General features: G+C 44.4%; 1 protein-coding gene and 1 pseudogene across 8 annotated transcripts in view; one reads left to right on the top strand and one right to left on the bottom strand.

Moving 5' to 3' along the window:
• Positions 1-16,288: 16,288 nt before the first annotated feature.
• On the bottom strand, positions 16,289-34,223 carry LOC110507934 (phenylalanine--tRNA ligase beta subunit-like; annotated as a pseudogene). Its single transcript, XR_016492500.1, has 13 exons — positions 34,098-34,223; positions 29,846-29,907; positions 29,586-29,740; positions 29,374-29,446; positions 27,224-27,339; positions 26,626-26,776; positions 26,394-26,494; positions 25,343-25,550; positions 25,154-25,234; positions 24,933-25,025; positions 24,570-24,687; positions 24,204-24,355; positions 16,289-16,565 (listed from the first exon to the last, which is right to left on the bottom strand). The product of XR_016492500.1 is annotated as a phenylalanine--tRNA ligase beta subunit-like (transcript).
• A 6,565-nt stretch (positions 34,224-40,788) lies between these two features.
• LOC110507931 (2-acylglycerol O-acyltransferase 1) overlaps positions 40,789-60,948 on the top strand; it is a 34,317-nt gene continuing 14,157 nt past the window's right edge. The window contains exons 1-6 of one of the 7 annotated variants that reach the window (XM_021588352.3): positions 40,789-41,149; positions 41,288-41,466; positions 42,148-42,314; positions 42,594-42,762; positions 43,370-43,569; positions 44,249-44,762. In XM_021588352.3, coding sequence (XP_021444027.3) covers positions 42,296-42,314; positions 42,594-42,762; positions 43,370-43,569; positions 44,249-44,403 — 543 coding nt within the window. In that variant the 5' untranslated portion in view covers positions 40,789-41,149; positions 41,288-41,466; positions 42,148-42,295 and the 3' untranslated portion in view covers positions 44,404-44,762. Of the gene's footprint in view, positions 41,150-41,287; positions 41,467-42,147; positions 42,455-42,593; positions 42,769-43,369; positions 43,570-44,248; positions 44,763-60,948 lie in introns of those variants that run through there. The other 6 variants (XM_021588351.3, XM_090223866.1, XM_090223864.1 and 3 more) reach the window with 6 other exon arrangements.

Raw genomic sequence — 60,948 nt, 5'->3', positions numbered from 1 at the left:
AGTCTCTTCTGAACAGTTGATGTTGAGATGTGTATGTTACTTGAAATCTGTGAAGCATTTATTTGGGCTGCAATCTGAGGTGCAGTTAATTGCCGATTTCTGAGGCTGGTAACTCTAATGAACTTATCCTCTGCAGCAGAGGTAACTCTGTGTCTTTCTTTCCTGTGGCGGTCCTCATGAGAGACAGTTTCATCATAGCGCTTGAATAAACTTTCAAAGTTCCTGAAATTTGGATGGATTGACTGACCATGTCTTAAAGTAATGATATACTGTAATTTATCTTTGTTTATTTAAGCTGTTCTTGGCATAATATGTATTTTACAAAATCGGGCTATCTTCTGTATTTCACCCCTACCTTGTCACAACACAACTGATTGGCTCACACGCATTAAGAAGGAAAGAAATTCCAAAAATGTACTTTTAACAAGGCACACCTGTTAATTGAGATGCATTCCAGTTGACAACCTCATGAAGCTGGTTGAGAGAATGACAAGAGTATGTAAAGCTGTCATCAAGGCAAAGGGTGGCTACTTTGAAGAATTTTTATTTATTTTATTTCACGTTTATTTAACCAGGTAGGCAAGTTGAGAACAGGTTCTCATTTACATTTGCGACCTGGCCAAGATAAAGTAAAGCAATTAGACACATACAACAACACAGAGTTACACATGGAGTAAAAACAAACATACAGTCAATAATACAGTAAAAAAATAAGTCTATGTACAATGTGAGCAAGTGAGGTGAGATAAGGGAGGTAAAGGCAAAAGAAGGCCATGTTGGCGAAGTAAATACAATATAGCAAGTAAAACACTGGAATGGTTGATTTGCAGTGGAAGAATGTGCAAAGTAGAGATAGAAATAATGGGGTGCAAAGGAGCAAAATAAATAAGGTAGGGAAAGAGGTAGTTGTTTGGGCTAAATTATAGATGGGCTATGTACAGGTGCAGTAATCTGTGAGCTGCTCTAACATCTGGTGCTTAAAGCTAGTGAGTGAGAAGTGTTTCCAGTTTCAGAGATTTTTGTAGTTCGTTCCAGTCATTGGCAGCAGAGAACTGGAAGGAGAGGCGGCCAAAGGAAGAATTGGTTTTGGGGGTGACCAGAGAGATATACCTGCTGGGGCGTGTGCTACAGGTGGGTGCTGCTATGGTGACCAGCGAGCTGAGATAAGGGTGGACTTTACCTAGCAGGGTCTTGTAGATGACCTGGAGCCAGTGGGTTTGGTGACGAGTATGAAGCGAGGGCCAGCTAACGAGAGCGTACAGGTCGCAGTGGTGGGTAGTATATGGGGCTTTGGTGACAAAACGGATGGCACTGTGATAGACTGCATCCAATTTATTGAGTAGGGTATTGGAGGCTATTTTGTAAATTACATCGCCAAAGTCGAGGATTGGTAGGATGGTCAGTTTTACAAGGGTATGTTTGGCAGCAAGAGTGAAGGATGCTTTGTTGCGAAACAGGAAGCCAATTTAATTTTGGATTGGAGATGCTTAATGTGAGTCTGGAAGGAGAGTTTACAGTCTAATCAGACACCTAGGTATTTGTAGTTGTCCACATATTCTAAGTCAGAGCCGTCCAGAGTAGTGATGTTGGACAGGCGGGCAGGTGCAGGCAGCAATCGGTTGAAGAGCGTGTATTTAGTTTTACTTGTATTTAAGAGTAGTTGGAGGCCACGGAAGGAGAGTTGTATGGCATTGAAGCTCGCCTGGAGGGTTGTTAACACAGTGTCCAAAGAAGGGCCAGAAGTATACAGAATGGTGTCGTCTGCGTAGAGGTGGATCAGAGACTCCCCAGCAGCAAGAGAGACATCATTGATGTATACAAAGAAGAGTTGGTCCAAGAATTGAACCCTGTGGCACCCCCATAGAGACTGCAAGAGGCCCGGACAACAGACCCTCCGATTTGACACACTGAACTCTATCAGAGAAGTAGTTGGTGAACCAGGCCAGGCAATCATTTGAGAAACCAAGGCTGTCGATTCTGCCGATGAGGATGTGGTGATTGACAAGAGTCGCAAGCCTTGGCCAGGTCAATGAATACGGCTGCACAGTATTGTTTCTTATCAATGGCGGTTAAGATATCGTTTAGGACCTTGAGCGTGGCTGAGGTGCACCCATGACCAGCTCTGAAACCAAATTGCATATCGGAGAAGGTATGATGGGATTGGAAATGGTCGGAAATCTGTTTGTTGACTTGGCTTTCGAATACCTTAGAAAGGCAGGGTAGGATAGATATAGGTCTGTAGCAGTTTGGGTCAAGATTGTCCCCCCCTTTGAAGAGGGGGATGACCGCAGCTGCTTTCCAATCTTTGGGAATCTCAGACGACACGAAAGAGGTTGAACAGGCTAGTAATAGCGGTGGCAACAATTTCGGCAGATAATTTTAGAAAGAAAGGGTCCAGATTGTCTAGCCTGGCTGATTGGCAGGGGTCCAGATTTTGTAGCTCTTTCATAACATCAGCTGACTGGATTTGTGAGAAGGAGAAATGGGGAAGGCTTGGGCGAGTTGCTGTGGGGGGTGCAGGGGGCAGCTGGGAGGAGGTGTTTTTATTCTCCATGGACTTTACAGTGTCCCAGAACTTTTTTGAGTTTGTGTTGCAGGAAGCAAATTTCTGCTTGAAAAAGCTAGCCTTGGCTTTTCTAACTGCCTGTGTATATTGGTTTCTAACTTCCCTGAAAAGTTGCATATCACGGGGGCTGTTCGATGCTAATGCAGAATGCCATAGAATCTCCAATATATAAAATCAATTTTGATTTGTTTAACACTGGTTACAACATGATTCCATATGTGTTATTTTATAGTTTTGATGTCTTCATTTTTATTCTACAATGTAGAAAATAGTACTAATAAAGAAAAACCCTTGAATGAGTAGGTGTGTCCAAACCTTTGACTGGTACTCTTTGTCACCAGTAGTAAATGTACCATTAATCCCCATAATTTGGTTACATTAATTTCTTTCAATGCATGTATTAATTACAGTCATTTACCATTCTCAGAGTGGAAACTGTTTTTACAGATTTCAAAACCTGCTACACTTGTGAGAAACACATTTTTGGTTTATTTCATAACCATAATGTATGAGTTTTGACAATTATTTAATTGTCTTCTGTTTGGAGTGCTCCATGTGAGCAATGAGCATGTCTGGTTTCTCTGTCCTGTTAATGTTGAGGGAGCGTGCGGGCCTAATCACGCATAGAAGAAGACCTACACTCTTAAAAAAAAGGGTTATTTGGGTGTCCCCATAGGAGAACCCTTTTTGGGTCCAAGTAGAATCATTTTTGGGTCCAGGTAGAATCCTTTTTGGTTGCAGGGAGATCTATTTTGGGTACCATGTAGAACCCTCTGTGAAAATGGTTCCCAATAGGGTTCTACATGGAACAAAAAAGGGTTCTCCTATGGGGACAGCCAAATAACCCTTTTAGGTTCCAGATAGTACCATTTTTTTTTTCTAAGAGTATCCCTTGCCTGCTGTGAGCAAAATTGGAAAGTGCCCATTTTGGGATGTCTGATTTCTGATTGTCTTAACTCAACAGGTCCACCACTAATAAGCTGACCTTCCCAGAAATGTTTTCTTCACCTCACAAGTCAACAAAGTCTGTTTATTTAACAGTATTTGAAAAACCTTTCCAACACATGGATGGATACTCATCAAGCCTCAGTGTGAAATAGCAAATATCATGATCTGATATATCCAGTGGAAACATCATGAAATACCTGAACACTTTTCCCCAAAACAGCTGTCTGTCCTGAGCTCACTTGGATGGGGCAACTCCAGGGCCCGGAATAGGCAATTTGATACAATGTTGCAAGTATGCTAGAGTGACAGCTTCAGGCTGGACCCAATCATTGATTGATTTGATACAATGTTGCACTTCACTAGCAATAGTTAATGTCAAGACAGAAAGAAAGGGAGGCTGATGGGTGGAGTCGAGAGATGAATGTGATTGAAAGAACCGTCATTTTCATCAGGATATTTTCTACACTTATGTATTTTTACTTAGTGGACAATGGAAATGATAGGCCTACTGCTGCATTGGCCTATAGGCAGGCCATCGCTGAGTTTCATGCATGCACTCATTTCTTTAGCTGCCAATGAATCACAGTGTGCTTTCGCATTTGTTGAATTGTAACTTTTTGATTCATTCAGATTTGTATGATTAACAAGTCACAATGATTTTGAGAAAATAAAATGTTATTATTTAAATGAAACTGTTCCATGAAAATGTGCACATGAAAATCCTAACTGGTATGCAGATTTGTAGAAATGGAAGGATAAATTGTAAGCTTCCCCAAACTTGAAACTCATGCACTAGCCTAAATAAACAACCCAACATCCGTGTTTGTTAGGGTATTCAAATGGAACATTACATAGCCTATAACCTGACTTGAGCAGTTAGCCTATTGTTTAGTTTAGGCTACTTTAAACTTAGATACAACAGACATTCAGTATCAACAGCCGTTCCAGCCTGATGAGGACTGTTGATGGTTTTTTGGCTGGCGCAGACGAGGATCATGTCACAACCAGTGGTGGAAAAGTACCCAATTTTCATACTTGAGTATAAGTAAAGATACGTTAATAAAAAATGACTCAAGTGAAAGTCACCCAGTAAAGTCCTACTTGAGTAAAAGTATTTGGTTTTAAATATACTTAAGTATGAAAAGTAAAGCTAAAAGTATGAATCATTTCAAATTCCTTATATTAAGCAAACCAGACCGCACAAAGTTCTTTCTTTAAAAACATTTTTTTTTTTTACAGATAGCCAGGGGCACACTCCAACACTCAGACATAATTTACAAACAAAGCATTTGTGTTTAGTGAGTCCGCCAGATCAGAGGCAGTAGGGATGACCAGGGATCTCTCTTTTAAGTGTGTGAATTACACCATTTTCCTGTCCTGCTAAGCATTCAAAATGTAATGAGTACTTTTGGGTGTCAGGGAAACTGTATGGGAAACTTTCTTTAGGAATGTAGTGGAGTAAAAGTTGTCCAAAATATAAATAGTAAAGTACAGATACCGCCCAAAAATACTGAAGTTGTACTTTAAAGTGTTTTTACTTAAGTACTTTACAACACTTGTCACAACTGGATCTGCTGCACATGGTTCTGTTTCTCTTTTCCTACCATCACACATTGGATGTTCTGATGGGGACTACCAGAAATGGCAGTGCTTAAAACATGTTTGGTCAAATTATTTTCCAAAAGACAAAATATTTTTTCTAAATTAAAATCAGAAGTAATTGCGTTTCATATCCATGTGACTCATGAGATAAAAGACTTTGCAACTGACAACGCTGTTGAAAGGCTGGAACTGAGAACAATACTCTCTGGTCTATTATTTTCTACACGAGTAGAAAATACCATATACAAATACTGTAGTTGATCTCACTAAATGTTCATTTGAGGCTACAAGTAGTTCTCTTGGTCAGGATATGGTTACAGAAGAGTGAAAACTATAGGAATGACAATGACCTGCAATGAGCCTCCTTTCTGTTATTATGCTGTAGGCTACTGTGCTTTTACACTGTGAATGAGTGGCAAAAAGTTTACTGTAATCAGTAACGTTTCCCTCATCTTCTAGTATCAGATATCGCAGATCTTATATTGTGGGAGGCAACCTGTCTGTGTAGAGCAGGGTTTTCCAACTAGCAGTCAGCAGTTTGGTCCTCGGGGGGGTTTCTGAGCAACAAAAAAAATCAACAATTCTAATATTTAATTCTTGGACATAAAATAGTGTAAAAACACCAGGAAATCAGCTCCAAGTGATTTGAATGTGTTCCCAAGTATCCCCACACATAATATAGAGATACGTGATCGTATAGAAATAATAATAATAATAATTGATTGGATTTATACAGCGTTTTTCTACCAACTGAGGTACTCAAGCGCTTTACATAGTAAGGGGGAAACTCAACTCATCCACCATTAATGTGTAGCACCCACCTGGGTAATGCACGGCGACCATTTTTGTGCCAGAACGCTCACCACACATCAGCTATCAGGTGGAGAGGTGAGGAGTGATATATGGCAATTAGGAAGGAAGGGGATGATTAGGTGGCAGGGATGGAATGTGGCCAGGTTGGGAATTTAGCCATGACACCGGGGTGAACACCCCTACTCTTACAATAAGTGGGATTTTGAATGACCACGAAGAGTCAAGACACTGTCCCCACATGTAATCAAGGTTTGAAATGATTGTTTTAGTCAAATATTATATCTGTTTAGGCTTCTTGCGGTCAATTTGCAGTCTTATTATGTTCCAGACCTCTGACCATCCGCTCAAGAAAAAATTGGCTTGCGGCTCAATCTAGTTGATGATCCCTGGTCTAGAGACTACTCCTCTTAGAATATGCAAGGTCCTAACTCTGTACCCCCCACAGCTGTCTGCTAGGCCGCCGTATGAGAGGAGGAATCGGCTGCTATACTTCCTGTTCCTGGTGTCAGCTGGGCTGGGTCACGAGGTCTTCACCTTCCCGCCTTGCTTACACTGGAACCTGGACCCCTTCCACTGCAGACGTCTCGTCAACATCTGGACCGTAACTCACCTGTGGTTGCAAAAAGAGATTCTTCTCTGCTCTTCAACCCATCCATCTTTTCTCTCTCTTCCCCTGCTACCTATTCAATTCATACCTGTGGTTTCATTACAGGAAAGACATGTTAAACTGTTGGAAATACCCACACCATAAGAAATACCCACACCATAAGAAATATCCACACCATAAGAAATATCCACACCATAAGAAATACCCACACCATAAGAAATATCCACACCATAAGAAATACCCACACCATAAGAAATATCCACACCATAAGAAATACCCACACCATAAGAAATATCCACACCATAAGAAATATCCACACCATAAGAAATACCCACACCATAAGAAATATCCACACCATAAGAAATATCCACACCATAAGAAATATCCACACCATAAGAAATATCCACACCATAAGAAATACCCACACCATAAGAAATATCCACACCATAAGAAATATCCACACCATAAGAAATACCCACACCATAAGAAATACCCACACCATAAGAAATACCCACACCATAAGAAATACCCACACCATAAGAAATATCCACACCATAAGAAATATCCACACCAAAAGAAATACCCACACCATAAGAAATACCCACACCATAAGAAATACCCACACCATAAGAAATACCCACACCATAAGTCAGATATGGTATGCCAGATCAGCGTGTGCCTTGGTGGTCACAGACTGATGCTTTGCTGGAATTGTTATTTAACCCATATTTTACCAGGTAAGTTGACTGAGAACACATTCTCATTTACAGCAACGACCTGGGGAATAGTTAAGGGGAGTGGAGGAGGGATGAATGAGCCAATTGTAAGCTGGGGATGATTGGCTGGCCATGATGGTATGAAGACCAGATTGAACATCCCATACAATAGTATGTTTTATCGTATGTGAGAGAGAGAGAGAGAGAGCGTGCAACAATAATGCTCTTCTTCTCCTTCACCACCTCTGACCCCTTACCCCTCTCTGACCCCCCCTTACCCCTTTCTGACCTGGTCCTGACATCACAATGTCCCCAGGCCACAAGGACCACATGGGGCCAGGTTGACTGGTGCTACAGGGTAAAAGGACAGAACAAGAGGGTCTCTAAATTACTCACTATTTGGCAAGCACCTATTAACAATCACACAATTTCAACCATTGTATCAACTATTTATTACTGAGTTATAAACAATCTAATAATTAATAGTTTATACTCATAGATCATACACGTTCCTGCATCTAGTTCTGCTTTGTCCATGAAGCTCAAACACACACACACTCTCTGACAGTGAGTGACAGTAAGTTTGTTTCCTCTCCTCCAGCACAAGGTGTGTGCTCTTTGAATAACCTGCCCATGTTCTGCCCCAGGGAAGGAACGGTTTGGGCAGTGAACTCTGAACACCTAGACACCTCGCACGCGCACACACAGTCACACACAGAGTTACTCTCTAGAGTGTAGTTAGACATTGCAACCTAAGTTGATCTCTAGTCTGGTCAGCCTGTTTTATTGACCTGGTCATTGCTTTGAGGTTCTCTCTCTATGGGAACCATTTGGTCTGACTGCCCTTAGGGCAAACAGCTCTGTGGTTGTAAAGCCCTCTCTTATTGTGAAGCTGGTGTTTTCTAGGGTTCACGCTGTCCCCTCACACATGCACACACACTCCTCTCATTTAGCACAACACGCACCTTAATTACAGGGTAACATCGGTTGCCATGGTAACACATGGCTTTTCTTAATGATCATAACAAATGTCACGGAATTAGAGACTGAGCCTCTCCACTCTGGTCCTCTTCCTAAAGCATGCTGTATTGACAGGACTTAAACCAGCATTTATTACTTAATCAGAAAACAAACCAACAATGTTGTTTATTATTTTGTTTTAAGCCTTCACCAAACCGTAGCCCTAACCTTAACCACTCTTAATGAATGCCTAAAGTCTTAACCTTTGAGTTGTTTCTGTTTTAACCCTGTAACCACACGGAATTGCTACTGTAACCATGCAGAATGAATGCGTCCATAATATATCACATTTCGATGGGAAAATATGAGATCTTGTTGCAGGAACAGTCCATTCCTCCCCAACCCAGCACACTCCCATGTTGACAGATCAAAGTCCAGAGCGACACTCGGCCTGATCAATACTCTCATTCATTCAGCTAACTCTGTGCTGCTACTATCTGTTTATGACCCGCACCATCTTTAACTCATGTCTTCATGTGATGGAGCCTGGTCAGTCCTTTGATGTGGCCCACACAAAGAGCCTAATGTGACGGCCCACTGTATAGGTTGATCTGAGGACAGTACCAGTGGGATTGATATGATTGGTTGGCTGGTAACGAGCAGGGTACGCTATGTCAGATTCAAAGTGTTTAATAGTCACATGTACAGGGTTGCAGTTGTGATTGCAGGGTACAGTGAAAATCTTAGGCTCTGAGCTCCAACATGCAGGACTAAGTGAAATAAAAATACAAATGGTCATAAAAAACAACAATATAAATAGCACTATATACACCATAACTATAGCAGTGATGAATAAATACATGTTCATTGGGGTGGAGGCAGAGTAAATGGTGCCCGTGTCTTGGAGGCAGTAGCCTCCAGGGAACAAGTGGCTGATTGCTAGAGATAGTGACTGTCTTTCCTACCTCTCTCCTCTTTTCACTTTCAGTCTATAAACTCTGGTTGCTATGCTAACCATGAGGATAAGAAGCCTATAGGCAGTTCTCTCTCTCATGGACCATGGTTACTCAAACACTCAATGACTATAGTCTCCCCATCTTGTCAGTAGGAAGAATCATGGTTACCACCTCTATCTTTCTTTCTGTAGCTTGCACACTCTTTCCTCCCCCATCTCTCTCTCTAAATATAACAGGCAGAGCTAAATACAACTCTAGCCTGGGTGGAGGGTCAGCCCCCGTGTCGCACTAGCGCCGTCTCCTAAGGATGTGTAGTAGACAGTCAGCGTGTACTGATTGGCGCACATCCCTGGCCTGGCATTGCCTGCACACTGCACACTCTCTCTGGCCACATACACACTAAGGTTTTGCTACTGATGTACAATGCATTTGTGATACATTGTTTTTCTGCACAAACTCTCTGCTGTATCACTAAAATATCAGTTGTTTCACAACCATTGTGTCAGAACCTGAGTTCTGTGGAGCGTGTCTGTGTTACTGTAGGGGTACACAGTCAGCATCAACTGAAGACACTGTGTCAGCAGCTCATGGATGTATTTGATTCTTACAGTAGATTGCGTTACTGAGCAACTGCAGACTGTGCTCCTTTTATAGAAGTGTGCCTTGCATCTTCTTGCAAACTGGTTACTACAGACTGAATGATTACTTATTTATAGCATACTGTGTGGCCATTCTTAATGGAGCATGGAACAATCCGGTTAGCTTCATACATTAGAATGTTTTTCATTGATTCTTTGCACAGTAAAAGTGTACCGAGTTCCAACCAATCAAATGTATTAGTAAAGCCCTTTATGAAAGACTTACTCTTCTCTCCTCTTTTCCTTATCTTCTCCAGATGGTTATGTACATCAGCCAGGCGCAGAAGGCCGCCCCCGGTGGTTTAGCTGGAGAAGCGTGTGGACATTGTGTATGGCCTTCCCACCACCCACGCCATGGCCGCCACCACCATCTTCACCCTCCTCCTCAGTGTGGCTTACAGGGTTCAGGTGAGGCCCATGCTGCGTCTTGAGCCCCTTGGGTCCCCTGCCAAGCTTCTGCTACTCAGTCTTGGGGGAGACTCATCGCTTGCACCCTTCCCTGGGACAAGGCCTGTACAGAACCATAGAAGTAAACATGGAGTTTCGTGCCACATGGTTATATATACTGAACAAAAATCTAAATGCAACATGCAACAATTTCAAAGATAGTTACAGTTAGTTACAGTTCATGTAAGGAAATCAGTTTATTAGGCCCTAATCTATGGATTTCACATGACTGGGCAGGGGTGCTGGGGACCCAGCAGGGAGGTCAGTAAAAATATGACTTTAAGACAGTCCATATGTCAAAGTGGCCAATCAGAAGGAGTTTTTCCCCACAAAAGGGCTTTATTACAGACAGAAATAGCCCTCAGTACCCCCACACCCCTCCTCAGATGATCCTGCAGGTGAAGAAGCTGGATGTGGCGGTCCTGAGCTGGCGTGGTTACATGTGGTCTGCGGTTGTGAGGCCGGTTGGACGTAATGCCAAATTCTGTAAAAGGACTTTGGAGGTGGCTTATGTTAGAGAAATGTACATTCAATTCTCTGGTAACAGCTCTGATTGACATTCTTGCAGTCAGCATGCCAATTGCACTCACCCTCAAAACTTGAGACATCTTTAGCATTGTGTTGTGTGACAGAACTGCACATTTTAAAAGTGACCTTTTTATTGTCCCGTCTTCAAGGTGCACCTGTGTAAGGATCATGCTGTATAATCAGCTTCTTGATATGCCGCACCTGACAGGTGGATGGATTATCTTGGCAAAGGAGACATGCTCACTAAAAGGGAGGTAAACACATTTGTGGACAAAATTTGAGAGAAATAAGCTTTTTGTGCATATGGAACATTTCTGTGATGGCCAGTCACCATCAGTCACCTTCAGACACACCCACACAGCTGCTGTTTGTTCCTCTGATTGACTATAGAGTAAATGACTGTCAATCTCTCTCCCTCTCACACACACAATCAATCAGCTACTCAAACACCAGCCTCAGATAGTGGTTGTGTGCACCAGCCTCAGATACAGTGGTAGTGTGCTTCAGTGGTGACATTGTTTCTGAGAGAGCATGCATATCTATGCATGTGGTGACATTGTTTCTGAGAATCAAAGAAAGCACGTAGCTATAGTGGTCTGGTGCAGCGGCGACTTAGTTAATGTCTCTGAGAGGGCACATAGCTATAGATGTGCAGTGGTCTGAATGGCCTGAGGCAATCTCTTAGGTCGAGGGGTGAAAGGTCAGGACAGTCAATCACAGTGGCCCCTCCATCCCAGCATCCTTTGTGTCCATTCAGAGTCCTCTCTTCATTAACTTCTTTTGAAAGGCCCCCCTAGCTACAAGGGGAAGGAACAGACACAGGAAAGAGAGGAGGAGGAGGGAGGGAGGGAAAAGGAGGTCAATGAATTTACATGACATGGGCTTGCTTCACTGTCATTGAAATGGAGCGAAACAAAAAGACATAGGTCAATTATAAAGGAGGGAGATGGACAGACATGAGTAAAAAGATGACTTTAAGACAGTCCATATGTCAAAGTGGCAGAATAGATGGATGACAGATTGTCTTAGGGGGACTGACTAATGGAGGACTGACTAATGGGGGACTGACTAATGGAGGACTGACTAATGGAGGACTGACTAATGGAGGACTGACTAATGGGGGACTGACTAATGGAGGAGTGACTAATGGAGGACTGACTAATGGGGGACTGACTAATGGGGGACTGACTAATGGGGGACTGACTAATGGGGGACTGACTAATGGGGGACTGACTAATGGGGGACTGACTAATGGGGGACTGACTAATGGGGGACTGATTAATGGGGGACTGACTAATGGGGGACTGACTAATGGGGGACTGACTAATGGAGGACAAATATCAACAAGAGGAAAAGGATAGACAGAGAGGAAAAGAGAAAAGGTGAGCACAAAGTGGAAGATAAGAGCATGGCCCTGCCCAGAAACAACCCCCACCCCTAGAGCCGTGTAGATCTGGAGGAATTGAATAGGTGTATAAACAATATTTTCATTTCCCTCCTATTGGCTAGCTGGATTAAGCACGTTCCGACTCTGTACGGAAGAATGTTGAGAATTTCTTGGTTACGCTGTCAGTCTGACAGTCCCAAACGCAGGTTTTCAGATTGTTTCCCTTATTTATCAAAGTATCAGAGAACGTCTCATCAGATAGTTGTGTATTTTGTAGTAGTGTGTGTAGCCACGTCTGAGTGTGATTTGTGTGTGTACCTATATATTCTGTCCACAGTTCCAGTTTGAAGTGGGTCTGCTTGTGGCGGTGGTGTCGTCTGTGTAGGTGTGTCTGAGGCATCTGTACACAGGCATGTATTCTGATCTGGTGAGTCTCTTCCTCTGCTCTGCCCCGACAGTACTATATAAAGTACTGTATAAAACATTCAGACCCAATGCAGTATTTATTATTCATACTGTATGTCTGGCTGGCACTGTTAGCTAGGGGGACCTGCCTTTCACTTTGACATTCATCATGCCATTACATAAGAATAAGTAGTTCATTATGACTTGTAAAATTGAGATAGAGGTTCCAGATCAACACTCAGACCAGAGGAGGCTGGTGTGAGGAGCTATAGGAGGACGGGCTCATTGTAATGGCTGGAATGAAATAAATGGAACGGTATCAAACATTTGGAAACCAAATGTATGACTCTGTTCCATTAATTCCATTCCAGCCATTACAATGAACCTGTCTCCTATAGCTCCTCACACCAGCCTCCTCTGACTCAGACTAGCACTTCATCACCATAAAGACCACATCACCCTTCAAACTACTATGAATGTCTGTCTAAGCAGTTACAAAAATGTATCAAATACATGTACAAAATATACACTTCCCCTCCCTGCTGGTTTCAGGATGTGATCTGTGGTGCTTTAATCTCAGCCACATTGATAGTGGTCACCTATCCATACTGGGAAACATTTGACCGGCTCCAGCTCACCTCCCCACTCAGGGCATTGGTACTGGCCTTCTTCCTGAGCTACACCTAACCCGAGCTGGACCATTACACCACCATCCTGGGGGTGAGTGCAGGCTGTTCTGTGAGCTACTGGGTGAATGAGAGGCTGGGGGTGACGTTTGAGCCCCAGGGGGTGCTACCCGTACCCCTGCCAGCACTGACACTGGGTGGCTTAGCCCTGGGCAGCGCCGCTTTGTGGTGGGTGTTGTGGCGTTGGTGGCGACTCGACAGATGGTGAAGACAGCCAGTCTGTGGGTGCTGTGCTCCTGCTATGGACTGTCAAAGACAGACGCCAGGAGAAGGAAGGAGATTGAGGTGCCGTATAAATTCACCACCTATACAGTGGGGCAAAAAAGTATTTAGTCAGCCACCAATTGTGCAACTTCTCCCACTTAAAAAGATGAGGCCTGTCATTTTCATCATAGGTACACTTCAACTATGACAGACAATTAGGGAAAAAAATCCAGAAAATCACATTGTAGGATTTTTTATGAATTTATTTGGAAATTATGGTGGAAAATAAGTATTTGGTCACCTACAAACAAGCAATATTTCTGGCTCTCACAAACTTCTTCTTTAAGAGGCTCCTCTGTCCTCCACTCGTTACCTGTATTAATGGCACCTGTTTGAACTTGTTATCAGTATAAAAGACACCTGTCCACAACCTCAAATAGTCACACTCCAAACTCCACTATGGAGATTTTTTTCCCTAATTGTCTGTCATAGTTGAAGTGTACCTATGATGAAAATGACAGGCCTCATCTTTTTAAGTGGGAGAACTTGCACAATTGGTGGCTGACTAAATACTTTTTTGCACCACTGTACATTCATAGGCCTGGTCCACTCTATTCTGGTCAATAGACTGTTCATAGTACTGGGACCGCTATGACCCAATGCTGTTACTATAGAACATGAATGATGACAGGATCCTAACAAGTAAATGTGCCTTGTATATTTGTGACATTTGTACATTTTATACATCGATTCTGTATTTCACACATTGTGTAACTTTGAAAGGCAAGACCAATTTTAAAATTCTGAATTACACCAATTTTATTTGCAACATGTTATTTGCCCGTTTTATCCTTTCACTTTTGTAAGTTCTTGATACCTCCTTCCTCTCACTACCACAACCATACCTAAGCAACACCTGCATAATTACAGTACTGCATGTCAGAGTTTGTCCTGTTGTATCTTTCATTAAGTAGATGAACCTCCGCCCAAGAGCATTCGCCCACCTAACAAGACCATGTAAGTCAAAAATAAACAATGAAACCTGTTGAACCACATCTGTGGCTTCCTGTTATTTACACTCACAGTGCAATATGCTTATATGCTGTATAAGACAAACCTTTAATGTAAATGACAGGAATTGAAATGATTGCTCAGAGCAATGTCTTAATGGTACAGTAGTATATGGGTTAAAAGCTCATGTGAAACAGGACTGCAGTGAATTCAGAAATACAGCACTGCAGTGAATTCACAGGCTGATGTCTCATGTACATTTTAATTACCATGGAGATAAAAATACAGCCACACTATGTACAGTGCCTTCTGAAAATATTCAGACCTCTTTCCTTTTCCCACATTGTTACATTACAGCCTTATTCTAAAATGTTTTTTTTTTGTTTATCCCCTCAATCTTTTTTAGAAAATGTATACTAAAAAAAACTGAAATAACTTCAGACCTTTTGCTACGAGACTCGAAATTGAGCTCAGGTGCATCCTGTTTCGATTGATAATTCTTGAGATGTTTCTACAACTTGATTGGTGTCCACCTGTGGTAAATCCAATTGATTGGACATGATTTGGAAAGGCACAAACCTGTCTATATAAAATCCCACATTTGACTGTGCATGTCAGAGCAAAAACCAAGCCATGAGGTCGAAGGAATTGTCCGTAGAGCTCCGAGTCAGGATTGTGTCGAGGCACAGATCTGGGGAAAAAAATTCTGCAGCATTGAAGGTCCAAGAACACAGTGGCCTACATCATTCTAAAATAGAAGACGTTTGGAACCACCAAGACTCTTCCTAGAGCTGGCCACCTTGCTAAATTGAGCAATCGGGAATGAAGGGCCTTGGTCAAAGTTGTAACCAAGAACCCAATGGTCAATCTGACAAAGCTCCTCTGGGGAGATGGGAGAACCTTCCAGAAGGACAACCATCTCTGCAGCACTCCACCAATCAGGCCTTTATGGTAGAGTGGCCAGACGGAAGCCACTCCTCAGATTCTCTGGGCTGATTGAACTCTTTGGCCTGCATGCCAAGCATCACATCTGAAGGAAACCTGGCACTATCCCTACGGTGAAGCATGGTGGTGGCAACATCATGCTGTGGGGATGTATTTCAGCAGCAGGGACTGGAAGACTAGTCTTTCGAGGGAAAGATGAACAGAGCAAAGTTATAAGAGATCCTTGATGGTAACCTGCTCCAGAGCGCTCAGGACCTCAGACAGGGGCGAACATTCCTAAGCACACAGCCAAGACAACGCAGGAGTGGCTTCAGGACAAGTCTTTGAATGTCCTTGAGTGTCCCAGCCAGAGCCCGGACTGAAACCCAATCGAACATCTCTGGAGAGACCTGAAAATAGCTGTGCAGCGACGCTCCCCAGCCAACCTGACAGAGCTTGAGAGGATCTGCAGAGAATAATTAGAAAAACTCCCCAAATACAGGTGTGCCAAGCTTGTAGCATGGCACAAGAAGACTTGAGGCTGTAATCGCTGACAAACGTGCTTCAACAAAGTACTGAGTAAAGGGTCTGAATACTTATCACATTTACATATTTCCTTTAAAAAAAAACAATGGAATCCATTTTAAAAAACGGCTGTAACGTAACAAAATGTGGACAAGGTCAAGGGGTCAATACTTTCCGAATGCACTGTACCAGCCAAAAGTTTCTATGGTTACTTCATACACTGATGTACATCTGTCCAACAGAAATACCATGCGTGATATCAACTGAACAATTCATTTGGGTCCGAATCCTATCTTTTGCACTCATATCTCAAGCTTTCAGTGTGATGTCAATGGGAGATTTGCGTGAAAACCTGAGTTCCGCTGGAGAGGGTTGGGCCGTACTCTGCTGGAGCTGGGAACACCTGTGTTGGGATGGACTGAGCATGAGTAAATTAACCTGTGTTGGTTGATGAGTTTGGTGGTCTTACAAGTTCGGTGTGTGTCTGGGTGTGACATTACAGGAAGGGCTCGATGTCCAGGGCGGAGCATGGCATGGTGAGCTCGAAGTGGTTGATGACACTAGGGTGAAGGACCCCGAGGCGTCCTATGCTCTTCCCGCATGCAAAGATCTCAGCACAGTGACCAGGGAAGAATGTGGAATCTGAAAGTGGGGAAACCGAAGAGGGGGGTGGGAAGGAAGGACAGGTGATGAGGCTTCTCAGTGGTCCAGTGAAAATAAACGTCAAAAGTGTAGTCTCTGAATAAATGTTTCCACACAGACGAGAGACTCGAGATAAGACATAACTATTCTCAGATATGTGGAATAGTTAGTCACTTTAATAACTCTACCTACTTGTACATATTACCTCGACACCGGTGCCCCCCGTACATTGACTCTGTACTGGTACCCCCTGTATATAGCCTCCACATTGACACTGTACCAGTACCTCCTGTATATAGCCTCCACATTGACACTGTACTGGTACCCCCTGTATATAGCCTCCACATTGACTCTGTACCAGTACACCCTGTATATAGCCTCCACATTGACTCTGTACCAGTACCTCCTGTATATAGCCTCCACATTGACTCTGTACCAGTACCTCCTGTATATAGCCTCCACATTGACACTGTACTGGTACCTCCTGTATATAGCCTCCACATTGACTCTGTACTGGTACCCCCTGTATATAGCCTCCACATTGACTCTGTACCGGTACCCCCTGTATATAGCCTCCACATTGACTCTGTACCGGTACCCCCTGTATATAGCCTCCACATTGACACTGTACCAGTACACCCTGTATATAGCCTCCACATTGACTCTGTACCGGTACCCCTGTATATAGCCTCCACATTGACTCTGTACTGGTACCCCCTGTATATAGCCTCCACATTGACTCTGTACCAGTACACCCTGTATATAGCCTCCACATTGACTCTGTACTGGTACCCCCTGTATATAGTCTCCACATTGACTCTGTACCGGTACCACCTGTATATAGCCTCCACATTGACTCTGTACTGATACCACCTGTATATAGCCTCCACATTGACTCTGTACCAGTACACCCTGTATATAGCCTCCACATTGACTCTGTACCGGTACCCCCTGTATATAGCCTCCACATTGACTCTGTACCAGTACACCCTGTATATAGCCTCCACATTGACTCTGTACCAGTACCCCCTATATATAGCCTCCACATTGACTCTGTACCAGTACCCCCTGTATATAGCCTCCACATTGACACTGTACCGGTACCCCCTGTATATAGCCTCCACATTGACTCTGTACCAGTACACCCTGTATATAGCCTCCACATTGACTCTGTACCAGTACACCCTGTATATAGCCTCCACATTGACTCTGTACCAGTACACCCTGTATATAGCCTCCACATTGACTCTGTACCAGTACACCCTGTATATAGCCTCCACATTGACTCTGTACCAGTACACCCTGTATATAGCCTCCACATTGACACTGTACTGGTACCCCCTGTATATAGCCTCCACATTGACACTGTACCAGTACACCCTGTATATAGCCTCCACATTGACTCTGTACCAGTACACCCTGTATATAGCCTCCACATTGACTCTGTACCAGTACACCCTGTATATAGCCTCCACATTGACACTGTACTGGTACCTCCTGTATATAGCCTCCACATTGACTCTGTACTGGTACCCTCTGTATATAGCCTCCACATTCACTCTGTACCAGTACACCCTGTATATAGCCTCCACATTGACTCTGTACCAGTACACCCTGTATATAGCCTCCACATTGACTCTGTACCAGTACACCCTGTATATAGCCTCCACATTGACTCTGTACCAGTACACCCTGTATATAGCCTCCACATTGACTCTGTACCAGTACACCCTGTATATAGCCTCCACATTGACACTGTACTGGTACCCCCTGTATATAGCCTCCACATTGACACTGTACCAGTACACCCTGTATATAGCCTCCACATTGACTCTGTACCGGTACCCCCTGTATATAGCCTCCACATTGACACTGTACTGGTACCCCCTGTATATAGCCTCCACATTGACACTGTACCAGTACACCCTGTATATAGCCTCCACATTGACACTGTACCGGTACCCCTGTATATAGCCTCCACATTGACACTGTACTGGTACCCCCTGTATATAGCCTCCACATTGACACTGTACCGGTACCCCCTGTATATAGCCTCCACATTGACACTGTACCGGTACCCCCTGTATATAGCCTCCACATTGACACTGTACCGGTACCCCCTGTATATAGCCTCCACATTGACTCTGTACCGGTACCCCCTGTATATAGCCTCCACATTGACACTGTACTGGTACCCCCTGTATATAGCCTCCACATTGACACTGTACCAGTACACCCTGTATATAGCCTCCACATTGACTCTGTACCAGTACACCCTGTATATAGCCTCCACATTGACACTGTACTGGTACCCCCTGTATATAGCCTCCACATTGACACTGTACCAGTACACCCTGTATATAGCCTCCACATTGACTCTGTACCGGTACCCCCTGTATATAGCCTCCACATTGACACTGTACTGGTACCCCCTGTATATAGCCTCCACATTGACACTGTACCAGTACACCCTGTATATAGCCTCCACATTGACACTGTACCGGTACCCCTGTATATAGCCTCCACATTGACACTGTACTGGTACCCCCTGTATATAGCCTCCACATTGACACTGTACCGGTACCCCCTGTATATAGCCTCCACATTGACACTGTACCGGTACCCCCTGTATATAGCCTCCACATTGACACTGTACCGGTACCCCCTGTATATAGCCTCCACATTGACACTGTACCGGTACCCCTGTATATAGCCTCCACATTGACACTGTACCAGTACCTCCTGTATATAGCCTCCACATTGACACTGTACTGGTACCTCCTGTATATAGCCTCCACATTGACACTGTACCAGTACCTCCTGTATATAGCCTCCACATTGACACTGTACTGGTACCCCCTGTATATAGCCTCCACATTCACTCTGTACCAGTACACCCTGTATATAGCCTCCACATTGACACTGTACCAGTACCTCCTGTATATAGCCTCCACATTGACACTGTACTGGTACCCCCTGTATATAGCCTCCACATTCACTCTGTACCAGTACACCCTGTATATAGCCTCCACATTGACACTGTACCAGTACCTCCTGTATATAGCCTCCACATTGACACTGTACTGGTACCCCCTGTATATAGCCTCCACATTGACTCTGTACCAGTACACCCTGTATATAGCCTCCACATTCACTCTGTACCAGTACACCCTGCATATAGCCTCCACATTCACTCTGTACCAGTACACCCTGCATATAGCCTCCACATTGACACTGTACTGGTACCCCCTGTATATAGCCTCCACATTGACACTGTACCAGTACACCCTGTATATAGCCTCCACATTGACACTGTACCAGTACACCCTGTATATAGCCTCCACATTGACACTGTACTGGTACCCCCTGTATATAGCCTCCACATTGACACTGTACCAGTACACCCTGTATATAGCCTCCACATTGACTCTGTACCAGTACACCCTGTATATAGCCTCCACATTGACTCTGTACCAGTACCTCCTGTATATAGCCTCCACATTGACTCTGTACCAGTACCTCCTGTATATAGCCTCCACATTGACACTGTACTGGTACCTCCTGTATATAGCCTCCACATTGACTCTGTACTGGTACCCCCTGTATATAGCCTCCACATTGACTCTGTACCGGTACCCCCTGTATATAGCCTCCACATTGACTCTGTACCGGTACCCCCTGTATATAGCCTCCACATTGACACTGTACCAGTACACCCTGTATATAGCCTCCACATTGACTCTGTACCGGTACCCCTGTATATAGCCTCCACATTGACTCTGTACCGGTACCCCTGTATATAGCCTCCACATTGACTCTGTACTGGTACCCCCTGTATATAGCCTCCACATTGACTCTGTACCAGTACACCCTGTATATAGCCTCCACATTGACTCTGTACTGGTACCCCCTGTATATAGTCTCCACATTGACTCTGTACCGGTACCACCTGTATATAGCCTCCACATTGACTCTGTACTGATACCACCTGTATATAGCCTCCACATTGACTCTGTACCAGTACACCCTGTATATAGCCTCCACATTGACTCTGTACCGGTACACCCTGTATATAGCCTCCACATTGACTCTGTACCAGTACCCCCTATATATAGCCTCCACATTGACTCTGTACCAGTACCCCCTGTATATAGCCTCCACATTGACTCTGTACCAGTACACCCTGTATATAGCCTCCACATTCACTCTGTACCAGTACACCCTGCATATAGCCTCCACATTCACTCTGTACCAGTACACCCTGCATATAGCCTCCACATTGACACTGTACTGGTACCCCCTGTATATAGCCTCCACATTGACACTGTACCAGTACACCCTGTATATAGCCTCCACATTGACACTGTACCAGTACACCCTGTATATAGCCTCCACATTGACACTGTACTGGTACCCCCTGTATATAGCCTCCACATTGACACTGTACCAGTACACCCTGTATATAGCCTCCACATTGACTCTGTACCAGTACACCCTGTATATAGCCTCCACATTGACTCTGTACCAGTACCTCCTGTATATAGCCTCCACATTGACTCTGTACCAGTACCTCCTGTATATAGCCTCCACATTGACACTGTACCAGTACCCCCTGTATATAGCCTCCACATTGACTCTGTACCAGTACCCCCTGTATATAGCCTCCACATTGACACTGTACTGGTACCCCCTGTATATAGCCTCCACATTGACTCTGTACTGGTACCCCCTGTATATAGCCTCCACATTGACACTGTACCAGTACACCCTGTATATAGCCTCCACATTGACACTGTACTGGTACCTCCTGTATATAGCCTCCGCATTGACACTGTACCAGTACCTCCTGTATATAGCCTCCACATTGACTCTGTACCAGTACACCCTGTATATAGCCTCCACATTGACTCTGTACCAGTACCCCCTGTATATAGCCTCCACATTGACACTGTACCAGTACACCCTGTATATAGCCTCCACATTGACTCTGTACCAGTACCCCCTGTATATAGCCTCCACATTGACACTGTACCAGTACACCCTGTATATAGCCTCCACATTGACACTGTACCAGTACACCCTGTATATAGCCTCCACATTGACACTGTACCAGTACACCCTGTATATAGCCTCCACATTGACACTGTACCAGTACACCCTGTATATAGCCTCCACATTGACACTGTACCAGTACACCCTGTATATAGCCTCCACATTGACTCTGTACCAGTACACCCTGTATATAGCCTCCACATTGACTCTGTACCAGTACCTCCTGTATATAGCCTCCACATTGACACTGTACCAGTACACCCTGTATATAGCCTCCACATTGACACTGTACCAGTACACCCTGTATATAGCCTCCACATTCACTCTGTACCAGTACCCCCTGTATATAGCCTCCACATTGACACTGTACCAGTACACCCTGTATATAGCCTCCACATTGACACTGTACCAGTACACCCTGTATATAGCCTCCACATTCACTCTGTACCAGTACACCCTGTATATAGCCTCCACATTGACACTGTACTGGTACCTCCTGTATATAGCCTCCACATTGACTCTGTACTGGTACCCCCTGTATATAGCCTCCACATTGACTCTGTACCAGTACACCCTGTATATAGCCTCCACATTGACACTGTACCAGTACCCCCTGTATATAGCCTCCACATTGACACTGTACCAGTACACCCTGTATATAGCCTCCACATTGACACTGTACCAGTACCCCCTGTATATAGCCTCCACATTGACACTGTACCAGTACACCCTGTATATAGCCTCCACATTGACACTGTACCAGTACCCCCTGTATATAGCCTCCACATTGACTCTGTACTGGTACCCCCTGTATATAGCCTCCACATTGACACTGTACCAGTACACCCTGTATATAGCCTCCACATTGACACTGTACCAGTACACCCTGTATATAGCCTCCACATTGACTCTGTACCGGTACCCCTGTATATAGCCTCCACATTGACTCTGTACCAGTACACCCTGTATATAGCCTCCACATTGACTCTGTACCGGTACCCCTGTATATAGCCTCCACATTGACACTGTACCAGTACACCCTGTATATAGCCTCCACATTGACACTGTACCAGTACCCCCTGTATATAGCCTCCACATTGACACTGTACCAGTACACCCTGTATATAGCCTCCACATTGACACTGTACCAGTACCCCCTGTATATAGCCTCCACATTGACACTGTACCAGTACACCCTGTATATAGCCTCCACATTGACACTGTACCAGTACCCCCTGTATATAGCCTCCACATTGACTCTGTACTGGTACCCCCTGTATATAGCCTCCACATTGACACTGTACCAGTACACCCTGTATATAGCCTCCACATTGACACTGTACCAGTACACCCTGTATATAGCCTCCACATTGACACTGTACCAGTACACCCTGTATACAGCCCCACTATTGTTATTTACTGCTGCTCTTTAATCATTTGTTTTTCTTCTCTTACTTTTTTAAAATGTATTTTCTTAACTGCATTGTTGGTTAAGGGCTTGTAAGTAAGCATTTCACTAGAAGGCTGTATTTGGCACATGTGACATAACATTTGATTTGATGTGAGAGACAGCTCACTGACAAGGTTTTCTAAAACAATGACTGTTTAGAGCCTGTTCAAGGAGCCCATCTAGGCTCAGGGTTGCTATGACTCCACTTCCACAGACATGTTCCGTTCCTATGCTGTTCTATTCTCTTCTCCATGGTGCTTCACTTCTTCCCACGTTGCTTTGCTCCTAAAAGCTAATGTACTCTTTAGCTCACCGTTCAGATGCTAACTCCTAACTAGCAACAGAAAGCGCTCTACATTGTGTGTCTCTTCGAAAGCAGGGCAGCACCATGACAACCAGTCTTTAAAAATGGTACACTAATAGCTAAGTTCAAGCCAGCCAGCCTGACAAGGGACAACCTATTCCACCAACCCTGAAAACCCTCTCAGATTCATTCTCTCTGAGCCAAGGTCAACACTAACCAGACAGTCAAGCATGCCTTTAACAGTGAACGGGAAGGGCTGAATTTGACAGTTAAGTGAAACATGGGCATCTGCTCCTTAAGAGTCCCTCCCTCCCCCCATAGGGTAACATTGCGGGAGGTCCTGCAGAAGATCATGACCCTGTAATGGGGTTAAGGTCACACGGACATGAGGAGCACATCTTTTTTTGCATGCGCGTTGTGTGTCTGGTCTGCATAATAGTTTGCTAGTCGTGTAAATGTAACAGTTGAAGTGTTTTTTTGTAGCTGTGTAAGTGTGTTTGTTTCAGGCAGTCTAAATACCCATGGATGTGCCAGTCTATCTCCCTGTAAACTCAGACAGGGGTACTGCAGCAGCAGACGTGACTCACGTGCAGTCTGACTCCCCCTGCTGAAACTACATGCTCTTACGCTCCCTCTCTATCCCCTGAGTTCCAAGTCTCTCTCTGTCCTCCGCGCCCCTGCTCTCCTTCTTTGCAACCTCCTCATCCCTCTCTCTCTCTGTGGTACTTGAGGCCATCGATTTCCCCCATGTCTGATTGTGGCAGGAGACACGAATGAGTGAGTCAGAGAGAGTCCAGTTTAAACTAGTGAGATGGCTCCCTGGTTGTCTTACCGTCGGCAGCCTGGATGTGGTAGCCATTGCCCTGGCCTGGTTGGACTCCAGCAGCTGCATGACCCTGTCCATCAGGCCGTGGATCACCTCAAACCCAGGACTCTTGTTGTAGTAGACAGCACACAGACAACGGTTGTTCCTGGCCCCCACGTCTGATTGGGAGAGCAGAGGACAACTTGGCCATTGGGATGTCTTTAAAAACTGATAATGACAGTGTCTTCTTGAGTATGAGGGAATCAGTATGTACATTCATGTTTGTCCTACTAAAGAAATTAGAAAGGCAGGCATACAATGACATTATTTCTACACATATCCGTGAATACACTACATGATGAATACTTGGGTCACACCCACACACAAACACACATTTGGTTTCATCCTTGAGCACCACGTCTGAAATCTCAAACAGCCTCAGAGGCAGAGGCATCTTCCTGTTGGCAGCCACAGTCTTCAGCAGGCCTGACAGCAGGGTGGTGCGCGCCACCTGGTGGAGAAGACGAGCACTGCTGTTACCACCACCACCAGCCGCTGACCAACCCACCCAGTCACACAGCACTCTCTTTTATAGTAAACACTCACATCAACAGGGGGTGATAGAATCCATTCAACTGTTTTACTTGATCATTTCTGTCATTTATACCAATCATAAGAAATCATTCAGAGACTAAAGAGGGGCAGTTTATAATGTTATCATAGAGACATGATTAATCCACAGTAATGGTGGTCCACCTGGAACTCAGCTGTCTTGGGGTTGGAGATGTGACATGCTCTGGTCTCTGAGATGTTCTTCAACAGCTTGTCAGCTATGTCCTCCTGAGAACACTGCACAAGAAGACAGATACAACACATGAAAATGTGTGTGCATGTTTATTATTTGGATCCCCATTAGCTTTTTCAGACGCTACTCTTCCTGGAGTCCACAAAAGGTAGAGAGAGTGAGGTGTCATTACCAGGGCGAAGGTGAGGGCCTCTATGAATCCAGCAGCAGCCAGGTCCTGTCTCAGCAGCTCTGACAGCTTACTCAGTGGGAGCTAAAAACACAACAGTCATGAGATAGAAAACAATACCACCTAACCAGCAGCTCCAGTCAACAACCAATCAACTTCACTCCTGAATAACCTGCTGAAGAATACCCTCACCTGACTGGCTACGGTATAGGTGCGCGGCGTGGTGCGGGTAATATTGTTGAAACCGTACGCCATGGCGGCGTCCTCCATGATGTCACAGGCGTGGATGACGTCAGAGCGCGTGGGCGGGACCTCCACCTCGATCTGTTCGCCGTCGCTTGTGACCTCTGAGCGCAAGCACATCTTGGTTAACAGCTAGGCGATGTGCTCAGTCGACTCACTGGAGACAAACAAACCATTACAAACAAACAGCGGCAGGTATCCTAGCGGCTAAGAGCATTGGGTCAGTAACTGAAAGGTTGCTGGTTCGAATCCCTGAACAGACTAGGTAAAAAAAATGTAATTGAGCAAGGCACTTAACCATAATTCTCATGCAAGTCGCTCTGGATAAGAGTGTCTGCTAAATATGTACAATGTAAGAGGAGGACCATCCTCCTCAGTGAAATGTAAAAAATAAAAATAGTGAAACATTAAAAAGGCTATCCTTTTTTAGATAAAACTACCCTAAATATATTCATATGTCACCAAATAATTGATTAAAATACACTGTTTGCAATGAAGGTCTACAGTAACTTCAACAGCACTGTCTGGGCTAGCACCATGGTGTAGCCGCAGGACAGTTAGCTTCCGTCCTCCTCTGGCTACATTGACATCAATACAAAACCTAGGGGGCGTGTAGGACTCACCCGCTTTCATAGACATACATGGTAATTATGACCACTTCCGGAGGACGTCTTCCAACCAATGAAAGCTTTTGCAGTATGAACTGACATGTTGTCCATCCAATCATAGAATTGTTCATTCAGGCCGTACAAATCTGTCGTTCTGCCCCTGAACAGGCAGTTAACCCACTGGGTACACCACCTCAACCACCTCTACCCTGAGAGAGAACAGAACATAGTTCAAGAGGAGTATTTTAAAGTGGGGCCGGGCAAAGGAAATTCTTATCACTATCATTTCCACTAATTCATGGTCTTATTTTACACACAAAAATACATTAGGTTCAGCTATTAGTTATTTCATTTCAGTGATAGAAATCTAAACAGCTGTTGCCTGGACTCACGTGAAAGGCTCCTCACAATACTCGCAGAACATTGTCACCATCATGTCCAACACGATTTTTGCCTTGGTAAGATCAGTGGCTGTGCACTCGATAAAAACATTCTTTGTATTCAAGGATATTTTGGAATGGTCCCCTAAAAAAATTGCATGACAGAAGTAAAAGATCTCTAGCCATAGCCAATCACAACTCATTTTACAGAGGCTCATAATCTTTGTTGCCAATCCCTGCTCACCTTGTAGAGGCTCATGAGTTCCTGTGCGGTGTACTCCTTTGCCTGGTTGAGAGGTTTGAAGCGGATGTCACCAGGTGGTTTGGCTGTGTAGGTGAAGGGGCCTGAAATGGTGTCCAGATCATGGGTGCCGATGGCAATCAGAGTCCTTTTCCTACAGAGCACAGACTAGTCACAACTTCCCCTGAGACAACAACACATCTCAGAGAACACACTGAAAGCCATCACTGAAGTATGAGACATGGTATTGAAAAAAGTTATCTGACCAAAACGTTGACAATAAATATGCAGAGGTAAAATGGTGTGCGTAAGTAAGCCTTGTCCAGCCAGAAAGGCTCCTGGCCCTATGAGCCGATCTCCTATTTCTGTAGCATACGGCAGTTTTATATACATGTCCACCTGCTGGACATCTCCTTAATGCTGAATGCCAAGTATAGAGGCATCAAAGACTATGGTAAGGTTTGACAGAGGACAGAACCACCAACTTTCCAATCTCAGGGCGGACACTAACCTCAAGGCCAATGAGTTGGTCAAACTGATGTGTGGGAATTATATCTATTTTTTTCTGTGAAGGTAGAGATGTGTTAGGTGTCTGACTAACCTACAGACTTTCTGATGGAGTTTCTCCTGTAGTTCAATAAAGCTGTCGTAGCGTTCCAGTGTGAAGGTGATGTTCCTCAAGACTGCAGCCACAGCGTGGGGTCGCACAGCAGCCGTCTGCGTCAGGCACACCCACACTCTGAGTCAGGATTCTCTCATTCATCTCTAAAGTTCCACTCCCTTACTTCCAACACTTGGCCCAAAGCCTCCTTTGCACAGCCTCTACAAAATGTAGAGGCATTCATCAACAGTTCAATACCTTAATTAATCTTGTCACAAAAGGACTACAGTGGTGGTTCATTCATTATAAGATGTACAGTGCCTTGCGAAAGTATTCGGCCCCCTTGAACTTTGCGACCTTTTGCCACATTTCAGGCTTCAAACAAAGATATAAAACTGTATTTTTTTGTGAAGAATCAACAACAAGTGGGACACAATCATGAAGTGGAACGACATTTATTGGATATTTCAAACTTTTTTAACAAATCAAAAACTGAAAAATTGGGCGTGCAAAATTATTCAGCCCCTTTACGTTCAGTGCAGCAAACTCTCTCCAGAAGTTCAGTGAGGATCTCTGAATGATCCAATGTTGAACTAAATGACTAATGATGATAAATACAATCCACCTGTGTGTAATCAAGTCTCCGTATAAATGCACCTGCACTGTGATAGTCTCAGAGGTCCGTTAAAAGGGCAGAGAGCATCATGAAGAACAAGGAACACACCAGGCAGGTCCGAGATACTGTTGTGAAGAAGTTTAAAGCCGGATTTGGATACAAAAAGATTTCCCAAGCTTTAAACATCCCAAGGAGCACTGTGCAAGCGATAATATTGAAATGGAAGGAGTATCAGACCACTGCAAATCTACCAAGACCTGGCCGTCCCTCTAAACTTTCAGCTCATACAAGGAGAAGACTGATCAGAGATGCAGCCAAGAGGCCCATGATCACTCTGGATGAACTGCAGAGATCTACAGCTGAGCTGGGAGACTCTGTCCATAGGACAACAATCAGTCGTATATTGCACAAATCTGGCCTTTATGGAAGAGTGGCAAGAAGAAAGTCATTTCTTAAAGATATCCATAAAAAGTGTCGTTTAAAGTTTGCCACAAGCCACCTGGGAGACACACCAAACATGTGGAAGAAGGTGCTCTGGTCAGATGAAACCAAAATTGAACTTTTTAGCAACAATGCAAAACGTTATGTTTGGCATAAAAGCAACACAGCTGAACACACCATCCCCACTGTCAAACATGGTGGTGGCAGCATCATGGTTTGGGCCTGCTTTTCTTCAGCAGGGACAGGGAAGATGGTTAAAATTGATAGGAAGATGGATGGAGCCAAATACAGGACCATTCTGGAAGAAAACCTGATGGAGTCTGCAAAAGACCTGAGACTGGGACGGAGATTTGTCTTCCAACAAGACAATGATCCAAAACATAAAGCAAAATCTACAATGGAATGGTTCAAAAATAAACATATCCAGGTGTTAGAATGTCCAGACCTGAATCCAATCGAGAATCTGTGGAAAGAACTGAAAACTGCTGTTCACAAATGCTCTCCATCCAAGCTCACTGAGCTCGAGCTGTTTTTCAAGGAGGAATGGGAAAAAATTTCAGTCTCTCGATGTGCAAAACTGATAGAGACATACCCCAAGCGACTTACAGCTGTAATCGCAGCAAAAGGTGGCGCTACAAAGTATTAACTTAAGGGGGCTGAATAATTTTGCACGCCCAATTTTTCAGTTTTTGATTTGTTAAAAAAGTTTGAAATATCCAATAATTGTTGTTCCACTTCATGATTGTGTCCCACTTGTTGTTGATTCTTCACAAAAAAATACAGTTTTATATCTTTATGTTTGAAGCCTGAAATGTGGCAAAAGGTCGCAAAGTTCAAGGGGGGCGAATACTTTCGCAAGGCACTGTATGAACCAACCCTAACACTCTGCCCAGAACCCAGGCCATTAAACTAAAAGTCCATGTTTTCCACCCCCACCCTCCTCTGTGATGACCAAACTAAACAACCCTAACACTCTGCCCAGAACCCAGGCCATTAAACTGAGGGTGTGGTCCGTGATTTCCACACACCTCCTCTGAACACCAAACACTCTGCCTATCATTAAACAGAGAACCTGTCCGTGTTATCCACCCACCTCCTCTGTGATGACTAGCCTCTGAGGCTCTCCGTTGGCTGGACTCACACGCCTATAGCGAGGTGCTTCCATCCTGGAGCGCAAACACACATGGAGAAGTCAATACACGGCTGAAGACAACACACACGATAAAGCAGCACAAGCTGAAGTACTTTGGCAATGCAAGAGTCATGTTTAAGCACACAATTTTCCATATAGATGTGTTTACATACTTTTGCTTGAAGACCTGCAGGCCCCTGACCAGTCCTTCCAGACACAGCAGATCATAGCGGTTAGCTGGGACATCAATCTTATACAGAATCACATCAGATGCCCCCTCTGCCTTAGTGTTCCCCTGCTCACGACAGATGATGTCCATCTCTGAGGTCTGAAGGACAGGGTTAGAAGGAGGATGGTTAGCCCGAAAATACAAAATTGGTTATCACACAAACAAGTGCATATGGTTGAGGTTCATCCTCAGTCTTCTACTCACGATCTCATCAAGCTCCAGCTCCAGCCCAAACTCAAAACACAACTCATCAAATTCTTCATCAGCTGAAAGAAAGGAGAGGAGAATAACATTTTAATATCTGTTGGAACAATGCATGTATTTTGGTCACACCTCCATTCTCAATGTAGTTATATTTTACTAGTTAAATGGACGTAGCTATGTGGTGGTCAGTCAGTAGCAGGTCTGGACTGGGAAATGATGCAATCGTCGTGAAATAACAAGCATCAGTTCTGTCAACACTTTCTTTACAACTAGAATTAGAACAGCTTTACACGGATCTGGCAAAGGGTGCCTTTGTAAGGTCAAGAGCAAAATGGATTGAAGAGAGGGTAAGAAACACTAGTTAGTTACTTTTTTGCACTTGAAAAGAGAAAGTACAAAATAAAATCTGTAACTGCACTCAACATTAACAATGTTTTATGCAAAGATCCCATTACAATATCATTTGTCAATTATTTTTATGAAAACCTTTACAGCTCTCACTTTCAGGAAGATGGTTGTGAAAACAATGTTTGCCATATTCAGAATTGTGTCCCTGTAATTGAGGATGATTTCCACTCAGTTTGTGATTCACCTGTGTCAATTGAAGGAATTAGAGAGGCTCTGAATTCAATGAAAAAAGGGAAATCACCTGGTCTTGATGGCTTGTCAGTTGAATTCTATAGGCAGTTTTGGGAGTTACTAGAAGAAGATTGCATTAAAACTTCTTAGGGCTGTCAATAAATATAATTGTTAGACATGGAAATATAGATTTTCCTCTCCTTAATGCAACCGCTGTGTCAGATTTCAAAACAACTTTACGGAAAAAGCAAACCATGCAATAATCTGAGACGCTCAGAAAATAAATACAATTATCCTCCCATGTTGGAGTCAACAGAAATCAGAAATAACATGATAAATATTCCCTTACCTTTGACGATCTTCATCAGAATGCATTCCCAGGAATCCTAGTTCCACAATAAATGCTTGATTAATTCGATAATGTCCATTATTTATGTCCAAGTAGCTACTTTTGTTAGCGCGTTTAGTACCTGCTCGTGCAGGTCCATCCGAACGTCGGACAAAAAAATCTAAAAGTTATATTACAGGTAGAAGAAACTTGTCAAACTAAGTATAGAATCAATCTTTAGGTTGTTGTTATCATAAATCTTCAATAAAGTTCCAACCGGAGAATTCCTTTGTCTGTAGAGAAGCCATGAAACGCGCGTGACCAGGACCTGGCTCTCTGCCAGACCACTGACTCAAAGAGCTCACATCCGGCTCCACAACACAGTAGAAGCCTCATTCAAGTTTCTAAAGACGGTTGACATCTAGTGGAAGCCCTAGGAAGTGCAACTTTATCCATATCCCACTGTGTGTTCAATAGGGGCTGGGTTGAAAATCGACCAACCTCAGATTTTCCACTTCCTGTTTGGATTTATTCTCAGGTTTTTGCCTGCCATATGAGTTATGTTATACTCAAACAGTTTTAGAAACTTCAGAGGGTTTTCTATCCAATACTATTAATAATATGCATATATTAGCATCTGGGACTGAGGAGCAGGCCGTTGACTCTGGGCACCTTTCATCCAAGCTACTCAATAGTGCCCCTGCATCCATAAGAAGTTAAAAGTGGGGAAATAGTCTCCACTATGAAACAGGGCCTTATTTCATTGATTCCGAAGCCTGATAAAGACCCTTCTCTCACGACTGATTGGAGACCAATTACTTTATTAAATATTGATTACAAATTGATTGCTCTGGTTTATCCCAAAAGATTAAAGAAAGGAATAGATACCATTATAAATGAGACTCAAACAGGATTTATGAAGGGCCGTCACATAAGCTCTAACATTCGTTTAGTCTTGGACCTTGAAGATTATTCAGATACAATTGACTCCGATGCGGTTGTTCTATTTTTGGACTTCTGTAAAGCCTTTGACACAATTGAACATTAATTTCTCTTTAGGTCTCTTAAACATTTTGGATTTGGTGAAACTTTTATCGAAGTAATTTGCATGTTTTACAAATATATAAATAGTTCTGTGTTACTAAACCTTAATACTTCCAAAAGATTCAGTATCAACAGAAGTGTACATCAGGGATGCCCAATTTTGCCATTTTTATTCATTTTGGTTGTGGAACTTCTATCTCTAGATATTCTGAATAATGCAAATTTGTATGGCTTAATCATTTTTAACAAAGAAATCAAAATTTCCAAACTGGCTGATGATGCTACTCTTTTCTTAAGAGACAAAGACCAGGTCGCCCATGCTCTTAATACTATAACTGCATTTTCTATCGCATAAGGATTAAAACTGAATGTTTCTAAATGTGAAATCTTATGTTTATTTGACTCTGATGATAAAGAAATAGAAAATATTCCTGTAAAGGACTGTTAAATATTTAGTAATACATCTGTCAAAAAAACACTTAGACAACATTTTAATTTCTCTCCTAAAATTAAGAGAACCAAAAATATATTTAATAATTGGCTACAAAGACATCTTTCTATAATTGGGAGAGTACTTCTGTCCAAGGCAGAGGGACTGTCTCATTTTGTGTACCCCTCATTATCGTTATATGTAAATCCTGATCTCTAAATCCTGTAAAGAGATCAATAAGACCTTTCTTGACTTATTTTTCCAGATAAGTCTCACAAACTAAAAAAAGTCAGTCCTTTCTAACAAAAAAGCTGAAGGCGGTCTAGAAGTGTTGGATTTTGTTGATATAAATAACACTTTCAAGATAAACTGGTTGAAAAGATGCTTGATCAATAATGAATCAATATGGTATTTCATTCCAAATCATGTGTTTAATAAGTTGGGAGGTCTTCAAGTTTTACTGAAATGTAATTATATTCCTGAAAGATTACCTGCTAAATTGGCAAGGTTTCACCAACAAGCTTTAATGGCCTGGAAAATGTTTCCTGCAGTTTTTCTCCTCATAAAGCTCTTTTGTGGAATAATTCAGACATAACTGTAAGGAATAAGTCATTGCTCTACCCCAGCTGGCATGAGAGGAATATTGACTTTGTTCTTGATGTTTTTGACAACAAGGGTAATATTCTCACGTATGAACAATTTATAATATTGAAAGAATTTCCAATACCTTTCAGAGAGTTTATTTCTGTGATCAAAGCCGTTCCCAGTGGTCTAACTACACTAATGAAAACTCATCTTAGTTTTGGTAATGATCACAACGTTTATCCAGAACTCAGATTGGAAGGCGTGGGCTTACTTGAGAGATCTTGTTGTAATAAATAGACAAATTCTTCATTCACAAAACCAACTTACACTGAGAGGAAAGTGTTTCTGGAACATGCTTATTCCTGACATTGTCTGGAAAAATGCATGGTTAAGGCCTTACAAATATTGTATACCAAACAAAGTTAAGGAAGTGCACTTCAAAATTTTACAATAGATATATCCATCTATGATATCCAAATATGTGGCTATTGATATGCGTTTTCTGTAAAAAATAAGGTGAGATTCTGTCTCACTTGTTCTTTGAATGTAAATTTGTGTCCGAATTTTGGGAAAACCTTGCAAAATACTCATTTACCATTATGAACACCACCTATGTTTTTGACATGAAAGATATATGTTACTATTGCAATAACAAAACCACTGAAATTATTGTATTTTTTTATTTTAGTTGCCAAATACTTCATTCACAAACAAAAATTCAAAAGTTCTACACCAAAATTACACATTTATTTAATTTAACTATTTTATTAAAACATTAACCCTAGTGAACAATAACAAGAATAATATTTTCTTAAAGCTTTACAATAAGATTTTTTCAGAGTGATTACAATTGCACTAGAATTGTTTATTTTTTAAATATTTTGTTTGTTCCAGTATTTTCTCATTAATACCTGCGTTCTGTTTTGATATGTTGATGTAAGAATGTAAATAGTTGATCTGTATTTTGATTAAAAAAGTTCTGTCAACACTATCAAATCCTGTTGTCAATCACGATTCAGTAGAAACTGAGTAAATGCCGTTGTTGTGTATGAAATGTGATATGTTGATAAACAACACACAAAATGAGCGAAACGCTGTTATTGCCACGGCATCAGTTACTGTTAGCTGAAGCTAGCTAATTATCCCATCCATTCACACATGCAGCCGCTAACTAGATAGCTATAGCAACGTTCCTTCGGTCTGAAAACACAACACAGAAACATACTAGTTTAATTGTCAAGTTTACTGAATATCTATTACTTGATATGGTAAGTAACATTTCTTACTGAATGTTCTGCCCAAGGCATGGAACACAAGATCCCTTTTGACACTGACAGTCGGCATGTTGAACACGGCTAACCGCTAGCTGCAAATCCTTCCTCCAAGACTGAAGGACCCCTCGAAACCGGCTGTAAGCTGTCCGGGATAATGCCAGTCTGAATTATTGGTAAAGCACTACTCTTACCAAAAGTGGCATTTTGTATCGAATAACATAAACAGCCATTTCAAATAGTTTATTCACAGTCACACTGGACTATCAAATACCAAGTGTAACGGGGTAGAACTGTTGTATTGTGAACGCACAATAATTGGTCTACCAGTCCCAGGTGGGAAGGGAAAGACGATACCTATGGTGCTTTCAAGACAACAGTGAACACTTTTTTTTACTCAGAACTCAGAGGAATAGAGGTCAAATCATGACGTCAGTGACATTCAGGTCGGAAAGTTGGAGCTAAAGAAAGAGGCCCTAATTCCCAAATTGAAATTCAGAGTTGGATGACTGTTCAAAACCATTTTTCCCAGTCTGCACTTGTTTATTTCTGAGATCCCAACTAGTCAAATCAAATCACATTTTTATTAATACAGTTTATAACCCCCCCCCCCCCAATTAAAAAATATATATATACACTGCTCAAAAAAATAAAGGGAACACTAAAATAACACATCCTAGATCTGAATGAATGAAACTTTTTTCTTTACATAGTTGAATGTGCTGACAACAAAATCACACACAAATTATCAATGGAAATCAAATTTATCAACCCATGGAGGTCTGGATTTGGAGTCACACTCAAAATTAAAGTGGAAAACCACACTACAGGCTGATCCAACTTTGATGTAATGTCCTTAAAACAAGTCAAAATGAGGCTCAGTAGTGTGTGTGGCCTCCACGTGCCTGTATGACCTCCCTACAACGCCTGGGCATGCTCCTGATGAGGTGGCGGATGGTCTCCTGAGGGATCTCCTCCCAGACCTGGACAGTATGTGGATGGAGCGAGACATGATGTCCCATATGTGCTCAATTGGATTCAGGTCTGGGGAACGGGCGGACCAGTCCATTGCATCAATGCCTTCCTCTTGCAGGAACTGCTGACACACTCCAGCCACATGAGGTCTAGCACTGTCTTGCATTAGGAGGAACCCAGGGCCAACCGCACCAGCATATGGTCTCACAAGGGATCTGAGGATCTCATCTCGGTACCTAATGGCAGTCAGGCTACCTCTGGCGAGCACATGGAGGGCTGTGCGGCCCCCCAAAGAAATGTCACCCCACACCATGACTGACCCACCAGACTCTGTCACGTCTGTCACGTGCTCAGTGTGAACCTGCTTTCATCTGTGAAGAGCACAGGGCGCCAGTGGCGAATTTGCCAATCTTGGTGTTCTCTGGCAAATGCCAAACGTCCTGCACGGTGTTGGGCTGTAAGCACAACCCCCACCTGTGGATGTTGGGCCCTCATACCACCCTCATGGAGTCTTTTTCTGACCGTTTGAGCAGACACATGCACATTTGTGGCTTGCTGGAGGTCATTTTGCAGGGCTCTGGCAGTGCTCCTCCTGCTCCTCCTTGCACAAAGGCGAAGGTAGCGGTCCTGCTGCTGGGTTGTTGCCCTCCTATGGCCTCCTCCACGTCTCCTGATGTACTGGCCTGTCTCCTGGTAGCGCCTCCATTGTCTGGACACTACGCTGACAGACACAGCAAACCTTCTTGCCACAGCTCGCATTGATGTGCCATCCTGGATGAGCTGCACTACCTGAGCCACTTGTGTGGGTTGTAGACTCAGTCTCATGCCACCATTAGAGTGAAAGCACCGCCAGCATTCAAAAGTGACCAAAACATCAGCCAGGAAGCATAGGAACTGAGAAGTGGTCTGTGGTCACCACCTGCAGAACCACTCCTTTATTGGGGGTGTCTTGCTAATTGCCTATAATTTCCACCTGTTGTCTATTCCATTTGCACGACAGCATGTGAAATGTATTGTCAATCAGTGTAGCTTCCTAAGTGGACAGTTTGATTTCACAGAAGTGTGATTGACTTGGAGTTACTTTAAGTGGTCCCTTTATTTTTTTGAGCAGTGTATAAGACTAACAAATAAAAGTTACACATTTTTAAAGAGCAGCAGTAAAATAACAATAGCGAGGCTATGTACAGGGGTACCGGTACAGAGTCAATATGCGGGGGCACAAGTGTCGAGGTAATTGGGCTAATATGTACATGTAGGTAGAGTTATTAAAGTGACTTTGCATAGATAATAACAGAGTAGCAGCAGCTTAAAAGAAGGGAGTGGGCTGTGATGCAACCAGTCAGGATAGTCTCGATGGTGCAGCTGTAGAACCTTTTGAGGATCTGAGGACCCATACCAAATCTTTTCAGTCTACTGAGGGGGAATAGGTTTTGTCGTGCCCTCTTCACAACTGTCTTGGTGTGCTTGGACCATGTTAGTTTGTTGATGATGTGGACACCAAGGAACTTTAAGCTCTCAACCTGCTTCAATACAGCCCCGTCAACGAGAATCGGGGTGTGCTCGGTCCTCCTTTTCCTGTAGTCCACAATCTCTGACCTCCTCCCTATAGGCTGTCTCGTCATTGTCGGTGATCAGGCCTACCACTGTTGTGTCATCTGCAAACTTAATGATGGTGTTGGAGTCATGCCTGGCCATGCAGTCATGAGTGAACAGGGAGTACAGGAGGGGACTGAGCACGCACCCCTGAGGGGCCCCCATGTTGATGATCAGCGTGGCGGATGTGTTGTTACCTACCCTTACCACCTGGGGGTTGGCCCGTCAGGAACTCCAGGATCCAGTTGCAGAGGGAGGTGTTAAGTCCCAGGGTCCTTGGCTTAGTGATGAGCTTTGAGGACACTATGGTGTTGAACGCTGAGATGCAGTCAATGAATAGCATTCTCACATAGGTGTTCCTTATGTCCAGGTGGGAAAGGCCAGTGTTGCGTGCAATAGAGATGGCATCATCCCTGGATCTGTTGGGGAGGTTTGCAAATTGGAGTGGGTCTAAGGTTTCTGGGATAATGATCTTGATTTGAGCTATGACCAGCCTTTCAAAACACTTGGCTACGTACGTGAGTACATGTACATGTGTCGGTAGTCAATTAGGCAGGTTACCTTAGTCTTCTTGGGCACAGGGACTATAGTGGTCTGCTTGAAACATGTTGGTATTACAGACTTAGACAGGGAGAGGTTGAAAATGTCAGTGAAGATACTTGCCAGTTGGTCAGCGTATGCTCAGAGTACACGTCCTGGTAGTCCGTCAATCAACCCAACCCCTCTGAATCGGATAGGTGTGGGGGCTGCCTCAAAGGAAAACTTCACCCCAAATAAATGTTTTGGTATTTGTTTCATTAGTCCATTGTTGACATAGTCCCAAAATCTTTTGCTTGTCAGCAAACAAGTTTTCAAGAAATGTAACTTTCAAATGTATTTATAAATCCCTTTAAACATCAGCAGATTTAGCAAAGTGCGATAGAGAAACCCAGCCTAAAATCCCAAACAGCAAGCAACGCAGATGTAGAAGCACTGTGGTTAGGAAAAACTCCCTAGAAAGGCAGGAACCTAGGAAGAAACCTAGAGAGGAACCAGGCTCCCTGTATGAGCATTTTGCATCATGTGTTGCTGCGTTATGCATCATATGATGTAAATGGCATCATACCGGGATGATTTCTGTATTTTGAAAGTTACATATCTTGAAAACGTGATTGCTGACAAGTAGAACATTTTGGGACTATGTCAACAATTGACTAATTGAACAAATGCCAAAATAATTTTCCTGTAATCAATGTCTATGCCTGGAGAGCAGTTGTTGTTGGGGCTTAACTGCCTTGCTCAAGGGCAGAATGCAGATTTTTCCACCATGCCGGCTCTGGGAGTCAAACCAGAACCCTTTAAGTTACTGGACCAACACTCTTATCCACTTGGCTCATTGTTAATTAAAGGCGAGATCGTTCTTCAAGATGTTCAAACGTTCATAAATGACCAGTAGGGTCAAATAACAAATAATCATCTCAGTGGTTGTAGAGGGTGCAACAGGTCAGTACCTCAGGAGTAAATGTCAGTTGGCTTTTCATAGCTGAGTATTCAGAGGTCGAGACAGCAGGTGCGGTAGAGACAGAGATGGAGGGAGAGAGAGGGTTGAAAAACAGCAGGTCCGGGACAGGGTAGCATGTCCTGTGAACAGATCGGTGTTCCATAGCCACAGCCGAAACAGTCTGTCCGCGGTGGTGGCTCTGGCACGGGACGTGGACCCCACTCCACCATAGTCCTTGTCCGTCTCTTAGCCTGCCTCCGTGGCCTCTTAAGAGCGCCGCCGACCTCGAACTGGGGACCCTAGCCACAGGTCCGAATGGACGGGAGAAGCCACTCCGGCAGCACCGGACGGACGGGAGACTCTGACAGCACCGGACTGACGGGAGACTCCGGCAGCACCGGACAGGCGGGCGGCTCTGGCAGCTCCGGAGAGAAGGGTGATTCCGGCAGCTCCTGGCTGACGGGCGGCTCTGGCAGCTCCGGAGAGAAGGGTGATTCCGGCAGCTCCTGGCTGACGGACGGCTCCATTAGCTCCTGGCTGACGGACGGCTCCGGCAGCTCCTGACTGACGGGTGACTCTGGCAGCTCAGGACAGACGGGCGACCCTGGCAGCTCAGGACAGACGGGAGACTCTGGCAGATCCGGACTGGAGGGAGACTTTGGCAGCTCAGGACAGACGGGAGACTCTGGCAGATCCGGACTGGAGGGAGACTCTGGCAGCGCCTGACAGGCGGGAGCACCTGTAGGAAGGAGACTGAGAGACAGCCTGGTGCGGGGGGCTGCCACCGGAGGGCTGGTGCATGAAGGTGGCACCGGATAGACCGGACCGTGAAGGCGCACTGGAGGTCTCGAGCACCGAGCCTGCCCAACCTTACCTGGCTGAATGCTCCCCGTAGCCAGGCCAGTGCGGCGACCTGACTTAGCCACACTTCCCGTGTGCACCCCCGTTTTTGGGGCTGCCTCTCGGGCTTCCTTGCCAGCCGTGTTCCCTCAAAGCGCTGGCTCCCTTTACCTACTGCCTCCGCTCTCCTGGCGGCCTCCACCTGTTCCCATGGGAGGCGATCCCTTCCAGCCAGGATCTCCTCCCATGTGTAGCAACCCTTGCCATCCAGAGTGTCCCCATGTCCATTCCTCCTTATAGCGCTGCTCCTGCTGCCCATTACCACGCTGCTTGGTCCTTTGGTGGTGGGTGATTCTGTAACGGCCGTTGTTGGTGGAAGAAGAGGAGGACCAATGCGCAGCGTTGTAAGTGTCCATATTGATAATTTATTACCACTGAAGCTAGGAGCGTTAGAGCCATGTCTACGTTCATAGATAAGATGAGAGCCCCCCTCAAGCTTGGATGGAATCCATCACTCCTCAGCAGGCAAGGCTTAGTCCTCCACTATCTTTTGGGAGGTTCAGAAAACATTTTTAAACCAGCGATTGAGTCTGCTGTAGAGCTCATCACTCCCCTTAACTGGGAGGGGGCCAGAGACAATTACTCGATGCCAACACATCTTTCTAGCTAAGTTACATGCTGAAGCTAGGTTGCTGATGGTTTAATCCAAACATCGTTAGTGACGATGTGAATAACAATATCCCGATACAGTCAACACTCGCCAGTTTAAGCCACAGCCAGCACCATCTTCAGATGAACCTTTATGTCGGTAGCCCTGCCCTCTGGATCATACAATATATGATCACTGGCTGATTCTTTTTAAGTATAATACTGCGGGTAATGGTGTCGTCAATGACTAGGGTTTTCAATTTGTCAGAGCTAATGGTGGGAGGCACCGGGCTCAGACACTTCCTAACCTCAAGCCAAATGTATGACCATATTAGAGACAAATAATTCCCTCATATTACACAGACCCACAAAGAATTAGAAAACAAATCCAATGTTGGTGAACTGCCATATCTATTGGGTGAAATACCACAGTGTGTCATCACAGCAGCAAGATTTGTGACCTGTTGCCACAAGAAAAGGGCAACAACTGAAGTACTAACACAATTTTAAATACAACACATATTTATTTATTTTCCTTTTTGTACTTGTACTTGCTTTGGCAATGTAAATATGTCCCATATGTGTCCCTCATCTTTGTATCTGTGCCATTATAGCATCTGTGACATCATGGGCAGCACTATTGATGCTATATCCATTTTAAAGTAGGCCATTTTCTTCTTCTTCATTGGCTGATGGCGCTCAACTCATAGGAATCCCCACCCAATTGACTACTTTAAAATGGTGGAAGCCCTTAAGGGCAATGTCCATGCTAAAATATCCATGATGAGCCCTCCAACTATCTATATGACAACCGGCACAACCCCAATGTAAAGTCATTTTGGGTAAGTTGCCGAAATGCCATGCATATCAGTGCATTCGTAACAACCTAACCATTACAAAACTTCTATTTGATCAAATATGCCTCATGTATCAAATGGGCAATGACATTTTTGTAGACCAAATTCAACTCTCTCATTGACCGCCATACAAAAATTCCTCACTTCGTGATTTATTTTTGTGGACAGTTTGGGTAAGGTAAAAAATCTCTCTTCTCCTCTTCTTTGGGTGTACTCAATTTAACTCCTTGGTTGTAAATTTACGTTTTCCACAAGATGGTGCTAGAACAAAGAAACAAGAGTAGGCGAAAGCCTGATATCGCAATCATATAGCAGCCCATTTAGAGCAGTGTTTTGGAAGTTGATAAAGTCAAGTGTATGGTAAGAGACCAGGCACACAAAAATGAGTATAGCCTATCATTTGTATTTTTCTTGAATAGTCCTGCGCATGAAGTCTCGCCAAAATGCCACGAACTTGGATGACCGCCTTGTTAAAGCTGCTGAGTATAAAAAGATTTTGACAAGGACAGGGGCATAAGATAGTGACCCTTCCCCTGCTCTGTGCCCAAGACTGCGGAACCTTTTAGAAGCCGGGAGTGGGAACTGCAGACATGGTCAAGATAGAGCTTGCACATTCAACCGACGTTTACAGACAGCTGCAGTTCTTCAATGGGTCTTCTGCTTTCTCTTTGGAGGTAACTGGTAGGCTTCTGCACACCTCATCTTCAGCAAATCATAACCATGGTGGCCCAGGGTTGGGGTCAATTAAAATCAGTGCTTACTCATGTGATGCCCATATTTTTCTTCACTTCCATCTTGTCCTGTCTGTCTAGCGCAGTTTTGTTTTTGTGTGTATGTTGTGATCGTGTTGAATGGATACTGGCACGTGGCTGCTCTGTATGCCCTGTGGCTCTACCTGGACTGGGACACACCTCAGGCTGGGGGCCGCAGGTCTGACTGGGTACGCCACTGGACCGTGTGGAAACACTTTGGAGACTATTTCCCCATCCACGTAAGTAGGCTTATGACGTGTTCTGGTTGTGTAGCCTATGCATTTAATGATGCATGGAGGCCAACTAATATCAAGCCTCATTATTATCAACAGTAATAGGTAATTGCACCATTCTTTGCATAATTTAGACTTCAGCCTGTGTATAATGACACTCAGAATTACTGATTGAATTCCATGTTGAATTAATAATATCACAATTTGTATGCGAACACCTATTAACTGAATGATGAATGTAATTGAGGACGTTTGTCTCAAACGTCTCATGACTGCCTACATGACAGTCTCATGACTGCCTACCCACTCTTTATCCACTGCCCTTTGGTGTATTAATAGCTCAAATAGGTCAAAGCCATTGTAAAGTGGTCATTGGCCAATACATCATGGTGATCCCATGGCTAAAGGCCCAGCCCCTGTCACATCCACCCATTCTGAGGTTGAGTTCCTGCCCGACTACATTGCAGATGTATGCCAGATCTTACAAGGCCTGGATAGGTATTTAACATATCAGCTAACCACATCATATGACATAACCATCAGATGCCTGACTGCACAGTCGATGACGTAGCACACGACCATTGATTGACGCAATGCAACATCTGCGCATCTAGTCAGGCAGGAACTCAACCTATGTCTTATCCATTGTCCTCTCACTGTTCATGTCTTGTCTGTGTCTGTGGTCAGCTGATTAAGACATGTGACCTAGACCCAGAAAGGAACTACCTGATGGGGTTCCATCCTCACGGAATCCTGGTAGCCGGAGCGTTTGGCAATTTCTGTACAGAATACACAGGTTTCCAAGAGCTCTATCCAGGAATGACTCTATCCAGGAATGTACCTTATGTCCTCAGGTGAATTATTTATGAACCATAGCCATCAGATGCATTCCACCACAATGCTTCTGGTTTTTCTCATTTAAACACTATCAGTGAGCTTTCAAGGTTAGGTAAATACTGGAGTGCATTTTGAGGTCCAAACATTGTGTCGCACACTGTAGTGCAGTATTAGTTTGTCAACAATTCTTTCTTCATATTGTGGATATTGTAAGTTTTTTCAAATAAACTCTGCCCTGTGAAAGTTTTTTCCTGGCCACATTTGTTCTAAGTATACTGTGCTGTACCTCCCCTAAGGGGTTGTTTCTTGTTCCAAGAAGAGTCTTACCCATGTGTTGAGCCAGAAGGGAGGGGGCAACGTGTCAATCATAGTGATTGGCGGGACGGCAGAGTCCCTGGAGGCCAGGCCTGGGAGCCTCATCCTGGAGGCCCTCAACAGGAAGGGCTTTGTCAAGATTGCTCTCAGGTGTGGGTGAGTCTCTGTTGGGGTCTGCTTGTACACTTAAAAATGCATCCTTCCTGCCTTATTTCCTGTCAATCTACTCATCATCTATAACCATCTCGTTTTAAATAAAGTATTATAAATGTTCATGTTGACTGAAATCTCCCCCATAAGGGCCATTACTGAATGTACTGTAGGCCATAAAGTGAACTATGAATCTTAACCCCAGGGCTTTTAATGACCCATGTGTTGAGATGAAAGGAAAAGCACTGTAATATTACAGTACACACACACCTGCATGATTAACTGATTTATGTCCTCCGCTCAGAGATTTGAAAGAATCACTAATTTGATTGGGCATTTAGTTGTTAAAAACAGAATTAGGATACACTCAGGTCAGAAGGATTATGGTAGCCGCTCTACATTCCACTTTAGATAGATTGCTGTGAGAGCAATAATGACAGGAACATAGATTTCTTTTGCAAAAAAACCCCGAAAGGATCAGATCACATTGAAACACATTGATTTTGCAAACAACCACAAACATCAAATTATGAGGTTGCGGTCAAGAGTGGAATTATGCCGCTGGTAAAAAATTCTAACTTGTTCTCTCACCTTGTCCTGTGTGCAGGGCTCATCTGGTGCCAGTGTTCTCCTTTGGGGAGAATGATCTGTTTAATCAGCTGAAGAACCCGAAGGGCTCCCTGGTCCGTACCATCCAGGAGGGCATGAGGAAGACCCTGGGCTTCAGCCTGCCTCTGTTCCACGCTCGGGGGGTCTTCCAGTACAGCTTGGGCTTCATGCCCTTCAGACAACCCGTCTACACCATTGGTGAGTGGGGGATGGGGGACAATATGGGTGGAAAGTCATGGGAAGAGAGAGGTGACGAGGAATAAGAGACTAAAATATGATCCATTTCTGTCTATGGGGAAACATATTCTGAAAACTATTTACAAACAACATTCAGAAATAATGTGCAGTCACAGTGCTCTGATTGAAGGAAATCTTCTAGTTAGCTAGTCATCAGCCAGATGGCAAAATAAAAGCTCACTGGGGGAGAGGGAGAACAGCCGACATATATGGGAAACTGGTAAACTGGTTCATAGCTAACTGTGTTAAGGGTAACTGTAACCGTGGCCGCAGCTGGGGTCAGCCAAGACATCGTGACCAGCTGGAACAGAGCCGTCCACAGTGAAGGGTCACTGGGCTACAGCCAATCAAATCACCTTAGAGCTGTAAACTCATGTGTCCTCAGTCTTGCCCTTTGTTCCACTTCCTTTATCTCTCCCCTCCCTTTCTCTCCTGTTCCTCCTCTGAGTGACTACATTTGAACATTCTGTAATTCCTCTGCCTTTCATTTTCTGCTCTCACTGAACCCCATCTGTATTTTTACTCTCTCTTTCTCAACTGCCTCCCTCTCTCTCTCTCTCTCTCTCTCTCTCCCTCCCTCCCCTTGGCCCATCTTTCCCTCCTTCCCTTCCCTTCCTCCCTCCATCCATCTCTTTCTCAGTGGGAGAGCCCATAGTGGTGGAGAGGAGCGTGAGCCCCTCATCAGCTGAGGTAGACAGGCTGCATGGCTGTTACCTGGAGGCGCTGGCTAAGCTGTTTGAGCAGCACAAGGCTGAGTACAGGATCCTAGAGCACCAGCACCTCATCTTCACCTGACCAGACCAAATTAAGTCAGATAGCACTACACTGTAGGATTGGACCATTCAACCAGCTCCTGACCAATACACACTGATACAGACTTTCAAACAAACATAGTGCAAACATACACAAAAGCACATATGGGAAATGGACACGTGCATGCTTGCACACATGTACAGTGAACACCCATATACACAATCAAACGGCCATCGCTCTCATCCTTTGCTCTCTTATACAGTCACCATAGGCCCAGAGTAGGTCAGCTGAGTTGAGCGTTGGAAATCCCACTCATTGCGCACTGCTCTGGTGCTCCATCTCCTTTCCACCCGCTCTCTAAAAACCCTTTCACGTTCATTAAAATCACAATTTAACCAACACCCATCTATTTTTGTGACTACCTAGACCTACCATTTGGTTTTGAAGTATTGAAACCAAACCACATGACTTGAATGAAAAGTATTTTAATGAAAAGGTGAATATAAGAATCATTTCAAATAGGCTACATGTCATGTTAAACAACATATAAACACTCTAAATAGGTCAGGAGCCAGACAAAGAGTCTAAGAAGGAACGAAAATGTATTATTTAGGCTATTTTATTTCAATTATTTCAAGGCTATAGGGTACAAAGAAATACATTGTGAAGCATTTGCGAGTGCAACACACAAGGCTGGGAGGGAGTCAAGGCTGGGAGGGAGTGCTCAGCATTTAAAAAACATTTTGTTGTATTAAATCATTATAGTCTATAAATTGGGCATATAGGCTGATTTACTTTATTAGTCTCAGTGGCTTTGAATTCATTTTTAGAAAGGAGTTTGGCCAGTCTATGTCTTTAGGCTCATGTGATGGTGCAGGCCAGCAGCGGAGAATATCCTCTCCATGCTTGCAGAGCCACTGGGAATGCTAAACACCCTTTTGGCCACTTATGCCAGGCTGGCAGGGAGGCAGATTTTTTTTTAAAATATATAGAAAGGCCTAAATGTTTATAGGCAAAATAACCCAATGAAAAAACAGAAAGCTCCTTGAAAGTTGGAATATGCCAGACCTATTGGGCCAAAATCAATTATTGCCTATTGTATAGATAATATAACAAAAATGAAAGAAACTTTTAAGAGATTTGATTTTTAGTTTATAAATACTTTGCTACAATGACACACTTAATTAGCTACCCAGCTCATTAATTGATTTTAGTTTAGCATGTGCACGTAGTAATAAGTACACCATCATGCTTGTGGGATACGTGTCTTTTCAGATTCCACTATGATTCACCTCACTCCTTCTCTTGCTCTTGGATCCTCATCTTTGCAAGCAGTGACGTAACTAGAGTTTTCTACATGGGGGGGCCAGGGGGTGTCCAAGGCTACTTCAGGGTGGCCAGGGGGTGTCCAAGGCTACTTCAGGGTGCCCAGGGGGTGTCCAAGGCTACTTCAGGGTGTCCAGGGGGTGTCCAAGGCTACTTCAGGGTGCCCAGGGGGTGTCCAAGGCTACTTCAGGGTGGCCAGGGGGTGTCCAAGGCTACTTCAGGGTGCCCAGGGGGTGTCCAAGGCTACTTCAGGGTGGCCAGGGGGTGTCCAAGGCTACTTCAGGGTGCCCAGGGGGTGTCCAAGGCTACTTCAGGGTGGCCAGGGGGTGTCCAAGGCTACTTCAGGGTGCCCAGGGGGTGTCCAAGGCTACTTCAGGGTGGCCAGGGGGTGTCCAAGGCTACTTCAGGGTGGCCAGGGGGTGTCCAAGGCTACTTCAGGGTGCCCAGGGGGTGTCCAAGGCTACTTCAGGGTGGCCAGGGGGTGTCCAAGGCTACTTCAGGGTGCCCAGGGGGTGTCCAAGGCTACTTCAGGGTGGCCAGGGGGTGTCCAAGGCTACTTCAGGGTGCCCAGGGGGTGTCCAAGGCTACTTCAGGGTGGCCAGGGGGTGTCCAAGGCTACTTCAGGGTGCCCAAGGGGTGTCCAAGGCTACTTCAGGGTGGCCAGGGGGTGTCCAAGGCTACTTCAGGGTGCCCAGGGGGTGTCCAATGCTACTTCAGGGTGCCCAGGGGGTGTCCAAGGCTACTTCAGGGTGGCCAGGGGGTGTCCAAGGCTACTTCAGGGTGCCCAGGGGGTGTCCAAGGCTACTTCAGGGTGCCCAGGGGGTGTCCAAGGCTACTTCAGGGTGTCCAGGGGGTGTCCAAGGCTACTTCAGGGTGCCCAGGGGGTGTCCAAGGCTACTTCAGGGTGTCCAGGGGGTGTCCAAGGCTACTTCAGGGTGCCCAGGGGGTGTCCAAGGCTACTTCAGGGTGTCCAGGGGGTGTCCAAGGCTACTTCAGGGTGGCCAGGGGGTGTCCAAGGCTACTTCAGGGTGCCCAGGGGGTGTCCAAGGCTACTTCAGGGTGGCCAGGGGGTGTCCAAGGCTACTTCAGGGTGCCCAGGGGGTGTCCAAGGCTACTTCAGGGTGGCCAGGGGGTGTCCAAGGCTACTTCAGGGTGGCCAGGGGGTGTCCAAGGCTACTTCAGGGTGCCCAGGGGGTGTCCAAGGCTACTTCAGGGTGGCCAGGGGGTGTCCAAGGCTACTTCAGGGTGCCCAGGGGGTGTCCAAGGCTACTTCAGGGTGGCCAGGGGGTGTCCAAGGCTACTTCAGGGTGCCCAGGGGGTGTCCAAGGCTACTTCAGGGTGGCCAGGGGGTGTCCAAGGCTACTTCAGGGTGCCCAGGGGGTGTCCAAGGCTACTTCAGGGTGGCCAGGGGGTGTCCAAGGCTACTTCAGGGTGCCCAGGGGGTGTCCAATGCTACTTCAGGGTGCCCAGGGGGTGTCCAAGGCTACTTCAGGGTGGCCAGGGGGTGTCCAAGGCTACTTCAGGGTGCCCAGGGGGTGTCCAAGGCTACTTCAGGGTGTCCAGGGGGTGTCCAAGGCTACTTCAGGGTGTCCAGGGGGTGTCCAAGGCTACTTCAGGGTGCCCAGGGGGTGTCCAAGGCTACTTCAGGGTGTCCAGGGGGTGTCCAAGGCTACTTCAGGGTGCCCAGGGGGTGTCCAAGGCTACTTCAGGGTGTCCAGGGGGTGTCCAAGGCTACTTCAGGGTGGCCAGGGGGTGTCCAAGGCTACTTCAGGGTGCCCAGGGGGTGTCCAAGGCTACTTCAGGGTGCCCAGGGGGTGTCCAAGGCTACTTCAGGGTGCCCAGGGGGTGTCCAAGGCTACTTCAGGGTGTCCATAGACCATGACAGTAAATGAGTGTGTAACCCTAACCTGGCATCTAAGGAGCATGAATGAATCATATGATTGCTGATTAGAGGTAGAAGTGATAATTCACTTAACCCAGAGTTCTTCAATGTGGCAGATAGTGTGGTCCAAAAGGGTTACTTCACTAGAATTATTTAAAATACTATGAATAGTCAGGGTCTCTACCTCAGAACTGCAGCTCAATTTCACTCACTCACTCACACACTCACTCACACACTCACTCACACACTCACTCACACTCACACACATACTGGAGAGACTTGGGTCACTCTGTTTTCATGAATATATCATCTGGATCTATAAGTGTTGAACATCCTAAATATTTTCCCAAAAATAAAGCTCAAGCACCAAGGAGATAAGATAGCATTTGTGTGTTACATAAATTGCATAGTTTATTTACAAAAAAGTACATTTACAAAAAAACACTGCAATTTGACATACCAGATATCAAGCAGAAACGGACTTCAAAAATAATTTTGGTGCCCATCAATATTACAAACTTACTATTAATGCTCATATATATTATGTTAACTAATAGCAAAGAAAAGTTTTGGAATTGGCCTAATAAAGACCAAATTAAATATGTGTGACATGATACCCTTGAAACCTTGGATTTATAATTTTAGAATGTCAGTGTACTAGCTAGTACACAGTGCAGGTTTATATCATGACCAGAGGGACCGCCTAAGTGCCAAATGATCCTAGGTAGATTTTAAAACAGCATATTTCTGCAGTTCTGGTGAGAACTGGCAAAGTGTTTCACAAACTCATCCATGTTGAGGGTGCGTGCCCTCCTTGACTCAACACTGATAATTCTGAAGTAACTTAACCTGTCATCAACCATTGTTGTCCTAATGTGGGTTTTAATCAGTTATAAAGCTGAGAAGATTCTCTCGCAAGAAGCACTGCTGACTGGTGTAACAACAGAAATCTGACTAAGTGGAAATAGGTCATGGAAGACCTCTTTATAAGGTTCTAGAAACACAACCAAGTCAAGGAGAGTAGACGGTCTGTCCCTTCCTCTTTTCTCTCTTGGGTTGAGAGACTGGACCCCTTTGCATTATCTCGCAAATGTTCTTTGAAAACGCATCTGCGGCTCAGCTGTGAGACTGTCAAGCACCTGATAAAAGACAGCTCTTTGGAAGCTCTCACCATTCCATAGTTCTCCAATGTAACCCTCACTTCTGTAGTCCTGTAATGTGTCTGTAAGAGCACCTACTAGATCCACAGCCCTTGCTAGGTCAAGAGAGCTTGTTTGGAGCATGTCAGAAAGACATTTGGCATCACCAAGCACTTTACAAAAGGTAACCAAAACCCCTATGAATTGTAAATCTATCTGAGAAAGAAGGCCCCTTGCCTCCACTGATCTATCACCACTATTTTCAAGTGTGATATCCTGAAGCACTCTCAGAACTGCTGGAATCCTTATGGCATGCTATGTACCTGCATGCCCACCTTACATCCATAAGTTCACTGGACTGCTGCTGTGGGTACAGCTCTTTCTGAACTGCAAGCCACTTGAGATGAACGTACGAGCCAGATACAAAGTTATAAAGCTTCTGCAGGAGAGCAAAAAAGTTAACTTCCTCAGGCACTGATTTTACAGCATCGACTAGAACCAAATTCAAACAAAATGCATGCCAGTGCACATAAAATGCAAATCTTGCACTGTTTTTAATCCATGCAGACACACCAGAATGCTTTCCACTCATGACAGATGCACCGTCATAGCTTTGCCCCACAAGATTATTATTACTATTACTATTTGGTTAGGTCAGGGTGTGATTTGGGGTGGGCATTCTAATCTTACTTAGGCAGCCCTTTTCCCACCTGTGTTTGTGGGTAGTTATTTTCTGTTTAGTCTCTGTTACATGACAGAACTGTTCGCTTTCTTTTTGTTAATTTGTTCGAGTGTTTTTTGATAATAAAAAAATCATGAACACTTTTCACGCTGCGCTTTGGTCCACAACTTCCGACGACAGGCGTTACAGTACCATCTCAGCTAAGCCCTCAAGAACTTTGTTCTGGATTTGGTGGCTTGTGTACTTAGCATTGCCACATGCATTCATCCTTTTCTTTATGAGAGGGTCATGCTTTGCTATTTCTTCTAAGATTGTCAAAAAATGACCCTTGTTGTGAGAGTCATAAGACTCTCGATGACCTGTCTGCGCTATACTTTGAGTGATAGTTAATAGGAGCACATCTGCAATTGTTTTAATATAAGTAGTTTTCCTCCACTTTCTTTTTCCGGTCCTCATTTATGACATCTAACATTGATGAGTTGCTGTCAATAGCCCTTTTATGCTGATTCCAAGCATACATAGCATTGATATGATGCTCTGCCTTCGAATGGAGCTTAAACCCAGAATCTTTAGACGGTGCCTTTTTCCAGTTACAAAAACCTGACTGTGATGTGAAGGCAGATTCAGGTGTATTGGGCAGATAAAAATGCCTACAGGTAAAACTAAGTCAAATCTTGACTTACTTAATATTCAAGCCATGAATTGTCCTTATACCAGGAGCTGTTGAAAACCCCTTTCCTAGTACCATGCTGAGTTCTGGGAAATGTTTTCAAACACGGCTGTACAGGACCCTCTTCTCTGGATCTTGAAATGTCTGAAAAACACGTTAAATAATGTGTCATATCTCTATGGAATGTATAATTAATGGATCCACAATGGATCCGAGTATAGCCCACAAAGATCTCCGCCACGGCACAACCCAAGGGGGGGGGGGGGGGGGCGCCAACTCAGACAGGAAGATCACATCAGTGACTCAACCCACTCAAGTGACGCACCCCTCCTAGGGACGGTATGAAAGAGCCCCAGTAAGCCAGTGACTCAGGCCCTGTAATAGGGTTAGAGGCAGAGAATCCCAGTGGAAAGAGGGGAACCGGCCAGGCAGAGACAGCAAGGGCGGTTTGTTGCTCCAGAGCCTTTCCGTTCACCTACCCACTCCTGGGCCAGACTACACTCAAACATATGACCCACTGAAGAGATGAGTCTTCAGTAAAGACTTAAAGTTTGAGACCGAGTTTGCGTCTCTTACATGGGTAGGCAGACCATTCCATAAAAATGGAGCTCTATAGGAGAAAGCCCTGCCTCCAGCTGTTTGCTTAGAAATTCTAGGGACAATTAGGAGGCCTGCGTCTTGTGACCGTAGTGTACGTGTAGATATGTACGGCAGGACCAAATCAGAAAGATAGGTAGGAGCAAGCCCATGTAATGCTTTGTAGGTTAGCAGTAAAACCTTGAAATCAGCCCTTGCCTTGACAGGAAGCCAGTGTAGGGAGGCTAGCACTGGAGTAATATGATCAAATTTTTTGGTTCTAGTCAGGATTCTAGCAGCCGTATTTAGCACTAACTGAAGTTTATTTAGTGCTTTATCCGGGTAGCCGGAAAGTAGAGCATTGCAGTAGTCTAACCTAGAAGTGACAAAAGCATGGATTAATTTTTCTGCATCATTTTTGGACAGAAAGTTTCTGATTTTTGCAGTTACGTAGATGGAAAAAAGCTGTCCTTGAAATGGTCTTGATATGTTCTTCAAAAGAGAGATCAGGGTCCAGAGTAAGGCCGAGGTCCTTCACAGTTTTATTTGAGACGACTGTACAACCATTAAGATTAATTGTCAGATTCAACAGAAGATCTCTTTGTTTCTTGGGACCTAGAACAAGCATCTCTGTTTTGTCCGAGTTTAAAAGTAGAAAGCCATCCACTTCCTTATGTCTGAAACACATGCTTCTAGCGAGGGCAATTTTGGGGCTTCACCATGTTTCATTGAAATGTACAGCTGTGTGTGATCTGCATAGCAGTGAAAGTTAACATTATGTTTTCGAATGACATCCCCAAGAGGTAAAATATATAGTGAAAACAATAGTGGTCCTAAAACGGAACCTTGAGGAACACCGAAATTTACAGTTGATTTGTCAGAGGACAAACCATTCACAGAGACAAATTGATATCTTTCCGACAGATAAGATCTAAACCAGGCCAGAACTTGTCCGTGTAGACCAATTTAGGTTTCCAATCTCTCCAAAAGAATGTGGTGATCGATGGTATCAAGAGCAGCACTAAGGTCTAGGAGCACGAGGACAGATGCAGAGCCTCGGTCTGATGCCATTAAAAGGTAATTTACCACCTTCACAAGTGCAGTCTCAGTGCTATGATGGGGTCTAAAACCAGACTGAAGCATTTTGTATACATAGTTTGTCTTCAGGAAGGCAGTGAGTTGCTGCGCAACAGCCTTTTCTTAAAATTTTGAGAGGAATGGAAGATTCGATAAAGGCCGATAGTTTTTTATATTTTCTGAAGTCTGACCACACTGACTCTGACTAGCCTCAGGTAGGGAACTGCTCTGGGGTCCGGTGATGATGCAAATGAGATGTCAATCAGCATCAAACTGCCAGTAGCGAATGGAATTTTGGGGTGGCACTGAACACCCCTGACATCTGATTGGCCACCCCGGGTGCCACCCCAAAATTCCATTCACTACTGGCAGTTTGATGCTGATTGACATCTCAATCACACTCCGCTGGCTCCATCCCTGTTTGTAAGTCACCATGATTTTGCACCTGTGTGTTTTATCAGTTTCTTTATGAAATCATTTAGCGACCTCCATGACAGTAGCTAAAGCAAGGGGCTATAGCAGCACACAAGTAGACTACAAATACCTGCTGGGCCAGGCATGCCCTGAGCTCATGAAGTGAGCGCTACTTTGGAGTGCTATTGGAGCAGGCGAGAAGGCCAACGCGCCAGCCTTTCGGAACCTTGCTCTGAGCTCCAGACAAATTGTGCACGCTCCGCTCACATACTCTGGCATAGGCATATAGTGCAGGGAAATATTGTACAGTTGGTTGAAAATCATTTGATATCAGGCTCTATTCATGACCAGCTCTTTCCTCCTGCTAACCTTATGGGACCTCGTGGCACAAATGGTTGTGTTTGGTGCAGCAAGAGAACACTTGTAGGACTGCATGGGTGATGTTTGCGTGCTAGTCTCTCTGTGGTCTTGGGGAGTGTCTGGTTTCTCTCTACTCCCAATCTCTCTTTCTCTCTGCCTGTGAGTAGCAGGCAGCAATGCTAAAATAGACATTCATGTCACATGACATTAGGGTTAAATTTAGACCACACCAGCTGAGCTACTGCACAGAGAGGATGCTGCTAAAATGAACCCCTGCTATGCCATTGACATAAACCTGTATAATAAATAGACTACTACTAATACTACATACAGGTTGTAAGATCGAAGGCAATGTGTTGTGAGATTTTGTTTAATGGCATTAATTAGGGATTGGAAATGGGATCAGATCAGCATTGCATTGCATTGTAAGAGATTGAACATTTAGAAACATGGAGGGGGTTTCACTCTTTGACCCAGTGGATCATGACATGGCCATGCAGATTCCTGTGGAAAGTGTAGACGTCATAGGTTACTCTCACAAAGATATTACTAAATTCCCCAAAAATGGGAATTGATTGAGTAAGCTAATATATTTATACATGTGAGAATAAATGAATGTAAGCTATAGGCCTGATATGTGCATAACTGTGTTTTAAAGTCTAAATGTTATTTATTTTGTGTAAATACATAGCTATTTTTGTCTGATTGCGAGTTGTCCTCTTGTAATGTATTTATTCATAACATATTTTCTTTACTTTCACTTTTAAAGGCCCAGTGCAGTCACAATTCTGTTTTTCCTGTGTTTTGTATCATATTGTACAACAGCTGATTAAACTAACACTGTATAAGTGTGATAAAAAAAATATGTGTTATTTCCTGATAGTTGCTGGTTGAAAATACACTCTACACCGGACCTTCTAATCAGCAGGTTTGCTTAGGCTGGAGTTTCGACTTTCCATGGTGACATCACCATGTAGTAAATTGGTTAATAGACCAATAACAAGAGTTCCAAACCTCCAATAAGTTTTCAGTTTCCCTTCCACTTGGACCACTCCCAGACAGTCCTAGCAAAATCCTTGCTTAAGAAATAGTTTTGCTATAAAGCAATTCTCTCCCATTTTAATGGACATTTATTACAGTAAGGTACTTAATATCCAGAAATGATTTGATATTAATATACAAATGGCTGCATTGGGCCTTTAACATCTCTTCGATGCATTATTTGATTCAACACATCATTGACGATAGGACATCACCAGGACCATGCTTCGGGGCTTTAGCACAGAATGATTTTGGGTCAGCCCTAAATCTTTTGTGCTGCTGCAATGGTGTCAAAAAATGTATACTCAACTGAACACACCGCTAGTTAGTTCATAGAGACGTGGTTAGGGCTATGTGAAACTCCCAAAGTCAACCAACCGTTATAAAAAAAATATGTTAAGCAATTGTTGCGTGTTGTCAACTAGGTGATCATTTTAGCACCCTTTTGATTGGGACAGTGACTTGCTTTGTGACAAGCAGGGGACATGTCTTGGTAAATCAATCAATGTCCGATTTTTTCCCCACTGAATCTCCCTTTGGATATTTGGTTACAATTAGGCTGGGAAATGCTAGCTAAGTTAAGGTGAGTGCTCCCCAATGGGCACAGTTCAATGTTTAGTTTTGATTTACATTTGGTTGAATTGTCAACTAATGTGAAATCAACAAAAAGTGTCATCCTGTCATTGGATTTAGGTTATAAATTGGGTGCAAATTTGCAAATTAAATAAGTTTTTCACATTGATTCAAAGTCACATTTACATTTTTGGTTGAAATGACATGGAATTTGCTTTTGATTCAACCAGTTTTTGCCCAGTGGGTCATTAGTCGAGTTTGCTCATCTATTAGCAGGACTGTCAGAGCATTTTGCTAGCATGTTATTGCCGGGTTCAAAACAACTGGAAACTCGCAACTCGGAAATCTTCAGAGCACCATATATAGGCTACAGTAGAGCCTAGTAGATTATTTTGCTCTTCACTCACGTAGTAGCCATGACACCATTTCTGAAAGGTAAGACTCTCATGAACACTTAGACCTACGTGTTTTCTGTTTCCCTCTACAATTCTCACCAGGCGCGTAGGAGACGTTAGAAGGCTAAGATGGCCTCGAACTCCTACAAAACATTGCAGGTTTCTACTTTTGAAAAAGTTCTTACCCTATTTGTTTTGTGCATCACTTCATACACCTGAGTATAACTATTGGAATATGAATCGCTGGGTACTCACCTTCCACCCGACCTTCCCGAATTCCCGGTGATGGCAGAACAACATGGGCCTGCTTCTTCAGTAAGTTGCCTGGGAGTCAAGCCGACACCAAAACTCCACAATGACTCAACCCGTCTGAGACTGAAGACGGAGGTTCCGGTGGTCAGGTCTGTACAAAGCTGGTCTGACCAATCAGAATTCATGTTCAAAGATCTTGATTACGTGGACTGGAATACGTTCCGAGTCGCCTCTGGGGATAACTTCAATGAATACGCCGACAAAGTCATCGAATTCATAAAAAAATGCATGGATGATGTGATGCCGGTGGTGTCTTTCAAAACTTATCAGAATCAAAAACTCTGGATTAATGGGAGCCTTGTCAGGAACTGAAGGAGAGAGATGCTGCTTATAAACATGGCAAGGTGACCAAGGACAATTTTATGGTCGAACAGTACAAATACGACCTATGCAGATGGATCAAGATGGCAAGACTCAAGTATAGGGACCACGTGGAGGAGCAATTCAGCGGGTTGGCAGGGGCTTTTAACAATTAACAATTGCAAATCACTTCACGGACACCAACACCGCCTTACCGGATGAACTGCATACCTTTTTCTCACACTTGAAGCAAAAAACGCTGAGCTGCCGAGGAGAGCCCCTGATGACGAGGGCTACGTGCTTACGGTGTCCATGGAGTACAAATGTAAGTAATTCAAACATGTTAACTCTCGCAAGGCTGCCATACCAGGCGGCATCCCTAGCCACGCCCTCAGAGTGCAGAGCAGCTAGCTGTTGTGTTTTCTGACATTTTCAAGCTTTCTCTAGCTCAGGCCGTTATCCCCACCTGCTTCAAGATGTCCACTATCATCCCTCTGCCCAAGAAAGGGAAAGTAACTGAACTGAATGACTACTAACACTCACCTCCGTCATCATGAAGTGCTTCGAGAGGCTAGTCAAAGACCACATCACCTCCTCCCTCCCCAACACACTTGACCCTCTCCAATTCACCTACAGCTCAAATGATCCACAGAGGACACAATTGCCATTGAGCTACACACTATCCTTACCCACCTGGACAAGAGAAATGCCACCATAAAAATCACAGCCCTGGGACTGAACTATTCCCTATGCAACTGGGTTCTGGACTTCCTGACGGGCCACCACCAGGTGGTGAAGGTAGGCAACATTACATGCTCCACACTGATCCTCAACACGGGGGCCTCACAAGGGTGTGTCCTCAGTCCCCTCCTGTACTCCCTGTATACCCACGACTGCGTGGAGCATACTTTCGGGCTGCATCACTGCCTGGTACAGCAGCTCCACCGCCGCTGACCGCAAGGCACTACAGAGGGTCGAACGCACCATTGGGTGCACACTTTCAAAAACCAGGTGTCGCAGGAAGGCCAAGAAGATCATCAGCCATCCAAGCCTCGGCCTGTTCTTGCTCTTCCTTCATTCAGATGCGGGCAGTACAGGTGCATTGCTAAAACTTACAGACTGGCAAATAGCTTCTACCCCCAGACAATAAGTCTGCTGAATAGCCACCACTAGTGAGCTATCTGTTCTACCCTGCCCCCACCCCAATGGACATTTAACAAATCTAACTCAGCTGATAACTGAACCGACCCGCCCAAACCTTAAACACCCTGAAAATTATACAATTTTTTATTTTTTATTTTATTTATTTTTTACCCCTTTTTCTCCCCAATTTCATGGTATCCAATTGTTGTAGTAGCTACTATCTTGTCTCATTGCTACAACTCCCGCTCGGGAGAGACGAAGGTTGAATGTCATGCGTCCTCCGATACACAACCCAACCAGCCGTACTGCTTCTTAACACAGTGCGCATCCAACCCGGAAGCCAGCCGCACCAATGTGTCGGAGGAAACACCGTGCACCTGGCAACCTTGGCTAGCGCGCACTGCGCCCGGCCCGCCACAGGAGTCGCTGGTGCGCGATCCCTACCGGAGATCCCTACCGACCAATCCCTCCCTAACCCGGACGACGCTAGGCCAATTGTGCGTCGCCTGGGCGCGAAACCAGGGACTCTGATGGCACAGCTGGCGCTGCAGTACAGCGCCCTTAACCACTGCGCCACCCGGGAGGCCCCCAAAATTATACTCTTTAACGCCCATCATAAGTTTACAGCCAATGTAATTTTTGCTAATGAGTTAAGTGACCACTGTCCCGTTGCCTGCATAAGAGATGCAAAGCTACCTAAATCTCGCCGTTGCATTATTACAAAGAGAAATAACAAGAATTTAAATGAGCAACAATGTTTGTCTGATCTGGGATTGTGTGAATGGGAGATTGTCAGATATCTGACTCGGATGAGGCCCTAAATTGTTTTACTTCTTTGCTCAACTCTATTGCCGATAAGCATGCACCGGATCCTCTATTCGGACCACCACCCAAGACAATGGATCTAATTCCAGTAGTCGACCCAAAACAATGACAACGACAAAGCCAATACGCTGACTCGGTGAGTGCGTTTATAAAGAAGTGCATTGGAGATCGTACCCACTGTGACTATTAAAACCTACCCTAACCGGAAACCGTGGATGGATGGCGGCATTCGCAAAACTGAAAGTGCGATCCACTGCATTTAACCATGGAAAGAGGTCTGGGAATATGTCTGAATATAAACAGTGTAGTTATTCCCGCCGCAAGGCAATCAAATAAACAAAATGCCAGTAGAGGGATAAGGTGGAGTCGCAATTCAATGGCTCAGACATGAGACGTATGTGACAGGGTCTACATGAAATCACGGACCACAAAAAGAAATCCAGCCATGTAACGGACACCGACGTCACGCTTCTAGACGAACTAAACACCTTCTTTGCCCGCTTTGAGGATAATACAGTGCCACTGTCGCGGCCCGCTAACAAGGACTGCACCCCCCCCCCCCCCCCTCCTTTTCCATGGCTGACGTGAGTAAAACATTTAAACGTGTTAACCCTCGCAAGGCTGCAGGCCCATACAACATCTCTAGCCGCGTCTTCAGCGCATGCGCAGACCAGCTGGCCGGTGTGTTTACGGACATATTCCATCACTCACTATACACAGTCTGTTGTCACATAGTCTGTTGTCATATGTTGTCCCACATACTTCAAGATGGCTACCATTGTTCCTGTACCCAAGAAGGCAAAGATAACTGAACTAAACTACTGTCCCGTAGCACTCACTTCTGTCATCATGAAGTGCTTTGAGAGACAAGTCAAGGATCATATCACCTCCACCTTACCGGCCACCCTAGACCCACTTCATTTTACATACTGCCCCAACAGGTCCGCAGACGACGCAATTGCCATCACACTGCACACTGTCCTATCCCATCTGGACAACAGGAATACCTATGTAAGAATGCTGTACATTGACTACAACTCTACATTCAACACGATAGAACCCCTCAAGCCCATCATCAAGCTGGAGACTCTGGGTCTCAACCCGGCTCTGTGCAACTGGATCCAGGACTTTGACGGGCCGCCCCCAGGTGGTGATAGGAAACAACATCTCCACTTCACTGACCCTCAACACTGGGGCCCCACAAGGGTGCTTGCTCAGCCCCCTCCTGTACTCCCTGTTCACCCATGACTGCGTGGCCATGCACTCCTTCAACTCAATCATAAAGTTTGCAGACGACACAACAGTAGTGGGCTTGATTACCAACAACGACGAGACAGCCTACAGGGACGAGGTGAGGGCGCTCGGAGTGTGGTGTCAGGAAAACAACCTCTCACTCAACGTCAACAAAGGAGATGATTGTGGACTTCAGCAAACGGCAGAGGGAGCACCCCCATCTCCAGATCGAAGGAAGAAGGTGGAAAGTTTTAAGTTCCTCAGCGTACACATCACAGACAAACTGAAATGGTCCACCCACACAGACAAACTTTTACAGATGCACAGTCGAGAGCAATCGAAAGCCCTGACAAACTTTTACAAATGCACAATCGAGAGCATACTATTGGGCTGTATCACAGCCTGGTACGGCAACTGCACCGCCCTCAACCACAAGGCTCTCCATCACTGGGGGCAAACTACATTCCCTCCATAACACCTACAACACCCAATGTCACAGGAAAGCCAAAAAAATCATCAAGGACATTAACCACCCGAGCCACTGCCTATTCACACCGCTACCATCCAGAAGGCGAAGTCAGTACAGGTGCATCAAAGCTGGGACAGAGAGACTGAAAAACAGCTTATATCTCAAGGCCATCAGACTGCTAAACAGCAATCACTAACTCAGAGGCTGCTGCCTACATGGAGACCCAATCGCTGGCCAAATTAATAAATGGATCACCAGTCACTTTATACAATGCACTCTAAATAATGCAACTTTAATAATGTTTACATATCTTACATTACTCATATCACATGGATACACTGTATTTTATACCATCTATTGCACCAAGCCTATGCCGCTCGGCCATCGCTCATCCATATACTTACATGTACATATTCTCATTCACCCCTTTAGATTTGTGTGTATTGGGTAGTTGTTGGGGAATTGTTAGATTACTTGTTAGATATTACTGCACTGTCGGAACTAGAAGCACAAGCATTTCGCTACACTCACATTAACATCTGCTAACCATGTGCATGTGACCAATAAAACTTGATTTGATTTGATTCACACATGAACTATAAGAGAAACTTCAGGAGAGAAACAGACATACTTATTGAACTGAGTATCTGAGAATGGTGGTAATCCAGCTGCCTTCTGGAAGGTAGTCAAATCTCTGGAACAAAACTCCACCCCTCATTACCCCAGCAGGTTATGACAGCCTCTTGTCCCATAACAGATAAGATGGACATTTGTGGTGCTTTTAATAACCACTTTGCCTCAGTTGGCCACCTATTTGATAAAATAGCTTCTGAAAACTCTGTTTCCAGCAGAGGGAGTTCTTTACTCACCTTGAGCCAGGTTGCAGTCATGATATATTCACTGATACACGTTCCTCACTTTCATTTCAAACATTTGATGTCTAATGTACTAAATTCCTTATTGAAGATCAATGTAAAAAAAAATCCACTTGGGCTGACTTATTGCAGAATCATTAACCTACATGATTTACTTGATAATTGTTTCTGGAAAACGAAACAGGTCCTCCCCTTACACAAAGGTGAGATCCTTCTCAACAGGATAACTACTGTCCAATTTCCAAGCTATCTTGCCTTGCCAAAGTTTTAGAATCCCTGGCTAACTCCCAGTTTAAAACTTTTTAAACTTCTCATTCTACATTTAATGAGCACCCATCTGGTTTGAGACCTGGACATAGCCCTGTAACAGCAGCTACACTTGTCTTAGATGATGTGCTATGTAGTTTAGATCATAAAAGTCATTGTGCTGCCTTATTTATCAAACTGTCGAAGGCGTTTGATATGGTTGACCATTTATGACTTATCCAAAGGTTGTCTGAAATAGGCCTAGATCAGGTATCTTGCAATTGGTTCAAGAACTATCTACCGGACAGGACACTGTGTGCTTATCGACCAATCTAGTTTCCTCAATATTATGAAAGGTGAGCCGCAGGGGTCGATTTTGGGCCCTGTTCTCTTCACTATTTATATACAGGGTGGGTCACCATTAAGACCAGGGTCTCATTTCCAAGGGAGCCTGTGAACACGAACACACATTGTGTAGTAAGTTGTGTAAGATAATAATATCAATACAATAAACACAAAAATATTAATGAAAACAAACACAACTCTCACACATCACCTCCCTTGAACTTGATCTAAACTGTCCAATGGAGACCATTGAGTCTAATTTCAAGGTGGCCTGAAGGATATTCCATGAGTTGGGGGCATAAAAAGTAAAAGCATTTCCCCCCCAGGTTAGTTGAGACCCCAGAACCTCCAGAACCAGCCAGTCCAGAGAGTGGGTCTGAAAGTGCTGGATCTCCAATTATTCCGTGAGCTGAGGTGGTGGGTGTCTGAAGATCTGCTTTATATAGAAAAAGTAGACAATGATGGGAGATTTTGATTGTCAGACTCCCAGCCAACAGAACTATACAAAATGCAGTGATGTGTACGAAAATGGTCCCCAGTGATAAAACCCAGTGTTGAGTGAATCTCAAGATTTTAAAACAGAGGCTTCTGCATGCATGTAGATTATATCACCATAATCAAGTACTGGGAGAAGCGTTGCTTGAATAATCTTCCTTCACAAAGTGAGGCAGGATTTATTTCTATGAAAGAAACCGATCTTAATT

The sequence above is a fragment of the Oncorhynchus mykiss genome, chromosome 27 (genome assembly GCF_057628025.1).
Source record: "Oncorhynchus mykiss isolate SJ-2025 chromosome 27, ASM5762802v1, whole genome shotgun sequence".
Lineage (NCBI taxonomy): Eukaryota > Metazoa > Chordata > Actinopteri > Salmoniformes > Salmonidae > Oncorhynchus > Oncorhynchus mykiss.
The sequence above is the reverse complement of the archived record's forward strand: the minus strand, read 5'-3'. Positions and strand labels throughout refer to the sequence as shown.